Genomic DNA, 72,089 nt, shown 5'->3' on the forward strand with positions numbered 1-72,089 from the left:
GATGTAAGTCACTAAAAACCTTCTGAAATTTAGTGTGCTGCTATATAAAGCAGAGCCACTCATTGTCAGTCCATTCATTAACTAAAATGAATTAATAGATCATTAACAAGCCATTACAGGACTGAACTCTTTAATAATTTTTTTATAATATTTAATCACATGCTATGAGATATTTATAAAGTATGTAATTTTATATATATTTTATAGAATTGTTGCTATATTTTAAGACCACTGGTAACCAAGCACCACGCATTTGCTTGCTCATTTTCCTCTGATGGGATGAGGGAGAGAACTAGAAGAATAAAAGTAAGAAAACTCATGGCTTAAGGTAAAGGCAGTGTAACAGGTAAAGCAGGAGCTGAAGGTGCAAGCAAAGCAAAAAAGGAATAAATTCACCAGTTTCAATGGTCAGGCAGGTGAAAGAAAAGCCAGGCTCCATCCCATGTAGCAGTGACTTGAGAAGACAAAGCACCTTTACTCAAATTGAGACCCTCTTCCTCCCTCTTCAGTTAGCTTTCATTACTGAACATGATGCTGTATGGTAGAGAATGTACCTTTAGTCACTGGGGGTCACTGGTCCTGGCTGTGTCCCCTCCCAGCTTTTTGTGCACCTGCAGCCTATTCACTTGTGGGGTGATGGGAGAAGCAGAAAAGACCTTGACTCTGTGTATTATACAATTTTATTATACAATTTTTATAGTAAGTTTTACTTGGCATAAACAGATCCTTCAGAATGAGAGATATTGGACATATTTTAACTATATTAACATGGTGTACTTCTTGTGTTGATCTGTGTGTAAAGAACTAGGCTATTTTCTTTAGAGTTATTATTTTGTCCTCTCTTGGTATGACAACAGCAACAAGGTAACCTCAAGTTCAGACACAGCAGGAGCAGGCTGTCTTTACTGTTTTTCCTGCAGGGTGAAATATTCTTTTTACTGTTAGACCTTGTTTTTAACTGATAGTAGAGCATAGAAGAATAATCTTGCAGTAGTGTACTGATGTAAAAAAAAAAAAAGGGTCCATTGCTATGTAACATATTCTATGGGGCTTTTTGCTGTGTAGCTCTTTTGTCAATGAAACTGCTAGTCAGTGTTTTAACCCCTGTTTAAGACAGGCAGTAGTCTCTTTCAGCTAAGATACTTCCCACATGCTGTTATTAGTGGAATGTTGTTAAAGGGACTAGTATGTTAAACACCTCCATGAAAACCCAAAGCTGGTCTTAGTGAACTTTACACAGCATTAGAAAGAATAGCTCTGACTATGCATGGCTTTAGCTTTAGCAGCTCTCTCTTGATTTCTGCATTTGTTCTGCCTCTGTTATGAATCAAGCTTGCAGCTGGCACTGAAGAGCCAAGAACAGAGTAATTTTATGCTTGCTAATATATACTTTTGATGATTAGATGATGGTTAACCTGAAAGTACATTAAGAAATTTCAGCATGATCCAGGAGATGTAAAAATAAATGAATTGACAGATTCAGAGATGAACTAGGTCTCATTTTCTTCCTTTTCAAATCCTCTGTCATTTTCAGGATTTATACCAGTTGCCACATTTCCTTGATTAGTAGAGCAAGCATTATTTAGCAATTCTTTAAAAATCTTCACTAAAAAGATATATGTTGTATTTTACCGGCTTATTAGTGAACCGCATAACACAATTTTAGAAAAGAATTTTAGTCATGGCATTCAATGGAAGGCAGACAATAGCCATCCATATGCCTTAAAAATCTGTCCCATTGTCCTTGTAAGATGTCGCTGCCATATGAGAAAAGAAAGGTATGTGTATAAAAATGTATGTATTGCAAGCTGCTCCCTGAGAGCGTTGATGGCAGTTAGTTAGATTGTGCTTTGGCAGTACCATGTAGCCTAAAGTTATTTTAGCCACATTTCAATCTGTCAGTAATCTAATCATTCAGTTCTACAAAACTTCTTTCCCTTTATTTGAAAAGCCTAAGTATTGAAACTTCATATTCTGTCTAATATTAAGGACACCTTTCCTCCCTCTCAGAAAAGGAGATGTCGGTTTATTTAACTCACTTAGTGCTTTTCATCTGCATCCTAACTTTTATCCTGGTAATATGAGGCTCTGTGTTTTGTCATGTCTGAACACATAACTCTTAGGTGTATATAAATGTTCAAAAACCCATGTATATAATGGTAGATAAATGAATTTAATATTTCTGGGTATCTTGAACAACAAAGAGAAACAAATCTAAGTTGAAACCTTTCCTGCTTCTTTTCTGAAAAAAAATCGTAAAAAATAAAACTCAGTATTTCCTTCTACACATAGTAGATCATCAATATTCAGATCACTGATACAGAAAATTTTTTTTAGATATGAAAAATAAAATTTTTTGTGGTAAGACTTGTGCATGCTACTTTCAAATATAAAAGGGGCTTTTTTGTTTGTGTCTAACAGTGAAGACAACTCTGAACAAGATCTCCTGATAAATTTCAGTATATCAATATTGTCTATATTACATTTAAGTAAAAAAAGATGCAATCAATTCTCTTCCTTTTACTTGATACTTTTCTCTAAATTTGAGATGCATTAGACCACAATTCTTTATGGATAAAAAATTAGGTCAGAAAATTCTTAACAGTGCTTTCCTTTAGCCTCTTTTTCTACTCATCTTCCCTGCTGAGGAAGATACTTTCACAGAAAACATCTTACCTCTGTGCAATTATTTCAGGAAAATATTACTGATGTAAGAGATTAAGTATGATTTACTACCTAATTGGTAATGCAGTCCTGTAAATATTGATTATGAGATTAGTACTATTCAGTTTTTTATTTCCTTAGCAGACTGATAGAAATTGCACTTAGAAAAACAGTGTATGATGCCCACACTAGTGAGGTTAAAATTACTACTTAAAATGATGATGTCAGAAGTTTATAAAAGTTTTGGACAACTACCCCCAGATCAATAGGATTACACTCAATAAAGTATTTGAAAGGAGAAATCAAACACACAGCTACAGAATGAGGAGAAAATAGCTGGGCAGAGTTGTAGAGAAGAATGTGGAGTTTACAATGGATTAAAAAGTATTTTTGAAAAAAAAAATCTAATTCTGAGGCAGACTAACAAGATTGTTGTATGTCAGTCAAAAATAGTAATAGCAAATAGAAATAGTTGAAGAAAAGTGGATTTCTAGTATCTGATGTTGGTGAGACTGCAAATGTAGTGGTGTGTTTTATAAGGATGCAAAAGCAATCTTACCTTCTTTAAAGTAGTCTCTTTGTCTCCTTTCCTCTGCAATTTCCCTAATCAAGAAAATTTTCAGGAAGGAAGATGCCTTATTATGTTGACTTTTATGCACCAGCTCTTAAGGAAGATATTAGAAGTCTGGAGGAAAGGAAAAATAAAAGAAGTAGAAGTAGAATTGAGAAGAAAACAGAAAAAAATGCCTTTTAAGGAAGATCTAGGAAGACTCAAACAATTTAGAAAATGTTGCAGCAAAACTGGTGAAGTAATTGTTTTCTTCAGCAATTTGGGTAATAGCAACATTATGGGGCAAGGGGAAAAAAGCAAGTATTTTCTAAACACAAGTTTCTGAAGTCTCCCCATCTGGAGGTTTTTAAGAATGGGTTGAACAAACAAAACAGAAGTGTTCTTATCCTCCCTCAACAGATGAGGGACTATCCCCCCCAAGAAATTGTTTCCTCAAAGTACCTTCATATTTATGGCTACATGATTATGATGGCTCATATGATATGTCAGTTTACCTATGGGCTGCATATTTGATTATGAAAACAACCCGTAATAGTAAACTGTTTTATGTCTAACTGCCCTGTAATAATTTCCAAGAATTAAAAAGATGGAGTGAAATCTCATCTGATTTCAGAAGGGCTTGGGCCTTTTCATTGCCATTCAGGTAACTTTTATTTATCTTTTGTTTACAGGTAAAGAAATAATAAATTCTTCTATTGATTCAAAATTTTTCTATAGACTGATATTGACCTAGGATACATTAATTGTAGGACTGAATTTCTGAAAAGGACCTGCGGGTTTTAGGACTGCAAATTCCAGTGAAAATTAATATTCACTCAAAGTTGTCCAAGAGCTTTTCCAATGAATAAATGTCTCAGGGATAAATGGCCAGGAGAGGTGAGGAGGAGAGGTAGGAAGACAAGTGTAGAGGAAGGCTTGCAATTAGGTACAACATGGTTGAGATCCTCTGGGTCTAGTTTAGGGGAAAAGCTAATAAAATAGATGGTGTTCCGGGAATCTACTGAAGGTCATCCATCCAGTAGGATGACATCAGTGTATTACTATATAAGGCATTAAGAGAAATCTCTAGATCAATTGCTCTTGGCCTTACAGATGACTGCAACTTCCTAGAACTTAACTTGGGACTATCATACATCATGCACAAACAGGTTCAGGAAATTGCCAAAGCATGTTGAAGAAAGATAATGTTTTGATACAGACACTAAGACAGCAAAACAGAAAAGAGGTAAAACCTGTTTGGCAGGCAGTCACTAGTGATGCACCTTAAGGCTCAGTTTTAGGGCCAGTTTTCTTCAATGTTTTTGTCAATAACTTGGACACAGGAGTTTTGTGCACACAAAATAAGTTTGATGACAATATTAAGACAGGAGAAGCTGTTGATTCTGTGAAGGATAGAGAGGTTTTACAGAGAGATCATGATAGACCAGAGCATTGGACAATTACCTGTTGCATGAAATTTACATAGCAAGTACTGGATTCTGCACCTGAGAGTGTAATCCTGGATGAGTGCATGGACTGGAGCACAAGAGCCTGGAGTGCGGACCTGCAGAAAGGGATCTGGAGAGTTTGTTTGATGACCAGCTCAATATGAGTCAGCAATATGCCCTCAAGGCCAAAAGAGCCAACTCTATCTGGGAATTGTTTGGCCCAGTGTAACTTACTGGTGGAAAGGATTGTCCAGCTCTACCCAGCACTGGTGCATCCTCACCTCAAGTGCTGTGTGCAGTTTTGTCTTTCTAAATGCAAGAAGTATGTGAAAATATTAGAATGTGTGCAGAGGATGACAGCAAAGATGGTGAAAGGTCTAGAGGGCATGGCTTATGCAGAGTGGCTGGACATAGTATGTTTGTTCAGCTTGGAGGAGGCTGAAGGGTGATCTCATTGCTGTCTACAGCCTCCTCATGGGAGGAAGCAGAGAAGGAGGGGATGACCTCGTCTCTCTAGTGTCTGGTGATAGGACACAAGGGAATGCCTTACAGCTGCATCACTAACAGTTCAGATTAAATATTAGGGAAGAGTTCATTGATCAAGCAGTGGAACAAGCTCCCCAGGAAAGCAGTCATGGCTCCAAGCCTGTTACAGCTCAAGAAGCATCTGGGGAATGCTCTTAGCTATATGATTTAGCTTTTAGCTTGCCCTGTCTGGAGTCAGGAGTTGAACTCAGTGAACCTTGTGGGTGCCTTTCAACACAGGATATTCTATAATTCTAAATAAGGTATCTCGGAATACTTTTATAGAAAAAAAGAGATGATTTCGTCTAGGGCATGACTCATCTCATTCTAAATTAGATTTGTACTAGATTTGTACATATGGCTATCCAAATTGTTTCTTAAAAGGACATGCACCTCCCCATTTGCTATGATAGCGTTTTAAAATTCCAGACAGCTCCTTTAGGCATGCCTGAAGTTATGCTATTTGAACTGCGTCCTTAGTCACCTTAGTACTTCAAAATTGCTAAAAACCTTCCAAAAGGAAAAATAAAGAAATGCAATACATCTAAAGTTCTAATCTCCTCTATTAAATTCAAGGAGTTTGTAATTTTCTTTTGGGAACAGGATTTGAAAATAATTTGTGCTATGACAATATTTTTTTTTAATCATCCATTCACTGCACTTAAAAGTTGTTAGAAGGTCTTTTCATAAACTATAATCACTTACATGGAAAAGCTCATTTAGTTAGTAGTTCACAATAAATGAGATAAAGGTAATGTTCTGAATTTAGGCTATAAATAGTGCAATGAATTTCATAAACATTGTCAGGAAATTGTATTAGAAACAGAGTAGGGCTAGAAATAGGCTAAAACAAACAAACAAACCTCTCTAGCCTCTGTTTTGTATTTTTTTTTTTTTTTTTACCATTTTATTGTCTTCTATTTAATATATATAGGAAGTGCATTCTATTGTCATTCTATTCTGCAACTGCCCGCATGACGTGACAATCTTTCCTGTTGATATGAATACAAATACATACACACAGATGCCTGGGGCATAACCTGCTAATTTTTTCCTTATTTAAAGAAATCTCCTTAATTGTCTATCACCAGCCATGTATGTTTTTCTTATTTTAAATGTACATCAGATATTGGTGAGAAAAAATCACTTTCCATAAAAACAAACAGATCTAATATCATTCATTCAGACTCTGAATGAAATCTAATGAAGCAAAAAAAACCCCAATAATGCTTCATTCATCTCCTAGCTCTGAAAAAAAAAAATCTGGGTAATTTGAAAGGGAACAGTTTTCATCAATTAAACATACAAAAAAGAATCAGCACATTATTAATTATTAATATAAGCAAGATAAGCAAAAGAGAGCCCAGTGAGGGCCCTCTGCTGAATGGAGCAGAGGATCTAGTGATAAAAGCACATGGAAAATGCTAAAGTATAGAATGGTTTTGTTATCTTAATCTTTACAGTGAGACTGGCTTTCAGGAGTCTCAGGACCCTAAAACAGGAGGGAAAGTCTAAAGCAGATTCAGTCAGTAGAGGATGACCAAGCTGAGGAACATTTAAAAACACTGGATGCACACAGGTCCATGGGACTTGATTTGATAGAGCCACAAGTGCTGAGCAAGTTGCTCAATTTAATTGTAAGACAATTCTTAATTGTCTTTGAAAGGCCATGGCAAATGTGAGAGGTGTCTAAAGGATAGAAGAAAGCAATTTTCTCTAATTTCTTCCAGAAACCTTCTGCATAGAAGAGGTCTGTGTCCAGGTCAAGGGAACAGGTGCTCTCTCCTTCCTTTACAACCTTACAGTAGTTTTTCAGGCCCATTTAAATACAAGACACATTATGAAAGCAATTTTTGCAAGTTTGCTTCTTGATTCCCACAGGAAAGATGATATGCACATATTGAAAGGGATTTCAGTGTTCATGAGCCGGGTCCCAACTCTTGGTGACTGAGTCGTGAAGAACAAACACACCTCCCCATCGGTCTGCCTCTAGGCCAGAGGGCCTTCATGCTAATAACATTTTTTCTAGCAACCTTCACTGGACTGACAGAATGCCAGAAGTGATATTAAAAAAGTTTCTTCATATTTATATTCTACAGAATCATTGATTTCTGGAACAGAGTGAGACCAGAAGCAGATCTTGAATGTACAAAACATGGTTAAGGATATAAATAATTTTATGCCATCTTTTTACTCATTATCATTGTCTTATAAAATATATTTTAAAAGATAGAAAGATGAAGACTATAAAAACTAAAAGTAAAAGCATTTAATACTAATTTTCCTTTAAATTTACCTTAAAAAGTAGAATAAATTAAGAAAATACTAAAATAGAATAAGCTGAACAGACAAAATTAATTTCAAAAGCATTTGGCGGGAGGTTATGTCAGAATTAATACTGATGGAACAATGTGTTTGTTAAAACAACTTCAATTTCACAGGAATTAGGGATAGGGAAGGGATTGTATTTTGTTTAAATTTATGAAGGTAACCTGGGCCACTACAGACCAGTGAGTCTGAACTTTGAGTTGTGTGAGTCTGTAGAAATTGTAATACATAGTAAAGTAAGCTGAGACATAGGTAAAGTTATTTTATTAGATAAGATTGATAAAGATTTTTAAGGCAAAACTTCTTTCTACAAAGACTATTAAATATTTTTAGAGAAGTCAAGGAGCAGAAGGACAAGAATAAACTGATTTTATTAAATAGGTGTAATTTTTTTTGTTGTTCTCAAAAAAATCACTAGTCAAAGGTGTTTAAATGATGTAATCAGCATCAGCTCATAGCTAGCTTTCATAGAATAACAATGTCTTAAAATATCACAGAATAGAAATAATTGGTCAATTTTCCTAGCAAAAAAAAAGCTGATATAAAATCTCCAAGATTATCTGTCTTGGGATCTGTACTTTTCACTGTAGTGAAATTTAGCCAGAGATGCAAAATAGAAGAATGAAATCTGAGCTGACTGTGAAGTTCTATGGGATGTTGTATAGAATATATTATTCTATTAATATATATTAAAACCTAAGTGGATTAATCTCACCAGAACTGAAGTGCCGTCAGCTCTGATCTAAGCTAGCTGTCAACACCCCTCTTGTACCTCCTGGAGAGAAAGTACATCTCTAGAATGGACTTGTTCCACCTTAGTGCAGGTACTTATAATTAGTTGGTGTTTATATACCTGATATTAATTTCCCCCAACACAGAATTATATTTCCTGACTGTCAGATGTTTAGAAGTATTTGTGTCTGGTTTCCAACTAACAGCAAATCTATCACAGGCCCTTTGTCATATCTTTCAGCACAGTGTGGATACTTCAGATAACCTAGGGTGTCTCAGATGCCACTAGATATTCAGGCTGAGGAAGCAGAAACATTGTGAAACTCTGCATTGACTAGAAAGGTAGACACTGACACCAGACACAGATTTTCATCTATGTTTGCAACTAGATAAACTGAATTCAAATGTGATCCACTGGGCAATCCAATCATAGACTCAGAACACCTGGGGTTGGAATGGACCTCTGGATGTCACCTAGTCCAACCCTCTGCTCAAATTCGGGCTGCCTTTGAAGTAATATATACTCCACTATTGAGAAATACATAAATATGTGTGGAAAAACTGAACAAAAACCCTTATCCAAGATTCTGTTATAAATTTATGATATAAGGCTTTAAATCCGACTTCAAGAGGCATGACACAAGACTGGATAATAATCTGGAATTGTAAGCATACCACTCTCTTGTCATCAAAGCACACTCAGAGTACAGAGAATTATTAGAAAGAGAATGAAGAACAAAACATAAACACTATAATGGCACTGAATAACTAAATTAGAAATGCAGTGGAAGTTCTTGCTTAAGGAGAAAAACAAGGCTATTATGTTTTCACTGTTGCAATGAGATGTCATAAGTAATATGATACAATATTCTTTAAGCATTAAAATATAAATTATACTGACAGTATTTTAGGCTTTTCCAGATTACACCTGATTGTTGAGTATCAGAATATATGCATGAATTATTTAATATTTAAATACTAATTGATATAAAAACTGAGAAAAAGAAACTAAATTAAAAGATAGTGTTCTGCTCTGCATGTATTAGTCATAGGAAATTCCAAGAAGTCTGTTCCTTATCACTGTGAGTGGTCTCAGTGTGATAATCCAATTAATTTAACAAGTACCTTTATTTGCTAGTGGTTGTTATTGATATAATTTATCCACAAGTTAAACGAAGGATACACAAACTCCATACATTTTTGAAAGCTGAATAATAAAGGAAAAATAAATCCAGCATCTGTTCTTCTAAATTATTGTGAATATTGTTAGAGGTAATGGAGAACTGGAGTACAAGAAGTGATGTGATGACAGTGTATGTTGTTGAAAGATACATCCACTACACTTTCAAAACTCATCTATACCACTACTCTGTTATAGATCAGCTTTTCAGAATGAAAAAAGAACATAGCAATATTAATGTTTATTTATGTATTTGGCAATATTTTAATCAATTTCCCATTTTTTTATTAGTGTTATTTGGTAAGAGATACCTGTAAAACACAGCTATTAACTAAATAAATCTGAGCAACATGAGGTCCTGAAAATATATCATTAAATGGAGGGGAAAAAAAGGCAATTATCACAGCTGCAGCGGTTGTCATAGTGCAATAATGGCACAAAGGGAGCCTGAATCTTTATTCAAAACTGTGTAGTGGTAGAGGTATAACCATCTCCAACACTAGTTGGGGTAGATATTCCTGCCACTGCAGAGACCCTCATCCAGACAGAACTGCTTTGATATCCTCTTCTCTGGCAGTGCCTGCTGTTCTGATTTGCCCTAGAAATGTCTCCCTCCAGGACCCAACCCTGTGTGAGCCCTGCTCTGGTTGCGGTGCTGAGTCCCTGGAAGGGCAGCAGGAGGAGGTGAATGGGCTGTGCATTTGGAGATTCACAGGCTCTTCAAAGACCAGGCAGAGACAACAGCCCCAGACCTTGCTCCAAGAAGAGACAACTGGAGGCTACCTAAAGGAGGAACAGTGAACAGAGGTACCCAAAATGGAAAGGACTAGAAACTTGAGACCTCTGGAAAGAAGTAACAAACACAGGTTGCTAGGTCTCAATACAGGAAAAGTTTTGTCTTAATGATGGGGAGGAAACACAAGGCTGCTGAGAGAGTTTGTAGAGTCTCCACCCTTGGAGACATTTGAACCTTAACTGGACAAAACAACATAGTCAAATGGAATTTGCTTTGAACTGAAGATTTTGCTAGCCTCTAGAGTCCCCTTTCCAACTTACATGGTTCTGTGATTCTGTGATTGCTTGAATAAATTCTTGTTGCATAACCTCAGTACTAAATGTATTCATATTTTACTCTTCTTTATAATTTGCTTTGGTTCAGTCTCACCACTGTAGTGAACTGAAACTCATCTTTCTTTTGTCCCTTTCTTTCATCCTTTTCTTTTTTTTCTTTTGAAATGGCACAAAATCTTTTTGCCGCTTTCATTTATTTTCAAGACTTCCGTCAAAGTACTTTCCAAGAAATTCTCTGGTAAAATTGCAGGGCAGAAGCTTTCCTTTGTTAATATAGATTATGTTATTATAGCTTATGTTATTATAGCAGGGAATAAAATCTGAATATTTAGTTTATGTGAAACAGAAAAAGGCATGTTTATATAAGAGTTAGAATTCTGTCTTTCTTTATATTTTTGGAAAAAACCCTTAAAGTTTAATCTCTGCCTTGTGGTCAAGTATTCTGCTATTTATTAGGAACTAGGAACTTGCGCAAGTGAAGTTGTGTTTCTTCTTTAAAAGTACTTATTATAAAAGGAAATTTTTTTCTTAAGTGATACATACTTCTGAATTTTAACAGCGGCTATTTTCTTAAAGTTTTCTTAAAGTTTTCTCAATATAGCTGAAACATTCTATATCAAGAATTTTGCCCTTGGTATCTACTTATGAATATCATGTAAAAGGATTTATAAAGTGTTTATTCAAATGCTTTGCTGTTATATTCAAGAGACGTGACATGATCCTTTTGTAACTTTGTATAAAGAGACTTAGTATCATTATTGTTTATTAATAAGTGAACAGATTTTTTTCAGCTATTTTTTTAAAATTTATCATTTGAAGTAATCAAAGTTTAAAAATTAGTTTCAATGTACAGTTGGAGTATATCGTCATTTATTCATTTATTACACCAGATGTATTGATGCTCATATCTCTAAATCAAAATCAAGATTTTGATTTAGAGCTATACAGTTTTTGATACTCTTTCAGTAAACAATTGCTGTTCTGCTAATGGTTGAATACAACTCAAAATTCTCTTTTCCCTGCAAAAAAGAGCTTTGAAGGCCACAGGCAACCTGAAGACGGCACTGTAACAACTAGAAAACTATACACTTTTATTTAAGGAAAAAAGAGAAAAGGCATTTCTCTTTAAAAGGCATTTAGAATTCTCATAAAATCACTCATCAGATTCTCACAGAATGCTTATAAATATTAAATCAGTTGAAAGAAGGTGAGATCATTTTTGAAGACCCTAACCTGTTCATCATCAGTTTAACCCTTCAGTTAAGTTTTAAGCTGTTAAACATTCAATAGAACAAGAAGTGGAAGATGGGTTTCTTTCTGTGTAACTTGTGAAAAGCCCACACAGAGTGGTGTGCTAGGTTAAGGTTTAATTAATACCATAAGGAGAAGCTTTTAACAAATTACAGAAAAAAGGGAAAATATTTTCTCCAACATTACATGTCAAAATAAGTATTTACATACATAAGGAAACATCTATTAAATTAAAATGCACATCTTTTGCAATATTCATTGAACTGTAGAATGGTTTGCATTGGGAAGGACATTAATGATCCATTAGATCCAATCCCTTGCCATCAGCAGGGGCAGCTTCCGCTAGACCGTGTTGATCAAAGCCCTAACCAACACTTCCAGGGCGGGTCATCCACATCTTCTCTGGGCAATCTGTCCCAGTACCTCAGCAGTCTCACAGCAAAGAATTTGTTTTTCATGCCTGATCTAAACCCAGTTTAAATATGATTTACATTGCTAAATTGTTAAATTGTTTAAGTCCATTCTGGCACCTGCTTGCAAAATCAAAACCTGGGCATTTGTTCTAGTAACATACTGGTCAAAAGATTATACGACCCTGATATTTTCTTTTGCAACATGGAGTAAATTGATGCATGTAAATAGGAGGACAGAGCTCTTGTCTGGTAATCCAGTCAAAATCCCAAACCTACTAAAAACTCTAGCAATAGTTTCCTCAGGCCACAGCTGTTCCCAGGTATTTTTATGCAGTAGCTGAGGTTTCGCCTCTCATTTGTTACATTGTGGGTTTGTTTTGTGAGCTGGGGTTTGGTTGTCTATTTCTTTGGATGGTGTTTGTTTGCTTATTTTGAAGAAAATACTTATAATTGTCAAATCTTCCTTTTACTGCATAAACCTGAAATGAAGGTTGAAATTCTGACTAAAAATTCTTTAGTCCCTGAGTCTGCAATGTCTACCATCCAAATATGAAAAAGAGACATAAGCTTTAGAGCAGTTAGAACAAAAATATCAATGAGTTACACACCTCACTTTGGGAGTATAGCTGACAATGCACAGTTGGTAAATAAATTTTCATTGATTGAAGAAGGAATTAAAATATGTGCCGTTTCTCAACATCTAATGTATATAGAAACCTACACCAAGCAAAACAAAATAATGAAGGTGTGGTTAAAGGCAGAATTCTTTCTTTCACTGGTGTTTGATGCTTTATCTCAGGAGAAACATTTTTTACCTTTAAAGATAAAGGCATCTAGGCCAAAAGTACTTTGTCATTACTCCTTTTAGAACTGTCCTTAATTTGGCAGATATAAACATTCTATACTAAGTAGTTCAGTCCTCTTCAAATAATGTGAGACTAGGCACCAATATACCATTATTCTATATTGTTATTCTAGGCTACTATTACCTATAGTTGTAGGTAACACTTTTATATTGAACTGTCAATTCTCTTGACACTGTAGCTATAGCTTTCCAAAATCTCACCTATCTTCTGTGTCCAAAAGGCCCAGACAGACTCTGGAACTCCTTTTTCCCATTTGCATTAATCCCAGCATCTTTGTTCTATGACAGCAGATTTTGGAAAGTTTTATCCATTGTCTTGGTAGTCCTCAAAGGCTTCTGAAGTGCTCACATGTCTTTTTGAAATTCCATAATCATTGATACATAAAAAGCTACTTTAGGACACAAAGCTGGATTGAATTAGAACACACCAAAATTGTGTTCACTCATAACCTACATTCCTCTTTCAAACCCAGAGCTAATAATATTTTCACCTTAAGAGTCTGTCAGTCAAAGATTTCTTTTAGGTTCCTTCTAAAATTTAAAGAATAATTTATCTACTTATCTTAATCTGGTAGGAATCTTCAATACCGCAAATTTCTTAAAGAACCTTTCCAAGATCAACTGCATCAAGACGGTATCTTCCAAGTACCATTACTGGAAAAAAAAATTCAGCCAACCTGCCAACCAACCAACCAACCAAAAACCCCAGAAAAACCCTAAAACTCAACCAACCAACCAACAACCCCCCAAAACCTCAACCCTCAGAGTTCAAGTAGTTCTCATTTGAAAATAGAACTACAAAACAGATAAACTCTATCTGGTATCACAGCATGCTGGCTAGGAGACTTTCCTAGCCATCAGTATACATGAATTTCAGCTTTTTGTTACTTTGAAAGAAATTTGATAATAAATTAATTTCTTTCAAAAAGTCCAAAATCTGTGAAAATGAATGTTTCTGGTATCTCCCCAGTGACATGTATCTGAATGTCAGTGGTATGGAGTGTTTTGCTTTTCTTTTTACTACCAGTATTTCTGCAGCAGCAGCAGAAATTATTCCAAATCTGAAGAAAAAAAATTTCAGCCTTCTTTATTTGAATGTGGGAACATCACAGTCTTGCTGAATATATGGATGAAGAATATGAAAGGTTAGAATCAAATATAGTTGAATGCTTCTATTCTTGTTGGTTTTACTGTATTTCAACTTTTCATTTATTGTCTCTCAGCTTTATCAGAGATGAATTGTTAAGAAATGGGTACAAAGTGCTCTTTGCTCTGTTCAAAAATATCAATAACTTTACAAGTGACTTTTTAATGACCTCTAGCTCATTCTCTTTAGTAAGGCTTGATCTACACAGTTTCTGAATATAGACATGTCGAGGTAATTTAAAGTGTACCATCATTTATTCCCCACAGACAGGAAAAAGTTTGTACAGTCTTAACCAATACAATTTTTCTTTTGCTGAAGGAGTGGATGACTTAATACTTTGCAGGTTTTCCCAGAGGTTTGCAGTAGTCTTTTGAGGCACCATTTTGGAAATAAAGCAATTTCCCCCCAAAATCCAAATCTTGTTTTGAGGGCATTACTTCCTTCAAGATCATATTTGATTTGTTTATAGAAATTTCTGGCCCGGTCTGCCCAGTGAATGGGGCTCAGTTTCTCAACTCAGACGAAACAATTTCAAAGCCAATGCATTTTGACTGGAATTTGCAAAACAAACAAACAAACAAAAAAAAAACTCCTCCCACCCCTATGGTGCATTTCATCATCCCACAGCTCTTACCTGTTGCTAAGGGTGGGAGGAGTAACAAAGTCTTCAGCTCTGGATCTTGAAGTCCTTCAGAGGCAACTGTATTAAGGAGACATTAGCTAGACAGCTCAGCGGGCTGCCTAAATTTAGGTTGGAGGCCACATTAGATTGAAACAACTGTAAAGAAAGAACACATGTTTTAAACACATATTGCAGTCCCAAAGGGCAGGTTTCCTGTACTCTGGTTCCTGAGTCATATGCATTGATCATTCAAAGTAAGCATGTATGTCAAGGAATTTGTCTCATGTTAAGTCACACAACAAAGGTGAGCTAATGGTAAATGGCTTCAGACATCAAGTTTCTATCTGTGATTTATCTTTGTCTCCTGCTTCCTTTGATGGAACATTATCACAACATGCCTATTATGACATAGTAATTTCTCTGTGGAGAGGAGAAAACTCTGGTTGAAAATGGGATACATCTGTGTGACTGATCAGTAAGCTTCTACAGTGGAAGAAGGCATGGAGGAGGTGGGCCAAGGTGATGTGCTTGAGAAGTTCAGGGTAGGATACAAGGAGTGAGCACAGGTATTGTAAAGAAAGGTGAACTTACCTGAACACTAAAGGGATCAGCAGGTGGCCATTGTGTTACTTACATGGCTGTATCAGTCAAGTGTATCAGCTGATTGTCTAAACGGCTTTCCCTAATCAAAAAAAGTGAATCTCTTCCTGATTTAGTCAAACCAGGTCAGACCAGCCTGGGCAAAGTGGCTGCCAATAACTGAGCAACTTTCCAAATGAGCATTGGAGAGAGAAGTAGCCTTGATCTGACTTCAGCCTGTGTAATGTCTCCCAGCAATTAGGAATGCCACAGCATTGTGGCTGTGAACATGCAAAGACCAGTAATAGGAATCGTGTTTGCGTTGTGACGCAACTGCACACTGCAATTGCTGTATTGTGCTTGTCCTATGATATCAATACATTGCATTATGCTAAATCAAAGTCTTTTGTAATGTCAATTATCTTTAAGTAAATTTTATATTGAAACATTAAACCTCCCCCATGTGGAAAACATAAATGAACCTGGTCAGAGAGTACTGGGCTGACAGGGTGATACCAATGCCAGGCCAGTGGATGAAGTGATATATCAGGAGAGACTAAATAGTTCTCAGTCTCTTGGTTGTCTTGAGATTTAGCAGTAAAGGTTGTCTTGAGATTTCTTCTAAGATCAATATTTTCAGGGCTGTAAAGGATTTCTATAAATCAGATTACACCAACAGTCAGTTGGAGAACTGGGACTACAATATCCAATTTACTCCATATCTTTTACCAGTGTAAGGCTTGATTTAAACAAGCAAGGAGATGTCAAACATAAAGAAAAGCTTTTACTTCCAGTGGCTGAGATTTGATAAGAGCAACTTATCATAGGACTCATTTCTGATCCCAGTATCTCTAGCCAAATGGTGAGATTAAAAAGAATGTTGGCATTCCAGAATAAAGAGACTCCATGCCTACATGCAAATTAAAAGTGTGCTGGAAGCATGGAGTTCAAAGAAAGGGGACAATGAGGGTGATTTTATTTTTTCACATGACACTAAATGACAACTATTCCAGAGATCTAAAAGGCTCATGTTGAAAGGATAAAGGTGGAAAAAATACAAAACCCACAGACTTCAGAGTTTTGCGAAAATTATTGAGAAAGATAAACAAGTGATCTAATCAGATTTTTTAAACATAACTCTTTAGAATGATGTTTTCATTACAGCAAAAAGGGCATAACAAGAGCCAAGACAGACAAATGTAAGTGGAAAATAAGGGACAACTAGAACAGTTGCTCAGAAAGATTACATCCACTGATGCTGCTACACAAAACTGCTAGGAAAGGGATTAAACAGCTGACCAGCTGTGTCAAAACCACACCTCCTAGAACAAGAAAATTGCTACATGCAAGACTCTAGATCTACTGCAATTCACCTCTGCATATTTGAGATTAAGTAGCACAGTCCTGAGAGTCTCCACTGTGTGACCTCTGGCCTGAAGAGAAGGAAGAATTAAATTTAATTACCTATGTTTGTATGAAGTAAGTGAATTAAATTCTATAATTTAATAAACACAGGAAGTAAGAGTAAATTATGGATTTTTTGTCATCATGACTTTATGCTTTTGGAAATGTATGGTGGAGATTCATGGTAGAAATAAATACTTTCATGCAATAAAAGTAAGGTGTAGGTATGTTTGTGTGTTTTTTTGGTTTTTGTAACTTTAAGCAGCTAAAAATGACAAAAAATTCCAACAGAGACTTCTGCTTCTGTACAGTCTAAACCCTCTGCCATGGGCAGGGTCATCATTAACTTTATCAGATTGCTCAAAGACCAATCCAAACTGACTCTTAACACATCCAGTCGTGGGGTACCCACAACTTCTCTGGGCAACCTGTTCTACTGCCTTTAAAAAAAATTAAAATTTCTTCCTGATGCCCAATGTAAATTTACATACTTTCTATTTAAAACTGTTATCCCTTGTCTTGTCATTTCATGCCTTGGCAAAAAGTTCTTTCCATCCTTTTTATAAGCCTCCTCTAACTATGGAAAGGCCACCATAAGATTTGTCCAAACCCTTCTCTTGTCCAGGCTAAACCACCACAATTTTCTTAGCTTTTTCTCATAGAAGAAGTGTTCCAGGCCCCTGAGGATTTTTGTGACCATCCTCTGGACCAGCTCAAACAGGTCCCGGTCTTTCTTTTACAGGGAACTCCAGAGGGGGACACAGTACGACTCCAGGTGGGGTCTCCATAGCAGGATGCTCTGCCTAAGCAGGGATATAGCCTGCCCCACAGGCACTGCCATTGAGCACCACCTCAATTCTGGGCTTTGGTTCTTTTGGTCAGCACCACACTTTGGAGCCACAGCTCGAAATGATGAGTGGAGGAAAGATGGCATTAAAGGATGGGTTACCCACGGCTGATGCCAACAGCTTTTCCACTGGAGAGAGTGAGACAAACAGGTCCCCTTCTCAAGGGTGCATCACATTCCTGAAATCATGCTCCCCAGGGATGAGGTCAGCGGCGTGGGACAACACCTCAGCTGTGCCACACTATGCTCTCTTGCTGCAACCAGGACATCAGGGTCTGCTGTTGTTAGAGCTGAAGAATGCTGAGACCAGCTTGACTGACATATCAGGATCACCATGAGGACGCTCAGGACAGATCTTCCCTGAATGAGGCTGGGAGCGGCAAGGATGATGTGAAGGCCTTGATACAGAAATGAGTCAAAAGTGTAGAGCAGAAGAAACCAACAAGTTGGTAACACCTTTTTTCAGCACAAAGTCTATTTCGCTGAAGAAATCTGACAACACATTACCTAAATATATATATTTATGACTGTCAATCAATCACTTTGTCCAGTAAAAGGCCAGTCCCACTTTTGCACAGTGAGGACTTCTAGTGTATCTTCCTAAGATGTGTGAGGATCCTTCCCTTGAATGGGAACATCCCTCAAGGTTACTCCTTGAGGCTGAGCAACAGATTTGCCCACAGTCATAGGTATGGGTGAGTAACACCAATCTCAACTTAATAATTGTTTTGTTAGCTTTAATGTAATTGCCTCAATATAATTGCTTAAATATAATTGCTTCAATATTGCTTCCAAAATAGTACACTACTCTAGCAGCTATAACTATCCATACTTTGTAGCAAATAATTCTGATTAAGCTATTTTTGTCTAATTATTGTCATCATTAAAATCATTATACAATTTAAATAAATCCTTTGGTTTATTTATATAATTGTATTTGCTTTGTCATCCTTAATCCTGCAGGAAAAAAGTTCTATAAAGTTTCAATTACAGATATATAATTCTTTAGATGTAAGCAATTGACTAAGTCTGGGGTTAGGATTGGATCCAGCCCCACCTGGATTCCTCTCTGAGAAGGAGTTGAAAAGCAAGGGGGTCCTTTCTGTGCCCTGTGACTCAGTGGGCGGGCTTCTTTAATAAACTTTGTCTGAAGCTCCCATTCTACCTATGACATTCTCATAGGAGCAGAACAGGCAGAAAAACACCCCCTTGCGCCTGCTGGCTACACTTCTTTTTATGCAGCCCAAGACAGAATTGAGTTTATGGCTGGGAGCAAACATTGCTGGCTCATGTCCAAAAGGCCCAGTGGAAATACAGATTTGTATTTTCCTTGGGCAGCAGAAAAAATGTATTACAGTTCTCAGTGTAATGGATTTTTCTTAAAAGAGTATTTTGGATGTGACAGGTTTCTGCTGGGTCATTTAGCCAGTGCCTCTGCATTAGAGGAGGAAATATTTTATTATTTCTAAGCCAGGTCTCACACAGTGGTGTAAATTGGCTTCGAATCTTTCACTGAAGCTGATTGTACACCTGCCCTTGGCAATCTTTTCCAACATTCATCTGCTATAACTGAAGGATTTCCTTTCCTACGATACTATTCTCTTGTCAATGCTGATTTTCAGGCTGAAGTTTCAAACAAGTATTTTTTATCTTCAGCTCACTATCTCATCAAAATGAAAAGATTAATTATATAATATTTGAATGATCTTTAATAACTTAAAAAACCTGTTAACCTACTTTTCTTTCTAAAAGTTTTTTGGTTCTGGGCTGGGTTCTTTTGATGACAAACTATTTATTTTCTTATAAAGAAAACACCAGTTATTAAACTCTGCCTTAGTAAGCACCTAACTCAGATTAATGCAGCTACTCCCAAATAGGTCACTCAGGGGAGAAATTCAGACAACCAATAAAAGCTTTCAACTAAAGAACATTGTTCTTTACAAGAGCCAAAACTAAACTCAGCATTATATTGGTGCTTTATGGAAATTAAAAATGTTACTTTAGAAATATTGCCTAAAAGAGATTTCTTCCCAAACCACTATTTTTAGCAGGAAAGTGATTCCCTTCTGATTCCTGTGCTACTGCCCGTTCCCTTTAATAACATCCTTGTATATTTATTTTACGGAAAAAAAAGTTGTCATATAGCTAAATATTCTAGAAATGAAAGTGCTTTTTCTTCATGAGATGTTATTATAATCTATAAAGCACATTTGTTTTCTGTGGCTTAAAGTAAAGCTTTCTCCTTTGCTAGTACAAGGGCTGTCTTCTGAGTAATTGGCTGCAGACATACTATTTCATCACTGCCTAAATTTTTTACCTATGTTATTTTCTCTTCCATCAATCTCTAAATGTCAAAACTCAAATGGGTTACTGTCTCTACTGCTTTCAGACAAGATAGCTCAATTTAATCCTGTGTCCCTAGGAGGAGGAGAGATGCTTCTAGAACAGAAAGACAAATTAACAAGGGGAAAAAAAACCTAAAAAAGCTATCAATCCTTCAAGATAGAAACCACAGGATCTTAATATTCAGGACAAAAAGTCAGTAAGATCCTAGTTCTCCATCTTCTTCTTCTGTACTTTATGATCTTAGAATATACCAGTACATTAATGGAAGACTGCTGATGAGATGAGCAGACTTCCTTCCAGCAGGCACTCTGACATTTCCAAACTTTTCTAAATAAGATCTGTGTAAAAGTAAATGGGGTACTTGCTTAATGCCTCAAAAATGAGGTTTTATGAGAAATAAGAATTTCAAACCTGATAGCTGACTATTATTTGCACTCCATGAATCTAAGCAGATTTTCTGAAATTATCACTGTTAGCTAGAATAAGTAATTTGCTTACCTATTATGATGAGTCTTTTCATTGTAAGAAATCAAGGAAATTTTTTTGTATAGTTTTTTATCGCTATTAACAGTTGCAGATATCAGCGGGATAACAAATGTCTAACTGTAGAAATACCAGGGTTTTTTTTAAGAAGTTGTGTGGTGATAAATGTAGAGACTGTCTCAAGAAACACTGAAGGTGTAGACAAAAACAATCTGAGAACAAATCAGTGTTACACAAGTTATATATGAGTAAAGTCCCTGTCATGTGAAAAGGGAGGATTTTCCTCTAACCCTTAGTATTTGATTAGTCTGTCAGCTCTTCAGGAAACCCAAGACTCTTGTGCCCAACCAGTCTACAATGTCCTGCTCCACCCTTGTTTAGTCCCTTTTAGAGTGTATTGTGCACAGGAGGTCAGGTGTTCTGACCAGGGTCTGTCCATGGAGAAGCAACCACATTTTTCCCTGACTTCTGTATTGTTATCCTTTCACCCTCAATCACCTTCCTTCAGTCACACCAATCAGGTCTCATATTTGAGATAGGAATCTCCTGTGCTTTCTAATTTCTCTAATGTTTCCTTCAGAAAGCATAGAAACATAGAATCAAAAAGTGACTTTGATTGAAAGGGATCTTAAAAATCTTCTTATTCTAATCCCCTGCTGTGGGCAGGGACACCTTTTACTAGACCAGGTTGTTTAAAGCCTCATCCCTGCTGGGCTCAAAGACTTTTATGTTCACATGAAAGCAAAAAATTTAGTCAGCGAGGAACTTCTTCCTAACACCCAGGTAAAGTTTACCCTTTTTAAAACCATTGCCCCTTGTTTTGTCATTACTTCTCCTGCTAATTAGTCCCTCTCCAGCTTTCTTGTAGCTCCCCTTCATGTACTGGAAGGCTGCTATAGGGTCTCCCAGGAGCCTTTTATATCCAGGCTGGACAGACCCAAGTCTCTCAGTCTGTTTTCATAACAGAGGTGCTGCAGCCCCAGTTGAAGCATCATCTTTGTGTCCATCCTATGGAATCACTGCAACAAGTCCATATCCTCCTCTAGAGGTGCCAAAACTGAACACAGCCCTCCAGGTGATGTCTCAAGACAGCAGAGGAGGAGAATCAGCTCCCCTGACCTGCTGGCCACACTTCCTTTGATGCAGCCTAGGACAGAGCTCCCTTTCTGGGCTGCAAATGCACATAGCCAGGTCATGTTGAGCTTTTTGCTAACTCAAAGTCCCTCTTCTTTAGTACCCTCTTCCCTTATTTTTTACTTTTGATAGCATAACCTCTGAAGTTGTATCAGAACTTCACAGATTTCTGTTGGCATCAGAGTTGCCTTACTGAAGATGTAAACTATTTCAAAAAGAGCTAGTATCTGGTACAAGGCTCTGATGGTTGAGGCTACTGACAGTGAAGAGTAACTACACAGTAGGAATAGTGACTCAAGGAGAAATTTTAATACAGTTAAAATATTTTTAAAATATCCTAAATATATGGTTGCCTAAAGAATCTGTACATTATCTGATCTTCAGTATTACTGCATTCACCCTAAAATATTTCATGAACCACAGGTTCATGTTATAGTTAGAAGCAACCTAAGAAGAAGCAACTAATCTTCCTTTTCTTGGTATTGTCACCTGGATTATTCTGTTCCTTCAAGTTCTCACAAAACCTTATCTACATTCAATGGAATTGTGTCTACTTTTTTTTAATTGGTTTTGGTCACACTACTCTAGTCCCACTGCCATGGTAGGTGAGTAAATGTTAAAATTGCAAAATTAAAACCCAGAGGTGGAAGTGGTTTGTTTCTTTCAGTATTTTTTTTTCCTATTAAGATGCCATAGTGCATGCCTGCACAGTTGTTTTTTTGTCATGTGCTTTTTTAATGTTATGCATTAAAAATTGAAAAGCTGGGGAAAAAAAGAAAATAGGAATCTAAATGAAGAATTTGGTTTGAGAAAGGGAAAGCTGTTCTTTTTGGCTAACTTTGAGCGAAACACAACCTCAAAATGTGTTTACTAAAGTATCAGATTTACACTGTGTGATGAATGAGATGAATTTGACCTGCAGTTTAGGCTTGTCAGGGAACATCAGGATATTGAGAGACTGGGAAGTTTAACAGTCGTCATTTCCCCATGGATAACTAACCCTCATCCAATTTCTGAGTGGTAGCATTTGTTGTTTCAGTATTTTGTGCAGTTGATTAATGAGTTTCAAATCCTGATCTCTACTGTTTCTCTCCAACTCTCCCCAGATGGAGGCAGAAGACATGAGAACAAAACTCTGCTGGGATGTGTAAATCACACAAAACATATAACAGAAGTGACAATTTATATAAGGATCTGGAATCTATCTCCAGCTGGATTATTTTGTAAGGAATGGTAGTACATGGAAGATAAATAACAGCAAGAAAGCATTTCACTATAGATACTTTACACGAATACACGCAGTCATTAAAACTCAGAGCTAATAGAATCCTGAAATGGTAAAAATAACAACCTAGATCTCATCAATATAGATTTCACATACCTGTTGTGGCTGATACATTTAATTTTAAATTTAAATTTCATCTGGATAACTTATTAGTTTTTGGGGTTTCTTAACATAGTTCTTCACAATTAGTATCCATGAACATACTTATGAACTTATATGATATTTTCAACTACTTTTATTATTTTAGGCTCAGAGAAACTAATAAATATTAAAACAGTTGTCTTCCAGAGCATGAAAATGTTGTAATTGCATATACAAAAATTTCATTAATAGTTGCTGTAGTAATTATAATTGCTATCCAGGAAAAAAACAGATGCAATAGATTCAGATGAAGCCTTACTTCCAAAAGTGATATACATCACTCTATTTTGTGATATATATTTCTGCAGTTATAAATCAAATGGTTGCTACGTGATACCATATCTTCCTGATGAAAAAACATTCTTTTGATCAATTCACTTTATGTGTAATAGTTAACACACTCCAAAATCTAGTGAAAATATAGCACTTAGTAAAGAACTTCATTTCACTGATCACCAGCTTATCTTCCAAAGATGAGATTGTAAATTAAAATTTAAAGCTTGGTTAAATCCTGTATAGCAAAACTTCAAGACACAAATCATTCCTTTTTCCTTAGGCTGCATAACTTCTCTCTCTGTCTCCCTCCTCCCTGTCCCAAGTTTTCTGTCTCTCTCCTCACTTCCAATGAAAATAACTCCCTTCTCTCAGATTCCAAATACAAGTGTTTTCAAAGAATGCCAAATTTATGCATAATAAACTAAAGAGAATTTTTTTCTCTGTTTGTATTTAGACCAAGGTAAAGAATTTTGTACCTAAATTTTGCCAAGTTCTCCCCAGTTACAATTGTTGGTTCAGTAAAAGATGCTGTCTATCTACAAACTTGACTGTCTTCCAGTGTTAGAACAAAATAGTTTTAATGGAACATCAGATAAATTCCCATTAGGTGCAGTGGGGTTCTAAAGTATAAATACTGGTAAGAAGATATGTTTCCATATCCATATGTAAAATTATCTAAACAAGGCATAATCTAAAGAGGTCTCTGAGATACATGCTAAAGTATGACAATAGCAGTGAACATTTATGGCAAGTGCCTTATACAGGTATTCAGAAAAACAAAGGTTTTCTAATTCTTGTAATTTTCAAAGTTAATTTACTATCTGTAAAGATAGATTCTCCCTCAGAACATTCTGGATGCTTTGATGAAAGGAGCAATAGAAATTCTCTTATAACAAACTTTTGACTAGGTCAATATGCATCCTACATTTAAAGATCAGCTTGCAAAATAATTATGGCAAGTATATATATGTTTGATTTAAGCTACTGATAGAATCTATTTAGTATATCAGAATGTTAAACACAGATTTCCACAGTACTATTTAGCATTAGCTATGAATTTTTCAAGCCTAATAATAACTTTTTTGTGGATCAAGATGATAGATTAAAGTTAACTTAAATTTCAATTTCTTTAGTCATTAGTTAAAATTTGCAAAGCACTTAGAAAAAGTCAAGCATCAGACATGTACATATACAGTTAAGGACTTGAAATTTCACTCGTTGTTCTCATCACTCATTGCTCTTCTTGCTGAACAATTGACAAATTCCTTGCAGACCTTCCCCTTCATCTGCTTTCTTACATGTTCCTCAGTTACAAATCTCACATGGAGTTCTCTATCTTTCTGTATTGAAGGCAAGGATTATTTAAGAATGGAAACTGTTAAATAGCATAGGATGAACACTTGTATGTGAACAAGTGGTTTGAAAGCTTGTTAAACAAGCTTATGAAAACACAAAAGCAAATATTTTTAAAAAACTATTATTATTGCCAATATTATCAAGAATAATTGCTAGGTAGAGGCCTTTCATTAGATGAAGGAGGGCAGTTCTTGGAGAATGACAAGAGTGCTTTTCTTCATCAGAGATGAGTATGGAGATGCCAAAGACGAGAGTTGCCAAAAATTTCCAAACCCATACAGGCATCACAAATAATCTCCAAACATTTCCATCTACTCTTAAACTGGTGTCATGTAGGTTGGAAATAATGTCCAGCATGGGAATCTTATGGAAAAGTCCTAAACTCTGTTTATTACAAAAGCTGACTACTAATCTCAGGCAAAGATGTTATGCAGCAAGATATCAGTAGCTATCAAACCACATGCAGGCCATAACTTACAAATACTATAACTTACAAATATGGTTTCAGACACTTGTATTTACTCCTGCTTTTTGGAGCTGTTTATTCATTTGATACTGGATTTTTGAAAATAATTTCTGAAGTGCTTAAGGCTTCTTAAGCACTGAAAAAAGAACCTGTAAAGATGCTTCTGGATTCATTCAGTCCACTCAGAAACCAAGGTATTTAGAAATTAAATGATACTGAAAGGAATGTATGAGCTGTTTAGTATCCTCTATCTAAGAATCTAAGCAATGGCATTTTACAAATTAAGGAGAAGCATTTATAAATTCTAGGGAAGAATTTCTGAAGTTTAAATTTCTTTTTATTTTTGTTTCAAAACAGAAAAACAAATTACTGAAGTCAAACTTTAATGTTAAATACACTTACTAGAATGGGAGAAGTAGCAGAAAGAACTTCTGAGGCTCTAGAAGCTATTTGAGTCCTAAAGTTTTTTTGGAAACTGAAAAATTCAGTCAAACCAAAACCTCAAATATGTATTCTAAAAATAGTAATTGTCTAACTTCTAGCTTTAAGTCAGTTAATAGGGTTTTCACTGATTGATCCCATGAATTCATTCATTTGCCTCAGTAATTAAAACAAACTGTATCTTCTATGCAGTTTTTTGAAAAGTTACATCAAAGCAGTAGTTTAGTTTGAAGTCTACACACCTCCTGCTGTTACACAAAATTATTCTGGAACATTGAAGCTAAAAAAAAATTCCAGTCCTTCAAGTACAATAAATGTAGAGACATTTTTGCATCACTTCATTTATTCTGGCTGTTGGCCAAATTAACTTGCAATTCTAAAAATCCCCACAGCTTCCAATGCAAAATAATTCAAAGTGGCAACATATCACTCTAAATTGCAATCACAGCACAAGGTGCTGCATTTGTAAACTCAAGCTTATTCTATCATTTGTTTTTATAAATGCATTTTTTAATGAAGCAAAATTTGATTATAGAAAGTCAAGCTACGTCTCGAGCATTTAGTTTGGAAGAGATGAAATAAAAATTATTTCCTGTTTACATTTGTCTACATACTTTCAAAATTCTCTTGGATTTTCAGCTTTATTCTGTAAGATAAAGAGAGACAAGGGGAAGAGTTACAGCTACTCCTAGGTTCTGATGGCTCTTAGAGACTGGATATCTGCATATTAATACAATATAAGAAAACAGTAAGGACAGTAAAAAAGAACTCTGTAAGTACAACCGCTACTTTTACTGAAATAATAACTTGCAAAAACCATTTAATCATAGCACTATGCACTCTTTTATTGCAACTGTGAGTTAAAAGAACTCTTACTCTGGTTTTTACTTATTACTTTTAAAGATAAAGTTTACAAATTTTTGGCATCCTGATGACCAGGAAGATAAGATGTATCTTGGCATGTGTATATGTTGAATCATATATTTTTGGCAATTCCATTACCCACACTAAATGGTATATCAATCACCAAAAAGCTGGTGATGGTCAGCATTGATAATTAGCTGCCCAGGGATACAGCTGAACCGCCATCCTTGAAAGTCTTCAGAAGGCACGTGGATGCGGCACTTGGGGATATAGTTCAGCGGTGAACATGGCAGTGATGGGTTAACAGTTGGACTCAATAATCTTAGAGGTCTTCTCCAACCTTAATTATTCTAAGATTCTTTCACCTTAAAGTATTTTAATTGTTGTCATCTTATTGCAATGCTCCCATACCTTCTCAGTGATTTCTCATGTGCAGCTTCTCACAGCACTGACTCCTTCTTCCTTACAGCACAGCCAACCAACTCCAACCCTCCCCTCATCCAGCTACCCCACTCTTTTGTAGCACTCATCCTCATTGGACAGAGCTGTGGCCTCTTAAGGGCAGGCCTGCTCCTAATCTTTGGTGATTAGCACAGCTGCAACTCCTCAGGTGTGAGATTGCCTTCTCCACTATCTTTATTTTCTTACATTCTGTCCCTCCACAGGGAATAGTCAAATATTCATCAGTAGATGAAAAAATATTTAGAAATACTCTTTGCTGCAAACACAAACCCAGAAAATTTTCTTAGATCATGGATCCTGATGGAATTTGTTTGTTTGCCTATGGCAGCAGATCCTGAATAAAACTGCCAGCTCCTGCCATGTGGCAACAGTCACCTGAGATGAGATGTTGTGGGGAGAGAAAGGTGACCAGGTGGCTGGGCTTGCTGAGCTGTACCAGGTGACCTTCCTTCAGCTAGCACCAGAAGTAAGGGATTGTTAATGTTGTTATGTTTATCAGTCAGCTTCCTCCTCCCATCGTCATAAAGTCTTCTCTGTAGAGCAGAGAAGACCTCAAGGCTTACCTTTTCAGAGAAGTAAAAATTAAGAATGCTTCTTTATTCCAGGAGGACTCCAAAGAGTATAAACTTGCTCAAATTACTGATTCATGTGTTTGCATGGGTTATGCTCCCTGCCCCCAGCAGTGCTTTTACATAACAAATTAAAGAAGCAGCCCTAGCAACAAGCGTCAGAATTCTATTTCACCACCCTTTTGTAAGAATCCCACATAGCAGGCTACAGAGTCATGTTCCCATTGTCTCTCTGGAACTGCCATTGTTTTGTTTGGTGTTTGTTTTTGTTTTTGTTTTTGTTTTTTAATAAAAGAATGGAATTCACTGTCAGTGAAGAGTGGAGAGCAGCTGAAGACTGGACTAGCTGATGATTATTTCTTAGCAAGTCAGGTGTTTGATTGCCCCCAGCTAAGGTGACAAGTAGGTGGCAGAGAAGCTCATGTTTTGGACTGTTGTGTGTCTCCTGGACCCTACAAAAAGTGTGTGATATGACTTTACATCATCAGTAATGTCATACTCGGGCAATGAACTTTGAAGGCTCTCTTCAGCTTTTATGATGTGCATTCCTTAATTCTTAATTCCTTAATTCCTTTTGTCCAGCAAAATCCAGAATTGGTGAATGCAAATTTTCTTCCTTAGCTACTGCAGAAAAACTCCAGCATATATTAAAAAAAATCTCCAGATTATTCTACATATATCTTAATGTCATATTTAATTGAAGCAAACAAATACATGCCAAAATGTATCTGTGTGGTAATGCAGGTTAATGAAATGACAGATAGTCTTTCAAATGATATGTAATTTTAAATACGCTTTTTATTTTTCCCATTAACTATGTGATTTGCTAAACATAAATATTTTGAAAATGCATATCATTTATTTGATTGACAGTAATGGCTTCTTTGGAATCAACCTAGTCAAGTGAATCAATATATATATAATTTGGAGTTTATTTAAGTAATATATATATATATACACCAGTTGCACTAGAGGGGACTGTTAAAACAGTAGCAATCATCCTATTGAGCAGGCATGATGTTTTCCATAGCACATTTTTAGGGTTCTGTGCCCAAAATGCTTTTGACAACTTATTCCTTTTTTTTTTTCTGTTTGAATTAGTAACTCAGCTATTAAAAACCAAGAGGACAAGAAAGGTGTATGTCAAAGAAAACAAGAATCCAAATTGTCAGAAAAGTGCTTGGAACATATGTTAATTAATCTGTCTTTGATCTGTTCCCAGAACCGTCAGCATATGTAGAGTTGGATCCAGATTAAATAAGAATCAAACAGTACACAGAAAAAATACTCACCCCATCTCAGTGTAATCTCATATGTAGTTTTATAAAAGGACTGTGTCCTGACTGGACTTGAAAGAAGAGAAGGTCATATGGATCTGTTCAACAAGAATATGTTTTGTTTGTAAGTAATATGAAAAAAAAAAGAAGGAATTGACTGTAATTCACCTTGATGTAAAAACTGACCAAAAACTGCTAATTTATTTGTCTGACATTTGACATGGTTAATTCTGTCTTATTTTATTTTTCTGATTAACCCCCCCCCCCCAACTACTGGATCCAGGAGAAAGATCATTCTGATACATTATATTTGAAATGGAAAGTCATGGATTTTCAGAGCCTCTAACAGTTAATTGGAAAGAATACTAGCACAAGTGCCATGAGATCAATTTATCCATATGTAACTGATCAGCAAACCCACCCTAGCAACCCAGCAATGCAGGAAGACTCAGACATATAAAATATATAAAATAGACAAGCATGATGTGCTCATGAAGCTCCAAAAAAACCTGTATGAATGGGATCACAGCTTTTGTAAAGAAAGCTAAATGTCTCTCAACAAGAGGACCACAACGTGGACTTAGCTGCCAATACACATCTGCTTCAATTAAAGGGGGTCAACCAATTTTGTAAATGATCTTCCAAAATTATTCATTTGAATGCATTGCATTTCTAATCCAGACTGATCGACATGGAGGAAGCTTTTAAGCAACTCAGCCCGGCACAGGTATAAAAAACAATCCAGCAACAGAGGGAACTTTGAAGAGAGCAAAGAGCTTGAACTGTTATTAACCCCTGCAGTCCTTTCTGGTGCCTGGGGATGCTCAGTTGTGACAGTGAGCATGGCAACAGAATCATGTTTGTACTGTGATCCAAGTGTACGTTGCAATTGCTCTATTGTGCTTGTGTTGTGCCTGCAATTCAGTCTATTACTCTATGAATTTTATAAATCAAAACTCCATGTAATGACAATTATCTTAAAAGCATAAATTTAGTGCCAAAGCATTAAGTCTTCCTCACAAGAAAAAGCTAAAAGTATCAGAGAGTATTGAACTATGACACCCAAAGGTTATATTTGTGAAATAAACCTAGCTTTATAGAATTGCTACACTTTAAAACTTATTGTATTAAAGCATGAATTGGTTACGTTGCAGGAAATAGAGCAAATATGGCTAAAAGTAGAGATAACATGAAGTTCAGGAAAATAAGCTATGATGAACGTGCAATTTCTATTTCACTTCAATGATAGCAAGTTCTAATATCTGCATCACTTTTTATTTAAATTCCCTTTAATTTTGAATTTTCCCATTTCTTAAAATTTGAATAGAATTTATATGTTCAAAATAAATGAAATCTTTTTTTCAGAAGAATTCATTCTGCTAATAAAGCATTTGTCCCTCTCTTCCCTGAAAATTATGTTTTTATTTTAGCTAGCACTTTGGCATTTGATTTTGTAACCAAAATTTAATTTTAAAATCAGTTATATTCTTATCTTTGGTTACTATATAATTTTTCTTTGGCTTTATGTCTACTTAAATAGAATTTAGTGAAATGGTGGAGCTGTTTTACATCATCTGATGTGGCATAAGACATGATTATCCTTTACTTGTTTTTCAGGCAAGAAAGGTAGAAAGGAGAGCTTGCAGAGGGCTCCTTGAACTCTTCTTTGCATTTCCATTTTTGTGTAGTAAGGAAACCTGGTATAAAATACTGTAAAAACATAAGTTAGGACTAATATTTGAAGAACCTTGGAATAGTTCTATGATTTTCAAATCAAAGCATGCATATAATTCTCCAAATAATATCTGTACAATTTAAATATTGTGTATATTTGACTTTACATGAATACTTTTAAAAACCATTTTTGTTTTGTATCTATCCATAATATGTTTCTTTTCCCACAAATATGAACATTTGAAAGGACAAGAGTTGTGGAATTTTTCAAAGGTTGACTCACAGTAAAAACATAAGAGACTGAAGTACTCAGGCTGCACTGTCATAGTCGTACTTGCTGGTCATCCATGCCCCATACCCATTAACAAACACATTTAGCAGTGCATATTTTCAGCGTGGGTCTAGAAAACTATGATTTGGTGTTCAGAGGATGCATCAGAGGTCTCTTAATCCATGTCTTTCAAGAAGGGCAAGTTCTAAGACAGAAAGTGCTGCTGTAGATGAAATATCATTTTTCAAAAAGCCCTAAAGGGGGGTCGATGGCAAGTCTCTTTTGTGAAGTCAAAATGTTTACAAAATCATTCCAAACATTTCATTCACATGCATCCTCCTATTTCTGAGAGAAGAAACACAGTAGACTATAGAAGCTGGATATACTTTTAAAATCTTTTTTACTACCACTCCAGAAATTTTAGCAATTTAGCATGTGCAGAAGCACAAGGAGTAATAATTTTCTATTCACTTTGGTTCTCTTTAAGATCCTATTCATTTTAAAAATAGTGGTATTGCTAAATTTTTATACCTTTTTTTTTATTTCCCCCTATATTTAATTATATACTATTATCTTATTATTCTTGGTGACATCTGTTAATTTCATTTGGCTGTGCAATGTGATTACCCTTACCCAATTTCTTAATGATTACATTGTGAATAATTAATACTTTTTTATTCAGTTTCATTGCCAGGAAAACATTTATCTAAATTGCACAGAAAACCTTTTCATGTAATCAGCCTAACACATAAATGTTTCCTCTTTTGAAATTAATCTTAACTTTAAATTGTAAAAGTTACTTTTGCAAGATTCTATTGTTCCAGCAGTTTTTTATTCAGTCCCATTGTGCCCAGAACTGTCCAAATAAGAACACACAGCCTCTGCTTTAAGTAGTTTTTATGCATCAGGTAAAAAGCAGTTACTAAAATGGCAAAATTTGCAGGCTCAAGCCTTTTTCGTGTGGAACCACATTTAAGACAGATTGCCCTTCTCAGTCTATATTTTAACTACATTTCTTTAGCAACCTATTTAATAATCTTTTTAACCATGATCTTATTTATTCTGCAGCTGATGGTCAAGTCATGAAGAATTCCTGTTTTAAAACTCAGATTTTAAGCAGTAACTAATGCTGTTAAATCTTTCCTTCACCTCTAGTATTTATAAGTTTACCTTTAAGAAAGAGGAACAGCTCTCAATAGTCATGGTCAGTTGTTTTCTGAGAAGCAAATCCATATAAAAGATTGAGGTTGATATCAAGAGGGCAGGCAGCAGTGATAAATCCGTATTTCTGAGAATCATTAGTCTGATTCAGCTGCTTGGAGAGTTTCGATGGGAGTGCCTCGGTGGTCAGAATGGTAGAAACACAAATTCTGCTTATATTCACTTGTTGGAATAGGGAGTACAGTTTAATCAGCTAAAATGCAAGATCTTATTTTGTTTCTGGTCTGTGAAAGCCGTGGAAATTTACAAAATTGCAGTAGCAATTTGGCAGGTTACTGCCACAATGAGATGAATTGTCCATTAGGCAGACAGAAAAAAATCACAGTCGGGTGCATTTTCTAATTGCAAAGTGACACTGAGGAGACTGTGTAAATTAGTAAACCTATAGTCACAGAATCTATTTCTAGAGTACACTTTTTACTTTCTATTCAGAATCTAACTCAGCATTTGTAAGATAGCATCTAAAGTGGGACAATCATTAATGGAAATTCTATAAGTATAATCTCTGCCTTTTTCAGCAAATCTACCCCAAAAGCCTCCCATATTCCTTTTCTGGAGTAGTCTTCACAATGAGTTGCATAATTTTTATTAATGTGAAACCTGCAGACTGTTTCCATTGTCCCAATTACAGTAAAAGTATTTTCTTCTTGGGTTAATCCAGTTTCTGATTAAGTAAAAAACAAAAGGATTATGAAATACATTGGCAAAATAGCAACCATGTCTGAAATCCAAATTAAGATACATTATTATTTCTGAGAGCACTGTAAAAGATTGAGAAAAATTAAATATAATGGAACAAACTAGGAAAAGAGAAAGTAATTATGAGGTCTGGGATTATGAATGTTAGGTATTCAATGAGTGGCATATTTCAGTAGCAATGGAGGCACAAGAAAGCTAATTGGGATAAGGACTGGAGTAAATGTGCTGCCTGCAATTTGTCTAGTACGGAACTGTGACTACAGAACAATTGAACAAGGCTCTGCCTGTAGTTAACAGGGAAAGAGAATGAGTGTAGAGTATAGGGAAGGGAAATAAAAGGTATAAGGATTCAGAACCATGGAGTTTTAGATCTATGACTATTCATCAGCAGCCCAGAGTATAACATCAGACAGCTTTCCCTTTCCTAAAATGATTTTGTATTACAGATCTGGAATAAATTTAGTATAGTAATGAGCTTTTTTGTCACACAGATACAAAAGGAAATAATGAGCAGAATAAAGCTGCACTGTCAGTGTAACAGGGACTAGAATCTATTCCTGCAGTCTTCAAGTGCTTCTCCAAAACATTTGAATTAGAGACATACATGGATTGATACAAACCCCTCGTTTGGTACGTAATAAAGCTGGATGATCCCCAAGAGCAGAGCAAATTTATTTGGAAAAAAAGAAAAGGGCAACAAATTATTTTCTCTCCTCAACTGACACAATTCAAACTGCTCATGCTTCCAGTCTTCCCTGGGACAATATGACTTCTGGAACCAGGCTTCCTTTGATTCCTCCTATGTGGCACAATAAAGCGTTAATTCTCCAAACATGTCACAACACGCTGAATGATAAACTCCCACAGAAGGCTCTAGGCCAGTAAAAAAAGTTTCAGATAAATTGTTTATCTCAGTTGTGCTTCCAAACCTTTAGAGGTTCACCATTTCTAATTTACCATGAGAGTTGTGGGAAAATAATCCTTGCTGCTGGCAAAACTCATAAAAGTCATATTTTGCCAGAGAAAATAAGGCCTTTTTGGGGAAGCAGAGGGTGGTGAGGGAAATTGGATAAAATGAACATAAAATGCCTAAAATTAACACTAACACAAAATGCCCAAATTATACATTTTTCTGAGATGAAGGTACATACTTGCTATTCTGCATGGAACACATCTGTTGCATTCTGTTATTTTCTTAATATTTTTGAATTTGTAGATGATATGATAGTTGAAGTTGAGTCTTTTATTTAAATATAAACATATGAAGATTTTAACTTCATATCACTAATAAGTGATATGAAATAAATTCCTCAGAAATAAGACTATGGTTTAATGTACCTCATCCCAATTTTGTGCAGTCAAACTTCATTATCTTCAAGTTTTGGGGTCAGGTTTCATATTTTTCTCCTGCTGTATGAAATATGTACAGAAATAGTCACTTTGATGACTTCTTTTTTTTTTCTTTATGAATTATTGTCAGAGAGTGGTATTCTCCTTATATTTATAAAGGCTTGAGATTAAAAATCAGAATGTTCCTACTTGAAAGCTCTAAATATAACACATTGTGTTCAAAATGCAGCTCTGCCAGAACAGTATTCAGGCTTCAAAATAGAAAACATCCATATTATAGAATTTTGGAATTTGAGCTGTTAAGGCATGTTAAGAGTTTCTGTCTCCTCTAGCAGGAGCAGCCCAAGACTCCCTCCTCTTTGGTTGCTGGAGCCAAATTTGGTACCTGGAGACAGAGAGTGAAATTACACGTGAAAATATTCCAGAGAAATTGATTTTTATAATAAAAATAATATAAACTGGGAATGTATTGATTGGCCCTTTTACACGCAACTGTCCCCTTTTATCCCATCTGTTCCCTGTCTTCCCACACATGTTCCTCCTGATGCTCCCCACGATTCCCCTTTTTGCCCATCTTTGACCATTACCTAAACATCCCATAGTAAGTTTTATATGTTCCACAAACCCCACTCAAGTAACCCATACTGCTCTTGATATTTTTTTCCCCCTGTGGCAGTTACAGTGTTCAAGGGAAGCATCTCCAAGGCTGTATCTGAATAGTTCCCTTAGATCCCATCCACCACTGGAGCTCTGATCTCCATTATTGTCGCTGTTGTTACCTTTAAGCTTGTGCGCACATGTTTAATTAAAAATATCTTTGTTACTTTATTCTCTTACAGTGACTAATCCTTAATCAAGTAGCTTAAACAAGCACACACCCTCAGTTTCCACATTCTCTTACACAGAAATTAAGTTGGTTTTTTTAAGGCCAAAGATTAATAAAGGCCAAATTCTTGATCAAATATCTGTTCAAGTTTTCCATCTCCACACATATGCCACTCAGTTAACAATTTCTGTGATTAAAGGACTTTCCCTTTCTTTCCTTATTTCTTTTGATTTCTGAAAGGCTTTTCCAATAAGGAAAATAAAATCAAAGCTTTTGATTCATGTGATTTTTCTTCTTTTTCATTCTAAATTCAAACAGGTCGATAAATTAAAATAAGTAGCTACAAAGCCCTTGATGCTGACATTTTTCCATATGCAACTTTCAATCTACTCCCCAGTAAAATTAGAATGCTGTGAGCTCCAGGGACATTTTAAAACCCTGACAAGTTGAATACAGAACTTGGCAATGGAAAACCTGAATAGCATATTTAATCAAGTATTTGATCTTAATTTTTTAATTTACAAAACAATGCTTACAGCCAGTCACATACCCAAACATGGCAAAATCTTTTTTCTTCTTTTTTTATTTAATTAATTTGCTTGAATTATTGACAACACTATGTCATTCTTTTCAAGATCATGCACAGCTATGCTTGACTGCTACTCTCTATTCCCTCTGATTAATTAATTTAAATTGTTCTCTTTAATGCATTTCTTGGAATGTTTAATAGTTTAATGTTAGTCTATGGTTATGCTATTATGACAGAGCAATCCTCATTACCAGTTAGCTTGAGAAGCTGCCAAAGAATCTGCTATTAGTGATGAGAAAGGCTGTGACACAATGTTCTCAAAAATGTTATAAATTCTAGTGTAATTTAAGATATTTACATTAACCTTCTCTTTCTTGAATAAATATATTTTTAACAAAATCTTTCAGGCTAGCTGAAGCATTTATGAAATATAGATCCCTGGATCTTTTCTCATAATTTGAAATTAAGTAATTTTGGAAGGCAAAGTGGTAAAATATTTTCAGCGGATAGATGGAAAGTATTAATGCCCTGTGAATTTAGTTACTTAAAAAGGCAAAAATGCTTAAAAAAGTCAGGTGATGGTTTCAGTTTTTCAAACATTAGTTCTTGGCGACATAAAAATAATTTGTATTTTAATTTTTTGAATAATTGAAATATTTAAATTATTAGTCACTATTTTTTTTTTATTTGTGATTTTCAATTCTGTTTTGTGATACAGAGTTATCAAAATATAAAAAACTTCTTTTAATGCACAAATTTTCTATTAATTTCTGTCAAGTAAGTTTGTAAACAAGACCTCGGCAAAGTTAGGTGTTGGCTCTGGAGGCAATTGAATGAGATTCAAGAATGATAGTGGATGGGAACTGCACAAATATGGAAAAGTGAGAGAAGCAGTGAGACACGTGGCAGTTTTTGGAGTAGTGGTATGGATGAGATGTGGCAGGGGATTGCTCAGCTGTCGTAGGCATTTTGTTCAGGGCGTCCAGGTACTATCTGACTCCAACAAAAGGAGACTCCATGTCTTGCTGTTCCCACTTTTCTGCTTGTCCCAGGAGCTACTCCTGGCATTCAGAGGACCATGAATTTGCTAGCAGCCAGAAGTGGACAGAACACAGAGAAGAGTGATATAGGCTAGGACATGAGTGGGACTTTTTTTACCTACCTCTCTTCCCATTATCAGTTTTAAATTAGCTTGACAGTGCTGGGAATATGTACTAGGCTTTGGTGGGAAGCTGAAGAAGGACAAGCAGGGAGCAGACAGTCACACAAGCAGTATTAACATCGCAGCGAGCAGCTGTGTGAAATTTACTCAATCCTTAAATTATTGGGCTTTTTAGAAAAGATGGTGCTTAGGGGAGCTACTGAATTTTATCATCTTAATAATAAAAATAATAGTTTTGTAGGGAAACCTTAAGCCAACCTGCAGAACATCTGCCCAGCAGATCCTTACTCTGGGCAAGGCCTCTAGCAGTTAAAACAGATAAACAAAACAATGCAATGGACCAGCAGCAATCACAACAAAATTGTGAAAAGGGCTTGTTTATCATGTCTGGATTCCAGTCTTATTAATCACATAAAAGCTGTCCTCTTACCCCAGGCAAAAAAAGGCCCATACTCCTCACCTGCATATGTAAATTAAAGTGGTATTTTGCATCTCTACTAGGCTTTGGATCTGCTAAAACCTACCACATCTCTGCCAGTGAACTAAGGAGAGGATGCTTTGATGTGTGACAAAGTAGAACTGATAGAAACTTTCTGGTAACCTTTGTTTCATAGGTATAAAAGATGTTGTTGGAAGAAAGATTACCACCTCACAGGCAACCGGCTTTTGTTAGTGAAATAGAAGTATATGATGTGGTTTGGCTGTAGGTAAGGAACCATTGCATTCCTTCTGACTTCAGAGCCAAAAGTATATTCATTATGACAAATCCCTGTCTTTCACTCCACCGTGACCACTTTTTGATATAACACTTCTCAAGAACTGGTTCTGGGTGCTCCAGTACAAGGGAAACAATTACATACTACAGAGAATCCTAAAAAGGGCCACTAAGGTGACTAGGGTACTGGAGCAGAGCTGTGAGGAAAGCTGAGGAAGCTGGGACTGTTACACATAAGGAGAAGGCCCAGGGGGAATCTTGTCAATCCATATAATTCCTAAATGGAGGGTGCAAAACCAATTGAGTCAGACTCTTTTCAGTGGTGCACAGTGAGAGGACTAGAGGCAAGGGGCAGAAACTGAAACACATGAGGTTCCTTCTGAACATCAGGAAAGAGATTTTTAGTGAAGGCTCTCCTGACAAATCAGAGCTCATCAGAACAATTTCTCACCTTTGCTGAAAACAGTGGAGAAACTCCAGCTGCCTTAATCAGGTTAAGTTTCACTCTGTCATGTTTTAAGGTATTTCAGTTTTAGTGCTAGTAAAACATAGAGAAACTTAAAATCAAATAATAAAACTCAGCATTTTCTTTTCCCATTCCTTGCCTTGCCTTCCTTTTCTTTTCCTTACCCCAAAACAAATAGAATATTATATATATGTGAATTTTTCTTTTTTTACTGCTAGGGAGACCAAGATCTGGCATGGGCTGTCCAGAGAAGTTGTGGAGTCTCTCTTCTTGGAGGCATTCAGAAGCTGTTTGAACAGTGTCCTGAGCAACCAGGTGTAGTTGGACTTGATTAATCTAATTTAAAAAATGGACAAGTTGATCAGTAAAATGAATATAAATTTTCAGTGAATATACTGAACTTCTGAAAAAGCACAGTATAGCCATATATAAAATTTCCAAAGTGTTGTTTCTTTTCCAAGTCAGTCTCATACATTTTCTTGTCTGAGACCTATGAGATGCATAACAACATTACAAGAAGTTCATATTCTCTCACATACTTCTGTAGGCTGAAATTTTTGTTTGTTTTTAAATTATAAACATTAAAGATTTCTGGTTTTATTGAAATGAATAATGAGGAGTTAGGTTATGAAAAAAAATTCCAAGTGTTCACCTGTCTTTCATAGATGCTACTTTTGAAAAGCCAATAAATTTTTTATAGTTTACTTCATATCCAGCTTCATTTCAATAACTGAGCTGTTTATTCTCTCTGTAGAGGCTGTAATAAACCACTAAAACATGTTTTTCTCTACTGTCCAGTTTGCGCTTGTAATGAGAGAAGCACAAACTGGACAGTAGTGAAAAACTGTTATAAAGTTATGAAGTTTGCTTACTAAAAGACTATTCATAGAATATACTACTCACCGCTGGATGTGAAGTATAGTTTCCAAGAATCCTATTTGCAGTTGAATTTTTAAAAGCTGATGCCTGATCTAGTTTGTGAAGCAGTAGTGCTGCATTTATCCAACTGTTCCTGCCCCTCAGAACGTGGCATTGTAGAAACTCAACTCCAGTACACGTCTCTATATGGAGTTAATCCATAATCTGGCATTACTCCCAATGGAAGATTTGGTTGACTAATCCTTTTCTATAAAAGCCAAAATCAGAAGAAAACAAAACATACATCCCTTTCTCCTTAATCTTCAGGTATTACATCTTACTTCCCAATGGTCTGTTTTAGGCAGAGGTAACTAGGGGCATTTAAAGAGTAATTTCATAATTTCAGTTTTGTTTAGAAGTGAATTTTGGAGCCAATCTCTATGTTGTCCTCAGCATGAACTTTAAATGGAACTTATTGAGAAGAACAAGAATTTATTGAGAAATCCAAGTGTTTCCTGGCACCCAGACAGCTGATGGATGCACAGTTCAGAGTGAAGTTTTTTTGAAAGACTTAATGTGTATATCACATCCTCAGTACCACCTGTTTCACTCTGCAAGCCCAGTCCTATTTATCTGCATTACTTGCTACTGTGGACATATTCAGTGAATCCAGTTCAGTTTGGGCACACACTAACTGTACATGTGCAACACAGATGGCAAATGAATATGAACAGATTACTCCACATTGTTAAACATGTCAGACTTATTATGGATACCTACAGCATGTTCAGTAGGGCTGATGTCTCCATGCCTAATGGATTCTTCTATGGGTATTGAACAACTGTCCACACAGACACAGGCTTTTCTCCAGCTGGGATGGGTGGACTTCTAGTTAAGCAGTCAAACCTTTTAGCTTTTAGCAAGAGACTTTCTTATCAGAGAAATGGAAATGCATAAATAAAACTGTTGTAGAGGCTTAGTCCCAGCTGGCAACAAAGCACCATGCAGTTAATTGCTCACTTTCCCCCACAGTGGAATGGGGGAGAGAATCAGGAGAGTAAAAAAGAAAAAAACTCCTGGGCTGAGCTAAAGACAGTGTAATAGGTAAATCAAGAGCAAAAGCCGTGGACACAAGCAAAAAACCAAGGAATTAATTCACTACTTCCCACTGCCAGGCAGATGTTCATCCATCTCCAGGAATCCAGGGGTCCATCATATTTAATAATGACCAGGGAAGACAAATGCCATTGCTCTAAATCCCCTCTTCCTTCTTCTTCCCCCAGCTGCATATGCAGAGTATCATGCCATGTGGTATGAGGTATCCCTTTGGTCAGTTGGGGTCAGCTCTCCTGGCTATGTCCCCTCTCAAATTCTTCTACACTCCCAGCCTCCTGGGTTGTGGGGTGGTATGAGAGGCAGAAAAATCCTTGTTTCTGTGTAATTACTGCTCAGCAGCAACCAGAACATTCCTCTGTGATCAACACTGTTTGCACACATATCCAAAACATAGCTCCAGAACAGCCACTATGAAGAAAATTAACTCTATTCCAGCTCAAATCTAGCCCAGCCATTCTTGGAAAACTATGACAGAGCCTTAAACAGAAGCCACAAAATAATCTGTCTTTCCTTCAGTTATTTAGTCTTTCCTGCACATGAGAATAGAAAATAAATCTCCTAATAATGTTAATGACATCATCTTCCTAGCAGCCTCTGCATGCTCTAAATCATCACCATTAAATCTAACACTAATGTAATATTTAACTGAGTCTCTTATCAGCAGTGATGTATCAATACACAAAAAACCCAAATGTAGTCAGAAATAGTTTTTCACACTGAGCCTTATTTCTGAAAACTTTCACAGGTAATTACACTGACTTATTCACTGCCCTTTATCAACAAATTTTGGCCTTATGTCTAATGAATGTATATTTTTACATAAAAGAACATATGCCATCTTTTAACCACTTAAGGTAATATATCCTTTAATAGATTAAATAGCTAACATTTAGAATATTTGAAAAAAATGTTAAAAAGAAAAAAACTTTGCTTTCTTCTGTTACTATAGTCAAAGCCAATAATTGATTTAGGCAAAAGTATTTCAATTATGCTGGAATTCATAGGCATAGGAAATCACATAAAAATAGTTCACTGAGATTAAGGAGAAGTTCTCAGCTCATTAAAGATGTAATTTAATTATTGCGACGCATTTTCTACATAAATCACAAAGATAGTTTTTCTTCCTCTCTCAGACTGTATTTTCTCTTTGGAGTAGATTTTTAATTGTGACCTCTCAGCTTTAACAGTCTAGGGCTGAAAAGGCAGGAAACTTTTTAAGATAAATTTGGTAATATATGTTAGTAGCTTCAACTGCACCTCAGTTTGGAAGTTCAGTTCACAACATAATTGCCTGACATTTTCATTCTCTAACTTGATTTGACTTTCTTAGGCAAATTATAACATAACCTCATGAATACATTGGTTTTTTCTTAAATGAGAATATTATTACAACATGAAAGGAAAGCACAGGAGTTTCAGTTCCACAGACATGAAGTGTGGGTCTGAAGACCACCAAGTTATTGCTGACTTGTTTTTTGTTTGTCTTTTTTGTTTGCTTTCCACCACCCCACCTTCCATAGTGCAGATAGAGTGAAACAGCTCGTAAAAGATGCACAATAGAGATTTTACAGAGAGATCATAAAAGGGTAATCAAAGTCTTAGAAAAGACCAAATAAATTAAGATATTCTCAGTTAAGGAGGAGAGAGAGTAACAGAAATAGAACGAGCCAGCATTATGAAGAGTGTATATAACTAACAGGTTCTCTCTCATTCCTACTCAACTCATACCATTAGAGTAAGAAACTTGCAAATACTTATGAAGGAGGACTTGTTGCAGCTGGGACCAGAGAAGGCTTTTCAAGCAAAATCCTTTTGCAAGCTATAGAAAGAGAGGGGGAAAACACCCTCAAATAGAATATGTTTCTACTGAGTCTTCCCCTATGAAAAAGGTCACTCACATTTCACCTGGATTTTGGGGGCTTCCACCAACCAAAGCACTATAATTTGTGTGAAAAGGAAAAATAATAGGTTTGCTAGGGTCACTTTTTCCTGTTCTGTCCATGGCGTTTATAACGAAGTCACTATCACTCTGAATCCTGTTTAACACTTAGCAGTTTAAAATCCTTTTAAAATAAACTTTTTGTACATAGCCCTGTAAATTGATGGCCCATTTCATACAACTTTGTTTTTCTGTGAATAATCAAATACATTAAAATTCATAGAAAATAAACAAAAAATCATTAATTTGGAAAACATCTCCAAGATCACCAAAGGCAGTCTTTGACCAAATGCCACCTTTTCCACTAAAACATAACCAGGAATAAACTAGTTAAAATATAAATATAACCAACAGTGATAAAAAAAAGAAAATGGTATTCCAATCTATAAATAAAACATCAAAGACTTTTAACTAGAAATGATTTAGACATTACTTAAATACTTCTAAAAGTGTTTAATATTTGCTATGTGAAGTGGAAGTAAATTTTTAAAGTTATGTTCTTTTTTTTATTTATGATTTTATCTAGCTTGACAAAAGGAAAGTTAACTGTTAATTTAAAGCCATAATAAAATTATGCTATAGGAATTATGTCTGATTTGCGACTATCTGTTAACATAATGAGGTTGCTCCAGCAATGGCCAAAAAGGAAAAACAGAACAGAAAAACTTGCATATTTTACCTGTTTATCACAATGGTAATGTTCCATCCCAGACAAAACCCATCTCCTCAACTTTCTCCATTAACAGTTTCAGAAAACCAAAACCAAACAAAAACTAAAAACAAAACACAAACCAAATGGACAAAACTACAACTACAACAAAACACAAACAAAAACCCCCAAAACTCTTTGTGGCCTAAGTTGAGAACTCACCTTAGTTATTCTGTGAATATTTGACCTTGTATTTAGGCTTGATTTAAAAATGGTAGAGGATGAAGAATTAATTATGGATTACAGAGTGAATGCAGTGGGAAGACAACCTTACTGTGCATTGATGGTGTTTTTTCTACAATCCAGTCTGGTTTGGTATCTAACTAGGACTTAAAATTAATCTGAGAGGCTGACAGCAGACACAGGGTCTCCCAAAAATGCTATGAGACTGAAAATAAATACAGAACTGGTACATTACAGAAAAAAAAAAAAAAAAAAAAAACTGCTAGAATCTTCAGCAAATTTGAGATCCTAAGAAATAATACATTACTCTTATTGCACATCAGTTATGCACATTCTTAGAAACTTTGTTTATCAGCGTTCCATGTGTTTGACTACAAGCATCAGGCATCCCACTAGTGGACCTTTGTACTTTAAAAAAAGCATAATGTACTATTTGGCATACAAATATCAATCTTATGAAGATGAAATCTTCATGCAAAGATGAACTATTGCTTGCTATTGAGAGCAGCTGAAGACTAAAAACACTTTCCAGTTGTTCATAACGTCAAGACCTTATACTTTGAAGTACTTTCGGGATACAGAAAAAAAGATAATCTGAAAAGTAAATATCCTGAGTCTTCTAGTTTGTGTAACGAGCATATTTATATCTGCTATTTTTAATAGCAGCTGCTATTATCAATCTAAAGCTGCTAAATTAATTTGGTAGTAAATGGATTATTTAATAGCTATTTTCATAGTGTCAGAGCACTATCGTCAGTCAATAATGAATTTCTGCCTGAAAACTCTGGATAAAAGCAAAACCAGTATGTGTGAGTTGACATCTTAAGTACCTAATGTTAATTGTTGTTTAAAAATAATACCATTATCAGCAGCTCACGAAAGCAAAGTAATAGTCGCCTTTAATAACACATGGGCATTTAGAACAGTGGATGTTTTACTGCCTCTGTAGTTATATAACAAATGTCATTTGTAATTCACCCTAAAATTAAGCAAGGTTTGTTCTATTCTTCTTGGAACTGCTGCATAGCATGTTTGTGTTGGGAAAGAAAGGTGTTAAGCACACTGACCACATTAAAGTATGCTGGCTATGTTGTGAGCTTAACACATATCTTTTATGTCATCCAAATTTTTATTCATGGGCTAGTTGCATATTGAATTATGAAGCAAAGCAAAAACATATGTTTAATATGTAAAAATCAAAAATCCTCAAATTATAGATCATGATCAAAAAATGTCCCATGCTGGGGAAGCAGTATTCCTCTGGCTACCTATACTTTTATAGATAAATCTGCTAGGAGGAAGCTTCTCTCTGCACTTAGTAAACAGAAAAAAGTAAGTACTTTGAATAAGAAAATCTGCTGAATTTCTTACTTGAAATGAATCATATTCATTGTTGCCTTGAAGGAACTATTTCTCTTCATTATGCAAAATACAGTCTACTTGTAATTGAAGCAATTTCTTCACTAAAAATTATTTTAAGTTGTAAGGTAAAGCCATTTGTGTTTTATATCCAAAGAGATTGTTTATCATGTTGCTTATTATACTTTCAAGAAATTCCATGGTAGTATGCTCTTCTCTAATTTATCTGAAGATGAATAAAGTAAACTAAACAGAAGCAAGGCTAAGATATTTTTCAATATAGATGTGTGGTTTTGTTGTTTGGGGCTTTTTCCATTTCAATTTCGAGTAACATATTTTTTAACCTAAGATCTTAACTTTCTATAGGGAAGACAGCTACTTTCATTCTAAAGCAAAAAAGATAAAAATAATTAAATAAACTACATGAATGATGCTTCTCCTCTAATAGAGAAAGACTAAGAAAGTAGCTAACACTGGATACTTGCATTTTAAGGCAGCTAAAATTAGGTGAGTTGAATCTGCTCTGGTAAGGGCGAAACCCACAGAATTAAGTCAGTGCCATAGTATGTATGAAGATGAAAGTTTGGAAAGTACTGGAGTACTCTCTCAAATCTTTGTAATATGTAGTACTTAAGCGAATTATTTTGTCATTGAAAATATCTATTGAATATATATATGTGAATATTATACATACATACACATTTATACAAATAAGTGTATATGTTTATTTTATCTCTATATATTTATACATACACATATATATGTGCAACTATTAAAAAAAACACACACACAAACACACATAGAGATATATATAAATTTATATATATACATATACACTCACACAAAATTCCCAAGAAATAGTAATAGTTTCTCAGCCAATGCCTGAACTTTTATTGAACTCTTTTCTGATTTGAGAAGTTTTCTCTCAATTTATCAAGCAAGATAATTCATGAATGATGTTCTTCAAATAATTAATGCTCCAGATGCTGGAGGAATATGTATGACATTTTCTGCCTCAGCTGTATGGAAAAATAAGACTTGTTTTATGAATTTCACCAGAATATTTTCAACATGGGACCCCAGAGAATAGGAAATGTTCTTGTACAGTGGAGCATAGGTTTCATTGAAGCACAAAGTAGCTTTACTCCTTTGGATAGCTTTCCCTGGAGACATAGCCCTAGAGTGTCTAGAATCTCCTTAAACCCTATCCTTACATTTCTCTAACTTTCATAAAAGCAGAAGAAATTTAATTTGTAAAATTCTAATATAGCTCTGATATGTTTAATGAGCTGGTTTGTTTAATGAGATGGGATAGTTCAAGATTGTTAGCTTCAATTGTTATATAAAATAAAATTGACATAGACATATGCTTTATCTCATTTATTAGTTTCTACTTCTTTTTATTGTAAAAACTTTAATATTTGACTGTATAGGAATATTCTGCAAAACCTCAGCAATTTGGTAGCACTAATAAAAGACTTTTACTTAATTTTTTTTGATTGGTTATGTAGAATTAATTTTCCTTATTCTTAAATATAGTTGCAAAACCAAAAAGCTGCAATATTCATATGAAAACTAGATATAGATTAAATGAACCTGTTACATCAGGGAGATTTGCATGTCATTCAGCTATTTTTTCAGGGCTTTTCTCCTGAACTGGAGCACACAAGAGACAGAATGTTCCCTAAATCAGCCAAAGGACTGCATTAGAGCCTGGAACATCATCTTCTGTGCAATTTGAGTCTCAAGACTGAATTAGTCCATGCAGAAGAGAGGTCTTCAGTCAGTCCTTCAGCCTGAAGTGTGTGTAGTATTGTCATTTTGACATTTCAGACAAGCTCATTTAAACAAAGAAAAGCAAAACTTTTGCCTTATTGTGCCTTGTAATTGTTCACTACTAGGCAATTTCGCATATAACTACCAAGCAGAAAAATAATTTTGTTATTAGAAAGTGCTCTTGATAGAATAGGAATCTCAATGTTGACAAAGTTAAGGGAGACGACCATCCGATTGATGAGCATCGAACTACGATTTATTGATCCAACATGCATGTTTTTATAACCGTGTTAATTAAGTTCATACATATTGCAAAACCCGAGCTCATCATAGGCTACAGATTAAACACTAACCCCTCCTTTTGTTTTCAATACCTGTGGTTTGTTTATTGAAACCAAGATTTGTGTTCTCACCCTGATATGAATGGTTCTCAAAACCTCCATGTCTGTTCCCAAAACAGCCAAGGACAGAATGTTTACTTGTTATGAGAAGACTGCCTGAGAACCCTGCTGTTTATAAAAATGTGCCTGAGAACCTAGTTATTTACAGAAACAGGCTTGGGAACTGCTGCTTACAGCTGCCTTTTACTTTTCCATCAGCTGTATATTTTTATGGCCTCTTTCTTTAAGCCATGTTTGAACCAAACTCTCCCCACAATGTGGCTTGGAGATCTGAATAACTATATTTTTGAAGGGAATTTTACTGTAAATTTTGGCCTTTAGTCATTCTGATGACAGTTTTATAAAACTGGACAGTTCTTTCTCAAAGATATTTTTCTCTCCAATAAAGGATAAATGATGTAATCTATCCTGTAATTATCATGTTGCTCCTGTTTATACATAAGCTACAAAGACGAACTTCATACTCAAATACTTGACAAACATTTGTATCACAATTGCGTAAAAGAAATACTTGAAAACTTTGATCTTCATTGAATTGATAAAAACCACTGTAACCAATAGTTCCTAAAATGCCAGAAATTTCAGCATCCTAAATAACATCATAACTACAGTAGCAGATGTACCTATAAGTGAACCAGTCCTAGTCTGTCATAATAAATGGTATTGGTTGACTCTTCTAGTTCTTCCAGGTGTTGCATACAGAATTAAAGATTCAGAATTGCTGTTTGCACAAAAGAAACCAAGTGAAACAGCTCTTTTATACCTGCACAGCAAAGCATAGCACAGCTTATTTTCTGTTTAGTTAATCAACTTATTCATAGCTCTAAGCATCTTCTAAATGTCAAAACATAGCTTAAATTTTAATATTTAGCAAAATAGTAATTCAGTGATCTCACTGAATCATAGAAGTGTTATGAATCTTTTATAAAAGGTAATACCTCCCCTCCTATTCCCTCCCCCTCTTGCTTCTCAGTCTTTTCAAACTTTTTAATTAACGCAGGCTTGGCATGGAAGGGAATAGATTGTTTCTATCTTCTGTTAAGTGAAGTTTCAAAGCCCAGCCAGGCTGATGTTTAATGGTGAGGGAATGCTGAATAGTTGAGAACTATGGAATGAGCTTCCTTAGCAATTAGGCATTTTCTGTTCCACTCTGGGTGCTGTTGGGTTCATCCTAGCTGTTTGTGAAAAGGCATAACAGTAAGCACCTCATAAACAGCTGCAACACACTCTTTATTCTCAGTAATTCAAAACAGAAGCCATGTAACCTGCATGAGACATCACTCAAGCACCTCCTGGAAGACATCTGGAAGCCCACAGTGAAGACACTTCAGAACTCTGATAATGTGAAAAAGTCTTGACACTATTCAATCTCTCCTTCTGCTGCTTGACCCCAAGAAAAAGCTGTGACACATATTGAAATTTAGCAAATCCAAGACCTGAATAAATAAAATCTGGGCAATAAAAATCAAATTTCATTGGGCATACTGAAGAAAATCTAGGATGATAATGTATTTTCTGATCTCACTATGAAATCTACAGAAAAGAGCAAAATTACCTCTAACCAGGACAGTACTCTACTCAAAATATGGCCAATTATACAGGTAATAATCTCAAAGTGATTAAGTATATAATTTTTTCTGATTATTTTTTTAACTGGAATTACATTGGTATGATGAAGTCTAATTAATACATTTATACTTCCAGCACACTACATAAGACACATTCACCATTCAAACATTTTAGGCACCTTAGATAAGAACACATACCAGTCACCACCACCATCACCATCCTGTACTATCCCTCTGTTCCCCAGGAAATTTTCCCTGCCTTATTAATGTAAATACTTTTGATTTATTTTTAGTTCATCTAGTGAGTTACCTGCTTGATTTTTTTTAATGTGTCTTCTTTGATGCCTCATTAATCACCATCCATTTTATTTTTTACTTCTTAAAAAATTTCATTGTAAGGAAAAAATGACACAAAACCCCCAGTTGTTTATGAGTTTTTGTGGTAGCTGTCACAACCATGGGACTATTGTATGTAGGCCTAGGGAATAATTGAGTGACCTGTCCTCCAGAGCACAAGATTAATCTCCACTTGACTCTTCATTATTTTACCTTGTCTATATTTTTAGCATAGGTGTTGTGCAAAATTCCTATTCTGCATGGGTTTTTAATCTCCGACAGCATTGCAGATACTATTCACTCCAAAATATAGTTAATCTTGCTCATAGTCTGTGTCCTCCTTATAGTCTGTGTCCTTCTCTTCTCATCTCCTGTTGTTAATTGAGCGAGTTTTAAAGTATTCTCATGTTTCCACTAAAGGACTGTGCTGCTTTTGGTTGGGATAGAGTTAATTTTCTCCATAGTAGCTGGTATAGGGCTATGTTTTGGACTTGCTGTGTTGATAGTATAGATATATTTTTGTCATTTCTGAGCAGTGCTCTCACAGAGCCAAGAGCTCTCCTGCTTCTTATCTCAACCCACCAAGAGGGAGGCCGAGAGAGCACAAGAAGCTGGGAGAGGATACAGCTGGGACAGCTGATGCCAGCTGACCAAAGGGATATTCCATGTGTCATCATGCTGGGTAAAGAAGGAAGGGAAGGACATTCTGAGTGATGGCATTTGTCTTCCCAAATAACCATTACACGTGATGGAGCCCTGCTTTCCTGGAGATGACTGAACACCTTCCTGCCCATGTTCAGTGAATGAATTCCTTGTTTTGCTTTGCTTGAGTGTACAGCTTTTGATTTACCTATTAATCTCAACCTATTAATCTCAACCCATGAGTTTTCTCACTTTTACTCTTCCCATTCTCTCCCCCACTCTAGTGTCAGAGAAATGAGTGATGATGGTGCTTTGTTGCCAGTGGACATTAAACCATGACATTTGCAACTATGATAAAGTATTAAATAATAAGGAGTTTTTTTCTTATACAACATTAAACTGTAAGAAATTCTTTATCTTCACAGGCAGCAGAGTTAAAACTGGAGTATATTACCACTCATGTCTGTGTCAGAGATTTTGCTATAACAACTCAGAAGTTTTAATGCCTGCCTGAATCATAAAATCTTTCTGTAATTCCCAAATGAAGGAAGGAATAGTAACATTCTCACAGTGCCTTGAAAACAGTAAAAGGAAGCCATGTATAACTTAAAATGTAGTTTATACCTGGGAAATTAGAGTGATTTTGAGTTTTCAGTGAGTCTTACACATTTTAAGAGCTTCTCAGAAAAACTTACAGGCATTTCTTTTCTTAGTGAGAAAACTCCATCCTGTTGAGAAAGGATGAGAATATTTTTTACTAATGACCACATATTTATCAGTATAGACATCAGTAAAGATGTCTATATATATATATATCAGTAATAATAGAGAAATGATGCACTGTTGTATTTATCAACAACACTCAAAACATAGGAGGAGTTCATTGTGTGGATTATCCTTCCACTACACTAAACCTTTAAACTATTATAGATTCCTCTATAAGACTTTAGAACTTCAAGGTTAAAAGTAGGTTTTCATTTCAAAAACTGTAATTTTTAAAAACAAAATAATTGAATTTAAGAAGTGAGAAGCACTGTTTTAATCCTAAACGATATGCATACATTTCAGAAAATCCCAAAAATCAAGTTATAAGAAATGAGAACCTTTGAGTTTCTTTTCTATTATCAATCTTCCTCATCAGACCAAATTTTTGAACATTTCTTCTAATGAGTATAGTTCGCAAATATATTGCTTCTGAAGAATTTAATTTGTTTCCTGAAATATTAATAAGACATTGATAGTCTGATAGGGCTACATTGACAATTAGTGGATAGGTCACTCCAATATGAGGAAAAAATGAGATCTGAGTCTTTTTACCTTGGAAAAGAGAAGGACCATGGGAAATCTCATCAATTTACTAATTACCTGAAGGAGGGTGCAAAGCCAATAGAGCCAGTCTGTTTTCAGAGGTGTTTCCTCTGAAGAACAAGGTACTTTACTGTAAGGGTGACGAAGCACGGGAGAGGTTGCCCATGGATGTAGTGGAGTGTCCCTCCTTGGAGATACTCAAAAGCCATCTGTATTTGGCCCAGGACACCCTAACGCTGTCCAGCACATCCAGATGTAGCTGGTTCTGCTTGAGCAGGGGAAGTTGGACTAGATGTGCTCCAAAGGTCCCTTACAATTTCAACCACTCTCTTAGTCTGTAATTCTTTGATTCTATTACTCTCTGATTCTGTGATGCTAGGAACAGAATTGGGTTCTTTCCACAAATAGGAAGTACTCCTGGAGTCAGATGAGTTTTAAACTTAATGTGGTCTAAACTTAACATAATCAATTTGTCTTTTTATTAGTTCCAGAAACTGAGTGACCAGAGGAGGCTATGGGATGGTTACATAACAGAACAGAATATGAGCACACACTATTCCTCACAAGAGTCTACTTAGCCCTGAAAGAAACATTCTTATATGGACAATAAAACACTCAAATATGGATTAATACAATCCATCATCTTAGATGCCTGCCTAACTGGGGGAATAGCACATAGACATCCCTATGGAGAAAAAAAGTCCTATCATTTAGAAAAAGTCTGAAGGATTAGAAGGAACTGCCTCTCCTAACAGCACAAGATACCAATAGCATTGCCAGGTGCCATTGAGATCAGAATCAATACCTCATATTTCTTTTTTCCTTTTTCTAAGATTATGTTATTCGTTGTAGCAGCAGAAAAATTTGCCCATTTAAACTTTGACTACCTGATTAAAACTTTACTGAAACATTATTATCATCTTAATAAATTTCAGAGATATTGCTTATGTCATAGAACTAAAAACAGCCTCAACCTCATCCTGCACTGCCCTCTCAGTCTCTTATGCAACAGCTTTTGCTATAAGAAAGTTAATTTTAATACCATCTCTGCTGGAACCATCTCCCTGCTGCTATGCTATAGCTTTAATTTAACATCCTCTTTAAATCAGTGGAGTGCTGGGATATAAGAGGGAAATCTGGTAGCACAAATTGCGTTCATCCTGTTCAAGAGATCAGCTCTTTCATCTGAGTTAACCGGGCTTAATTCAACATCGCTCTGTTAAAGTCCCCTGCTGTCTGTGAGTGGGTATAGTGTGCTGGGGAAGCTTTTCAACTTTACACGGCTGGTATTTCAAAATAGATTTTTCACCCTCTAGCATCAAAATGCAGCAGCAGTGTCTGACCATTAAAATATAAATGATGAAAAGTGACAGTATTTAAAACATCTGTAGCTCAATCCTGATGTGACCCAAATGGTGCTAGTGACCTACAGCAATCTCAGATGTCTGGTGGTGTTCAAGAGGTTCACAGTACTTTTTCCAATGCCACAGTATGAAGCCTTTCAAAGACAGACATAAATTTATCCTTTATTTAAACCAGCAACTCAAAGGTGCAGAACAGTATTCTTTCTCATTTTTTTGTCTGAAATATATTAAAGCAAAAATAGGTTTTTTGGAAAACCAAACTTCTATTTACAAACTTACAAGAAGAAGCTGATACAACTAATGCTCCAGTAAGTTTTTAAAAATAATTTAGTGGCTATTCAAACACTGGTCTCTAAATGCATTTTTTTTTAAACAGAGAGAAGAATGAATAAATGTGTGTCTGGGGAAATATAGAAGAATATATTGATATGGATCTAGGTTGTAAAATAAGCATAATTCCTCCATAGTACTTCAAGAGCCTGGCTTGCTTTCTGAAATTATAGATGTAGTCATTATTCATCATATTAATTCAGGAACAAAAAACCCCAACAAAATCATGCTTGCAATAGATGATATTGAGTTCCTATTGAAAAATAGGCAGTCAAGGGCAGAAAAGAGTTCAGCTGCACCGTCTTTGACTCTTAGCGTGCTAATTAAACCAGCGCATCATGCATAAAAGTCTGTAAGCAGGCCTGAGAAAATACTTTTATTCTTAACACTTAGTTTATCTTTAACTCCAGAACAATCTCTAACTCAACTAGTTTTACAGTTATTACTAATATATTGATATATTTTTTTGCTATCCATGATGACAAAAATTAACAAATGCAAAAGAAAACCCTAGCTACTTTTCAAGACTAGTGACATTATCTCCCGCCATGGTTGTGCAACTTTTACTTGCAATACACTGCATTTAGAATAAAGATTTTTTTACTATTATTTCAAATCTTACTGGGTTTTAAATTACTATCCTTAGAAGAAGTAGTACTTCAGATAATTGGTAAAAAGTTTTTTTATTCTTGTAAAACAAAGGACTACATTGCTTCTATGGTTGTTATAAATTTAACTGATGTCTGAAAAACAAAGGCAATGTGCTCATGTCATTTTTGGACAGGGATCCTGGCTGGGGAATGGACCCAAAACTAAGGTATCTCTTTGATGCTCACAGGATTTCTGCTGGGGAAAGTGTATACAGAGATTCAGTTTATGGCACATATTTGTAGAATCCTTGCAGAACCTTTTGCAGTGGTAGGACTGCTAAATGTGTTTCTAAGTAACAATTAAAAAAGAGAAAAATTCACAAAAGTGTATTTAATTACCCTCAAGAATTACCATAAAAATTCCTTAACAGTTCTCATTGTCTTCTCATTTTAATTAGTTTAACAAAAATATTGTTGTCTTGTTTAAAAAAAAAGTTTGTCTAAGGTTTCTGGCTTTGATGCATAAGTGTTTGTCTGAAATTTTTTTATTACTTCTTTTTAAACTTTGTTCCTGGGGTGATAGAGAGGTAGGCAAAATGCAATGTTACATTATGTTAGCCACTCCTAAACACACGTTGGTTTTAATAATTTACTTCACATGAGAAATTAAAACCCTAGAATTCTGCGCCTGTTTAGGACATTAGGTACAGATCCAAATTCCCTCATGTGAGACACTGGAGATATTGATGTCTCAAGACATTTTGGGGTGTATGTGTGTGGTGCAAGACTCAGGTTGGGCCTTGGGTGAGGAAGTGCCCTGCTGCACATTCCCCATCCCTAGAGCCTGTATCCCAGCCTGGGAGTGGCTGCCATCTCCTGTCACACCAGGGACAATGTTCCACACCTGCCTCAGGAGAGCCTAGCCCAGCTCCTGAGGAGCCAAATGACCAGAAATCCCACCTGGGGCAGGGCCCAGGGAAGCTGAGGGGTATTTAATGCTGAACACGAGGGGAGTATATGTCTTGACCCTGTATTCTCTTGTGATTTGTGTATTAGCTGAACACTCCTGAAACCCAGGAGCTGGGAGCTATATGTATCCTTTTCTCTACTTTTTCCGTCTCTCTTTTTCTCATTTTCTCTTCTCATGATCTTTGAATGACTCAAAGTTGAATGGGTTTAGAGTTTGCTAAATTGCTAATTGGGTCAAGGTAATGCTTTGAGAAGTGTTCTGTGTTGATTGCTGCAGTAACCCTTTTGCTACAGTTCTCTGTTTTTCTAAAATTGTCAGTAAAGTGTTTCTTGTTGTTTTGACCTCTTGCGATTATCTTGTTGGTATGTCTCCTATTCATCTAACATGAATGACCAGAAGTCCTTTAAAAATTCCTGTTGAGTGACTTTTTTTGAGGCTTACACTTCACCTTGATACAAGGATGCATTTTTAATCGGTTTTGAGGAACAATATGGAAGAGGGAGTACCTGCTGCCTATGAGGAAGGTGATTATTTGTATGTCTTCATTGAATGGTCAATGCAATAGAATAGTACACTTTCTATAGAGTATTTCACTGAGCAGAATACATCCTGTTTTTTCATGCTTACTACATTCTCACTATAATCTGCAAGAAAATCTGACATGAATTATCAAGCCAATTTATTGCAAAAATGAGCCAGCAAGAACAAACCACTGCCCCTGGCAGAATGAGTTACTGTCTCTTTGACAAGGCTGACAGTTCCTTTGGAATTCAGTCTACTATTAGCTAGGGAGACATTTTCCAAGGAGATTAAGTCTCCTTCCTGCTTCTGCTTCTCCCTGCCCTCTATTTTGACTCTATTTCTTCTTTCCTAATCCCCTTTTCCTTCTCTTTTCTTTCTCCTTAGCCTCAAATCTGTCTGGAATTTGGTTTCACTTTAAGAAACAAAGAACTTAAGATGCCTAAGCCAACGGTCAATGAATCTTCTCACCCATTTCAATTTCTTTCTTCTTCCTATGCCAGAATATATGCTTGTCACAGGACTGTGAAAATCACTGGTTCAGGTAGGAGAAAAAAAGCTCTTAAAAATACATGTTTATCTCAATTTTCAGGATACTTAGCATTTTCTGGTTTTTGGTATATATTTTAAATAACTTTTTCTTGGATGGGTTGCATTAAAAAAAACCCAAAACAACAAAAAAGCAGGGGGAGGACAGGACGTGAATATTACTGGGTAATTTAATGAAACCCAAGTTAAGAGTCCAGTATTGTGTCAACAAAAATTCAAACAAATTATGTTCAAGAGTATTGAAACGTCTCCAATGAATATGTGTATATTAAAAAGCAATAATTTTTACAGAAACTGAACTAAATTAAATGGATTTTTCATATGTTCTAAAATATATTTTAACCTCTAAAAATAAAGTAGCTAGGTAGCTGCCAGCAAACACAGATGTACACTTTTGGATTGTAGCATTCAATTTTCAAGAAATCGGACTTCATACAATTGACTTAAAAAAAAAAAAAGGTAACTATTGTGTGTTAATGGAACCAGACAAGTGTATATGACATCCTAAAAGTTGTGTTCACGTAAAGAAATTATAGCTGGACCTGCAATACTCGTTTCTCCTCCATGTGTCTTGATTTAGGTAACTTTTTTTTTTTTTTTTTTTTTATTCTGGGTGTAGCCAGATGCTCTTCTTAGATGCATAAGTCTTTTTAGGCATTATGTGGAGAACCTAGACAGCATATTCACACAGCTTATAGACATAGAAACATGTTAGGTGTCTAGATTTCTTTAAGGTGTTTTTCAACCCTTGTTACAGCTTCTACAGCCTAGAAGTAACTGAATTCTTATACAAATTCTAGAGTCACCAGATACCTACAACATGTTTTGCACTTACTTACTTTCTTTTTAAACTGTAATTTGTAATTAAGTATTTTATTTTTCCCCATTGCCAAATGCTTAGGAATGGGAGGCTGTTTCTTGGGAAAGACCTCCAAATATGAAGGTTTTACAGGTCAATATTAAATTCTGCTATATTCTAAAGGTGAGTTCAAATGAAAACTTCTACATGGAAATTAACTCTGATATAAAAGGAGCATTCAGGACTAGATGTAAATAATTATTATAAATCTGACAATAGCAAAAATAACTTAGCTAAGATGTACATGCAACTAAGTTGACAAAAATCACATAAATATGCTACACATTTCACATAGCTACCTAATTTGTAGTTATCCCATGCTTTCTGTTCCCAAGTATCTTGGTTGAATAAAAGTGAAAATCTGAACACAAAACTGGAGCAACCTTACTTTGACTTTAAATCAAGCATTGGGTTTCCAGGGAATTGTGAGGAAACTGCCCAACCTCTAATTCATGTTTCTGTCTTTGGCTTCTCCTTTATAGGCAGAAATCCATTAGGGACTTCACTACATGAAGAAGAAGCTGTATTTTAAAAAGGCATAGTTCACCCATGCTGCTGATACTTTGAATTTTAGTTCTGTAAGAACTCTCAGATGCCTCCACTCTGGTCCCAGTTATTCACATTACTTGAATTTTTCATACTATTCATCAGTTTTCTCTTACTGCACCTCAGCTTCCTTTGTTGTTGTGCTCTCATTGTATGCTATGAAAAGTATCTGCAAAAGGAACTTGGAACTAAACTGAGCAGAAGGATGCAGCTAGGTGCCAAATGCCTGGGGACAGAGAACCATTAGTTGTCTGAAACTCCTACAGCTTATTTAAGTGTCTAGACTTCTTGTAATGGGACTAATGATAGACTGACAAGGGAAATGTCTGGCACTTATTCACAGGGAGAGGTTAATGACCAGTTTGTACACAGCTGGTTTATCTGAGCTGTGTAAATGTTGGTACACTGTGTCCATTGCTGTGGACAAAAGGTCCATGTATGTATATACATGTAAACATATGCATATACAGAGCTAAAGACTATCAGTGCTTTTTGATGTTTTAAAGGTTAAACAGTCAGAAGGATCTGAGTCAGAAAAAAATCCCTAAAATTTAGGGAGTATTCTAGTATTTAGAATCTAGTATTTATCCTTTTTCTCTGCATATTATGTTCACCTTTCAATATTCCTTTTTGTCCTAAGATTCGAGAAGTCCTCGAGAAGAATGTATCTGCAGCAATTACAGCAAGCTTCTGGCACCCTGTGGCTCTCACTACCAGGCAGAAGATGACAGTGGTGGGAATTTCTTGTCCTCTCTGCTAGGGTCCTACCCAAAATTCAGTGATTGTGTTTGTCTGCAGCCCTGGAGGTTCCTTCTGTTGGCCCCTGCCTGGATGGCAGTCCTTTCCAAATCAGAAACAGATCCCACTGGGAAGTGACAGTTATGTGAATGTGGAGAAGTTCTCCTGTTCATAGCAGGAGATACAGTGAAAGGTAATTCCAGTTTTGCTCATTTTTTTCCTCATCCATCAATCTGGGTTAATAAATAACTAATTAAACTCAGGTTTGTAGCTCCAGTGCTCTTTGAAGTTCTTCCTATATTCCCTGAACCTTGAATCTATAGGGCATAGACAGCTTCAACATGATGAATGTTTTACAACCTATGTCAAAGGTACCCAAAACACGTACATGTCTAAAGTACAGAAGTTCGCAGAAGGTTTAGAAGGAACAGCTCCTAATTTCTGAATATATCTGGAATTTGTGTGCCTTGAGAGATGTACAGACTCTGCTCAAACTTGAGGACTTTTTCCTTATCTAGATGAATGTTACAATCCAATGGGAAAGAAGTAGGGAAAGACAGGGCAGTCAAAGGTTCTCCTGACACAGAGACCTTTTTTTGGCATTTTTTGTTTTCTCAAACTGGGTGTTTTGAGAAATATAGACAAAAGGTAATAGGTGGTTTTTGATTTGAAGCTACTGTTCAGAAATACACCTGAGTACGGTGTTCAGTGGACAAGTTTCTTGCTTGCATGAGAGGTCTTAACCATTATAATTAAGTATTTTTTAGCTAACATATATGTCTCTAGAGCTCTCTTTAGAGTTGTCCATACATTGATAGCAATTATTTTATTAACTTCTATAACACTAAATAAAGTATTTCTGCTAAAATTTCCTGTGTCTTTTTTATAGTTAGATGGTTTGAGTATAATTTAACTCGCTTTCTCTATTCAGATGTGAACTGAGCATAGGTAGTAGTTGGATTTACTTACACTTGTCACTAAAAGTACTTCATTTGTCTTGTTAAAATAATGTTTTTAAACCAAAACCAAATAATCGGTGCATAGCTTAAAAAAAAAAAAAAAATCCAGCTCTAAAACCACCTAAAAGACTATATGGGATTTTCTTTATTTGAGGGTTTTTGTTCATCAACATCCATTCCTTGGTTCTTTCTCTTACTGGTGGAGATACCTGAATGAGTTTTGGATCTAGCTTTGAGTACAATCCATTATCTGTTTCTCAGACACAATTAATTTTTGTAATCTAGCACAAGTACATATACTGAGAAAGAAGAAACTGTCATGAGTGGAAAACAAAGGAACACACATAATACTAGGCATTTACTGTTCTCCTTAAAAAACCTTCTGTTCTGTGTTCCTTCTATGACTAGATTTCTGTTCTCTCCCCAACTTGGCAAAATATATAGGAAAATGCCTTTGTGCTATAAGGCCTTTATTGGGTTGCTTCTTTGTTGTGGATGGAGTGACCCACTTCACTTGGAACAGGGCAGTTGGAATATGTTTATCGATAGCAACCAGCAATTTAACAAAGTTTATAGTAAATATGACAGTCATTTAAGGGGATTAGATAACAGGCCAGGTACACTTGTATTATTTACTGCATAGAGGGCAGGGTCAGACAAAGCTCTCAGGGACACCCTCCTGTTGAGCCATGAGCCTCAGAAAAGGATCTCTTACACCTCAGAGGAGAGTTTACATGTGTCTGGATCCATATTTTGTCCTAGAGTTGTTTGACTCTTTATGTCATAATCAATTCTTCTAACTGAAATTTCAAAGTTTGAGTTAGCTTATTCCAATTCACTTACCTAGTATGTCAGCATAAAGAAGTCCCTCATCCTCAAATAGAAACATTGAGATATGTTCTTTCTCAAGGGGGGATCCTGATATGCAGCCTGCTTCTGTGCTAGGGACTCAACAGCCCTGGGCTTCCACTATTTATGAAGTTAGATAATTAATTTATGGTCATATTTGCATGTTGATTACGGATATTAGTTTATAATTGTCTTAGATCAGCCCTTGGCCAGCACTCTGGTTAGGTGAATTGTCTAGAAAAGCCCTTGGCTATTGGGTTATGTGTCTCACACAGATCTACTTGGAGTCCTATGAAACCACTATGACTGTGTGCACCCAATTACAGCTGCTGCTGGTGGTTACTTGAGCAGGGAAATAAAGGTCAGGCTGGGGTGGAGGCACACCATCAAATTCATAAGAAGAAAAAGATATTTATGTCTCACTAGATCATCTCTTCAAGAGAATGTTGAATAATTTGTGGCAAGCACAGTACTGAGTGTGTCTCTAAAGACCTCCTCAGTGTTACAGTACAATGATGATGGGTCAAAACGGCACAGAGTATTTCAGTATAAATTTCTTTACTTCTCTAATTAATATCTGACTCACCAAAGATCTCTGCCATAAAATAGTACTTTTCCAGACTTGTAACTACTCTGGTAAGAATTAAACAGGGCTGAATTAATAACCAACATATAATAACTTTAGATAATGAGGGCTTATGTACAGAATGGGAGTGAATAAACTTGTCAAAGCCATAGGTTACTCACCTTCTCTATTGTACTGTTAGACCTTCACATATTGCTGATGGACAAGGTATTCTTTCACACTTTTTTTTTTTTAATGAGCGGGTTACAAATCTAAAGAAATAATTTGAAGGTACTTTGTTGGACAAGAATCCAGCAGGTTGCAAATAAAATATAGCCAGAATAGATCTAGCTGTATAGTGCTATTTAAAGTTTTTATATAGCCAGATAGTGAAATCAAATAGTATTTTCTGAATTAAAAATAATTTTGAAAAAGTGAATAAATAAGCCATTTATTCTGGTTCTTTAAAGTCTCTCCATTATATACAGTAAGAGTATCAAGTAAATCATAAGGCACATATAAAAAAGGTTTACTAGAAGTTATCAATATGATGCTCTTGAGACAGCTTCTTCCAGGCCTCTATGATTTTAAAACAGGTAATTAATAGCATTAATGTTCTAAGACTTCAAATATGCAAGATACCTTCTCTCTTTCTATTGCAGCTTGACTCTAGACAAAAACCATTGGCATTATTTACCTGAATCATTAATTTTAGCATAGATTTTCAAAGAAATACTTACTTTATTTAAGGAAAAATGATATTTCTATATATTTTTGGTTCTAAAAGTCCATCAAAGTTATATATATAGAAGCCAGATACTGCTGTGTTACATTGCATACCTGAGAAATACTAAATTTCTTAATTTAAATAAATGTCATCTGTGTTAATTAATTAATTATATTTTATATATATTAATTTTATAATTAATTAATTATATTGTTGGTCCAATACTGTAAGGTTTTCTAGAAATCAGACTATTAGTAAACTTTTAACCCTTTTGAAATCCATGGAGAAATTCCAATTGACTTAGATTAAAAATTTCACACTATCTCTTGATTTATTTTTGTGATATTTCAGTGTCAGTGTTAGTAAAGCATAGTAACTGCATGATACAGTTCAGGATTGCAATTTTTTTCCAGGAAAAAAGAGGATAATGTATGAATTGGAAAAACATATTTTGACTTGAGGTTGGCCAAGTGCTGACACAGGACACACAGAGAGGATAGCTGAGTTTCTCTCCTTAGATCTATTGGAAAGTTGTCTAGAAATGGCAATTTTTCATGCCCTGTGTAATACATGTTGAGGCAGAAATAAAAACAAAATTTGCCCTTCTCAAGGGGCTAAGGTACTATCTACAATATTGGAAAGGTTGTGGCAGATTAGTAAAGTTACTGACCAGAAAACAGGGAACAGAACTCTCAGTTTTTAAAAAGTTGAAAAAGGAAGACCTGGGGAACTACAGGCCTGTCAGTCTCACCTCTGTATCTGGAAAATATCATGAAGCAGATTGTCTGGTTTACAGCATAGGTGGATAAGGGAAGAGTGATGGACATGGTCTATGTGGACTTGTACAAAACATTTGACACTGTCCCATATAATGTTCTTATATGGGGCATTCTTATAACGTGAACTGGAGAGACGTGAACTTGACAGATAAACCACTCAGCAGGTAAGGACTTGGCTGGCTGGTTGCTGTCAGATTTAGGGTCAACATCTCTCTGTCTTAGTGGAGACCAGAGATGAGTGGTGTTCCCCAGGGATTGCTGTTGACTCTGTTGCTATTGACCATTTCTGTCAGGGACATGGCAGTGGGATTGAGTGCACCCTCAGCAAGTTTGCTGGCGACACCAGCCTGTGTGGTGTGGTTGACATACTGAAGGAAAGGGATGCCATCCAAAGGGACCTTGAGAGGTGGGCCTGTGTAAACCTCACTAAGTTCAACAAGGCCAAGTGCATGGTCCAGCATCTGGTTCGGGGCAATCTCAAACACTGGTACAGGCTGAGTAAAGAATAGATTGAAAGTAGCCCTGAAGAGAAGGACTTAGTGTGTTGTGGTGGATGAGAAGGTCAACATGACACAGCAATATAGTTTTTCAGATGAAAAAATTAACCATGTCACAGGCTTCATTGGAAGCATGGTCAGCAGGTCAAGGGAGCTGACCTCCACTCTGTCCATGTGAAACCCCACAAAGTACTACATCCAGCCCCAGCATAAGAAGAACTGTTGGACTGAGTCCAGAGGAGGGACACTAAGCTGGTCACAGAGCTGGCGAACCTGTCCTGTGAAGATAGGCTGAGACACTTGGAATTGTTCAACCTGAATAAGGCTTAGGGGAGACCTTCTAGCAGCCTTCCAGTACCTAAAGGGAGCCTACAGGTAATCTGGAAAGGGATTTTAGACAAGGGCATATAATGACAGGAAGAGGGGCAATGCCTTTAAATGGAAGGTCATCAGATTTAGATTAGGTATTGGGAAGAAATTTTTTACCATGAGAGTGGCAACTGGAACAAATTGCCCTGGAGCAAGAGAGGCTGTGGATCTTCAAGGCCAGGTTGGATGGGGCTTTGACTTACATGGTCTAGCAGATGTCATCACGCCCCATGAGAAGGATGGGGTTGGAATAGGATGACCTTTAAGATCCCTTCTAAACTTATGATTCCCTTCCATTCTACGATTCTATGAATATTGGGAAAGATGTAATTTTGAAGGCCTCTGGAATGATCTATTTTATTAATAGAAAGAATGAAATACACTAAATATAGAAGAAATTCCTTTAGGGAAAAAGAAGCCCTGAAGATAATTAAAAAAATGCCTTGTCACCAACAACATAAAGGTAAAGCAACATTTTCTGAAAACACAGGTTTTTATTTTCATATTTGTCTGTCTGCAATGAAAATACTACAACTGGATTAAAGATCTAAAATAACAGTTTATTTTTCCAAGACTGTGGTGCGGTGAATTGAATATTATGGCATTTGCCTATTTTTTTAATGCATTTGTCACTGTCTTTGCTATTCTCTAATGCTTGCCTGAATCCTAAATGTTCCAGTACATATGTAAATTCACATGTTTATGCTATTTTGGAAGGACAATAAAGTGTTTCTCAGTTCAGAGACAATTTATTTAGTATGTACGAAAATTTCACCTAAATTCTGGTTGTGAAGATGTGTCATGTAGCACTTTTTCTGTGATCACTTATGTAATCCATGACTATTTTTAATAAAAAAAAAAGATTATTTATTTTTCCTTTTATAAAAATACATTAGCAGGCAAGTTACAACATAATAGATGGCTGAGAGCTTTTTAATTTGTTGTAATCTGAGTACTAGTAATTGAACATTTGAATGAATTTTACGCTGCCATTTTAATATTTTTTGTTGGTTATGGGAACTGAATTCAAAAGTTTCAGTATAGTATTTACGTTTCTTAGGGTTGAATCTGAAGAAAAAGATAAAAAAGAATGTAATTCAAAGCACTGATAGACACCATAAGTACTTTGAGACCAGAGTCTACTGTTTTGTTACATTAGTATTATGTAGTGTTAGAAGTGTCTTCTTGAAACTCATTCCATTCAGCCAAAGGCTGGGTGACCTTTCATCATGATACTCACTCTTCTAATTGTAATTGACAGAACAATTTCCTAGCTTCCATTCTGTCACAGAAAACCAGGCATGGCCTATTTGTTACTCGGAACACGATTGGGACACCTTTAATTGCAATGGGCAAGACCACCTAATTTAAATTTATCCCAGGGAAATGGTTCTGGCAGATACATTTCTTATGATAGCGAGAAGCACTCACTATCATGCTTAAGCACACACAAATCAATTTTAAAAATTATTTCCTAAGGTCCCACTCATCATCAAGTATCTGGATATTACTGTAGCTTCAGGTAAAAAAATTGCTGGATCAAGATTCATTCAATTAAGAGCATTTTGCTCTAATTTATGACAACAGAGGAACAGTCTTTTCCTTTTTGATGGTAACTCCAATTATGTATTCTGATAAATGTAGATAGTTTTTAATGTAATAAACTAATATTTAGTATGTTTCTGAAGTAATGCTTATATACTTATTTCAAAACTGTGTCAGGATTACTAAGCAAGTTACTTAAAAAAATATTATTTTTTAAATACAATTCTCTAATTTATTAAAATTTTTAAGAGTTTTCATCCCATGATTGTGGTAAATTTGTAAGACCTAATTGTTAGTGGGAAGATGAAATATCTTCCAGAAGTCAGTCTGGGATTATCCTGTTGAGGAGCTTGTCTGGAGTCTCTCTTGGAGACAGGTATAGGACTGTATAGAGATAGGATTATCAAGATTCCTGTGGTGCCAAACAACTGCCACTTGTTGAATTGACTTACAGTCTCCCCCTCTCCAAGGTCCTCTGGACAGTTCCTTTACCCTTTAATTTACCCTATTTTTGTCTATTCCTTTTTGAATAATGTTTAAGAGACCCCAGCTCATGCTAGGTGTTACACAGCTTAGTTTATTAAAAAAAATAAAATAATCCAATTAGTTTGAGTTTTTAACATTTTTTGTGCATTTCCCTATAGGATACTAGTATGATTAAATACTGCTAAAATCATTTTTTTCCTGGAATATCCCTACAAAAATAATGCAACTTGTGACTTTCCTGATTAAAAAAGAAAAAGTCTTAATGTCTTCACACCTAAGTTATGTTAGGTCATTTTTGTTTCTCTTCTGTTGACTTGCTGTCTTGGTTCCATATCTTGTAAAAATTCATGTATTACCTGAATATCACTTCAAATTAAATATTTGCTCTGTGTTCTTACTTTCACAGAACAAACCAATAAAACAAAACAACCCCAAAAACCAAAATATCAAATATCCAAAAAACAGCTCCTCGATCCTGTGATCATTCCTTACCTAACAAAATGCCAGTTGAAATTATCACAGCAAAGCACTCCCATCTGGATGTGGGAAGTGATTCTTCCCCTCTCCTCAGCACTGGTGAGGCCACACCTGGAGGACCATGCCCATGTCTGGGCTCCTCAGTGCAGGAGGGAAATTATTATACTGAAGAGAGTCTAGAGAAGAGTCACAAAAAAATTATTAAGAGCACGGAGTGTGAAGAAAGCGTGAAAGAGCTGAGACTCTTCAGCCTGGAGAAGGCTCATGGGTTATCCTATAAATACGAGTAGCTGAAATAAATGTGTAATTAGCTGAAGGGAAGGTGCAAAGGAGATAGAGCCATGCTTTCGGTGGTGCACAGTGACAGGACCAGAGGCAGTGGGCACAAACTGAAGCCCAGGAGGTTCCCTCGAAATATCAGGAAACACTTGTTTACTGTGAATGTAATTCAGCATGGGAACAAGTTTTTCAGGGAGACTCTGAAGTTTTCTCCTTGGAGACATTGAAAAGCTCTCTGGATATGATCTTGGGCGGCCTGCTCTAGGTGACCCTGCTTGAGCAGGAAACTTCTTCCAGCCTCAACTGTTTTGTGAACGATGTTGAAGGCACACAACATAAATTATATCAGTGGCACTAATAATAAATTGACAGGAATAATACTTCTAGGTTCAATCCCATCCAACTTGGAATTCTAGGCTATAAAAGATAATACATATTCTCAAGCTCAGTTTTTAATGTTATGATCAAATGGCAGTATTTTCACATGATTCCCGTGTCATTAATGCGTAGGATGAATAATGCTCCTGAAATGTATCACATTTATGCACTTAGTTACTCCCTTTTCTGTAATTCTTTTATTTCTTCCCTCACAGATTTTTGCAGTAAAAATGAAGAAAAAAGTATTAGAGAAAGAAAGACTATTTTTCTTTTAAGAAGACTGATTCTGAAGAATGCAACATAAACACACTTTGTTAAAGAGAGTTATTTTCTGAGGGTGATGAATCAACATCATAAATAATAATTTTATATTCTTTATCTTGGGAATATTCAATAGAAGCCTCCAAGACTTAAATTTATAGATATGACAATAGCTCACAACTGTTACCAAATTTGATTAGTGATATATTTTGAACATGTGAATTTCTGTGTGAAAATTCTACCAGGAAAAACATCAGAGCTTTTCTGCTTTGAATTTGGCACTGAGATTAGTGAATATTTAATACTTTTTGCTTCACACTCTCTAAACCTCTTATCTGTAGAGATGAAGACTGTAGTTCTACATAGTTTCACAAATATGCTGCCAAGATCAATTCAGCATTCAGATTATGGTGGTCAGAGCACCTTAATACATTCTCAAAGAGATATTAATTATTTGAAGATTAATGATTTTACATTTAATTAATAATTTGGACCACATCTAAGGAATAAGCCTTGGAGACCTCTGAGAAGAAAAAAAAAGGAAAATGCAAAGAAATTTTCATTCAATGTATGCAGCTTGAGTGTGCATAAAAATGAGTGTGGAGTCATGCAATTAAAAACCAAACAATAACATAAATGTCAGAGGGCAAAAAACTAATTTACTTGTGTTTAATTCTGACATTTCATGAATATCAAGTACAGTTCCAGTGAAGAGTATCACAAAATTTTAGGAATTGTACCTGCTAAGCATTGCAGTAAGTGTAAAATTTCACAGTCCAAAAATGACAAGACTTCAAATACAAATTTTGAGGAAAATATGCCTCATATTGATTTATAGGGGTTTTTACATTGTATTTGTCATTTCATTAAAAAAAAGTCTTATTACATTTTGAGTTTTTAGTTATTCACTCCAATTATTCTATTAAAATGGCAGAACTGGATTATGTATTAACATCATTATAAGTTCACATACTCGCACTGTATGGGTTGCCAGCTACATACAAACACCTGCAGTGTTTCTTGAAGTCCTCAGTAAATTTTATTTTCTATCTGGGGATTTTGTATGTGTCTGTGATCTGCTTTTTGCAAAATACAATGTATAACTTTTATTTTTAAGATGAAATAAGGAAGTCATAATTTGAGGTTTAAAAAATATCATATTTTTAATAGTGCTTTCTGTAACAGAAAGGCAGCAGCCTGATTTTTATGCCATCCTGTTTTTATATCCTGAATGTTTTGCAGTCAATTAGTTAGAGCAAAGAAGAAAAGACCTTTTGAGAATTGTAATCATCTGTTTCTCTTGTAAGGAAATAGATACTTTTCTGTGAGGGCTAATTCTGAGGGCTACTTCTTCCATTATCTCAGTAGCCTGTGAATATTAGCTGCCAGATTGAGTTTGAACAAGAATTTTTCTAATTTATTCATAGAAAATACTGTTTTCTATAATAATTTCAAAGAATATCCGTCATAAATCGACTAAAATATTATAGTTAATATTGAGTATACTTGCTTTGACACATAAAACAGTAGTAGAAGAATCGAATCAATAAAAAACTGTGCTCATATCTTTCCAGTTTTGGAAAGATATCTTCCAACAAAGAGTTACTTCAAAAAACAGAAATAAAGACTTCTTTGAATGTTTAATATTGCTGATGCTTCTTTAATGTTCCATGTCTTCATAGCGCCTCTAGGAAGTAAAAAAAGAAAAGTCAGGACTTGCAATTAAGTGAGTATACTAAGTCAGTCATGAGGAAATAGAATTGATGGATGCACCAGCAAGCATGTCACCAGCAGCTCTTAATTATAATGGTATTTCACAATTTAGATTCCCAACCTTTACAAGTGATTTGAGACATTCTAATTTTGTTCTGCCTTGAAGCAGTTTCATTTTAGTCAATAAATTCCGTGAGATTCCCTAATGTAGGGCTCAAATTGAATCTTAATTACCAGGCTGATCTAATAGCTGACAAAATTTCAACTTTTCTGAAGTGTCACATAGTATGTGAAACTCTGCTTTGAATTCTACATGGTAAAAAATCCCTTAAAACTCAATTGCAACTTGACTTTTGAATCAATTATCCTTTTGCTCTTGCACTACAATCATAAGTTTAGTGGTATATACTTAGTCACTGGGAAAGAATATTAGAATCCTGGTTTACACAGTTAAAGTCTGTCTCTCATCTGCTGTTCGTTCTCTTTGCGGCTGTAAATGTTAGCATGAATATTAATCAACTATGCTATGTGTTTTTCTCCAAAAATAACAAAATACTGCATATGTTTTAAAAAGAGGTATACACCAATTACTGAATTCCTTTACAATAGAACAGTACAAGGCAAGTAACAGATTTCAAAGAGCATTACATTTAATACAGGGTAAAATGAATAAGCAGAATTAATAGCATACTATTGACATATATATATATATGTATATATATATGTATACATTTAATCTATACAAGGTCCTGGTTCATATCTAGTAGAGAGTCCACCTTTACTTTTGCATTCCTTTACACTTATTTCACTGGTCTTCAGATTTCTTTCTTTTTTCATTTTAATTTCTGTAACACTGAACTGGTTAAAGATGAATAGCGACTCTTTTGTTAAAATTTCAGGTAGTTATTAATTTTCTTTCCTTAAAATTTTACCAGATCTGAGTATCTCGGGGAATCATTAACATCTAAGTAACTGTGCCTTCTTCTTATTCTTTTAAATATTTCTTATTTATGATATATTGTTTAAGCTTTTAGGAATCGTCATCTATAACCTTAGTTATATTGGATAGAGAATTGTTGAAACATAAATATTTAATAAAAGGCAATTGATGAAAGCAACAAAATAAACCAATCAATTTAATATAATAAAGGTAAGTTACTGTAGATGAAATGTGATTATTTTTGATTTATAAAAGTTTAAAAATATGCTGTTTTTTAACTATGATTTTGAATTTATATCTAATACCTGCTGCTTTCATTAACAATTTTCATAACTGTTTATTACATGACTTGTGAGGGTTTCTCAGGGTGAGAGAGATAGATGAGAATCTTGCTTCATGATCAGAAGGCTGGATTTATTATTTTATGATATATATTACATTATGACTATACTAAAAGAATAGAGAGAAAAGTTGCAGAAGCTGCTAAGCTAAGAATAGAATAAGAATCTAAAAACAAGAAAGCTCTCTCTGAATTTGTCCTCGAGCTTGGTCCTGTGATTTGACCTTAATTGTAAACATGGGACATGAGCCAATCACAGGTGCACCTATTGCATTTCACATCAGCAGATAATAATTGTTTACATTCTCTTTCTGAGGCCTCAGCTTCCCAGAAGAGGAAAAATCCCAAAGAGAGGATTTTTTACGAAAAAATGTCTGTGACAACTGCTAATTTTAAAAAATATTTAAAAAGCTAAAACACAAAACCAACTCAAACTAGTGCCCTGAAATTTTATTTACTTTGTAACTTCACTATAGCTGTTGTCCAATGTAATAAATCTCTTTTTTTTTAATATGAGTTAACATTTTTGATCTTCCTTATGTCATCAGCTTCTTGAAATTAAGGATATGATATAATATGGTTTCCATTGGCAACGTGTAACCCTTAGCATTACATCCCTATAGGTATCCCAGGGAAGCACTATTTGTTCTGTAAGCAGAGATATTGCTACCCCTTTCCTACAGACCTGTAGCTGTTTTCAAACCATGTTTGAAAGATTATCTGCATACATATAACCTAAATTATTTTGACTGTGTCATATTTGGAGAGAGATCACCCCTAAAATGAACTGCTTGAGCATTGGAAATATGGCTTACAGATTCCAGAACTACCATTTTCAGTTGTCCCCTGCTATTCTCCAGAGATCTGAAAGCCTTTAACTTTAATCTTCTTGGCCAATTAGAGAAATAATTTCTCTGCTTGCTCTTATCTTGGTCATGCATGTTGCTCTACAAAGTTTTTCTCTGAATAACACGTATTTCATTCTCTCTGATTTGTGTTTGATACACCTATATTGTCAGTGCAGGTCACACACATTGAAATCCTGAACCTAATTCCACTGGGCATTAATACCAAAGCCTGAGAATGTTTGTATTACTGCAGAGGCTGCCCAGGTATCCAGTATAGACAGAGCCATCTGAATGAAATTATTTAGTTATTGAGAAAGTCCAGCTTTTAGATAAACTGCATAAATAATTTTAAAAAAACCCCTCTCTTTTGCTTTAAAGTTTTTTGATCTAATGATATTAGATATATGGTTAATTTTGCTGTGTACTTTGACAAGTATGTTCTCTTTTAAACAATAATTTATTTTTCTAGTGCAGAACAGAGACTCCATGGCAACAAGACAGTTTGAAGCAGAAAATATATAGGCAGAAAACACAGATGGTCTGTTTTCAGAAATTCTCAAAATTAATAGGTAAAAGCACAGCATGTGTAAAACAGGGTCTAAAAAATTTTGCTTTGTTTAAAACAGCATGTAAACATGAAAGAAGTCCTTCAAATTTCAGTAGGTCAACTCACATTCAACAAACTATAAAGTCTCACGATTTAACTATAAAGCTTTTATTTTTTATAACTGTTTTTTTTTTTTTTTTTTAGGAAAACACAAAATATCTCTACCTGAGTGTAAAACACTGGCTAAAATGGCAGGGTAAAAATCCCAATCTTACTGAAATAAGAGATGCCTTTATTCACTGCTGTTCCCTGAGTGTGAATGTGACATTCTGTTCTCTAAATTCACCTGAAATCCCAGGTGTTCAGCCTTCTCCAGGAGAGCTGGGGGCCCTCACATGTAACAGTCCTTGATAAAAAAAATGTCACCACTCCAAAGGTCCCACACATTACTCCTTCTTCTCCTCAGCTCTACATACTGAGCATGATGTCATAGGGTCTGGAATATCCCTTTGATTAGTTTGGGTCTCCTGTCCTGGCTACCCCAGCCTCCCACACAACCTCAACTTCCTCACCAGTGTGGCAATGTGGAAAGCAGAAAAGGCCTTGGCTCTGTGCAAGTCCCGCTGAGCAATAACAAAACCAGCTCTGCATTGTTAACCTCGTGCTCAGCAAAAATCAAAACTGCAGCCCATTCTTGCCAGTGTAATGAAAATTTACTCTACGCCAGCCCAAAGCAGTACAGTGTGTCATTAACTCAATCTTAACCAGCTGAGTTTGCCTCTTATTGTACAGATTATCAGTGTCTCAAAAGTAAGATGCAGTGTAAAATTCATCAGTCTGAATTTTGTACCAGGCAGCATCAATTATGAAAGAGAAGTATGTGTGGATATTTGAAGCAGCATTTTTCATTCTAAGTTTTATGAGTAATAATAAGGGGAAAAAATTTCTAGGAAACAGTAATAGGAAAAAAAATATTTTTATATATATAAATATTATATATATATATATATATATATATATATATATATATATATATACAAATACATCATATGCATATATGCAATATATATATGCATATGTGCATGTTGCTAAGGATTGGTTTTTTTCAGAACAGAAAATAATTAATAAAACTTTTAATAATTATTTTTTGTAAAATTAAATTTTATCCTCATTGTGATGGGTTGGCACAAACAAATCAAGCAGCCACACAGCTTCTTGCTCGCTGCATCCTGTGGGACATATGAGAAAACTTAATGCAAAGATGGTGAATGGATGAAGGAAAGTAAAAAAAAAAAAAAATACAAGTAGGAAATATCAGGCAATTCCTCAGCCTGACACCTAGCCAATCTCTGAGCAATGGCTACATAGGGAGACAACTCTCTGCTCCCTACTTCATCTTCTTTCTCTACTTTAGGTTTTATCACTGAGCATGGCATCATATGTTATGGAACATCCCTTCAGACAATTTATGTCGCAGCCCCAGCTCTTTCCCCTCCTAATTTGCCCATCCCCAGCCTCATCTCTGAGAAAAAAACATAAAACCTTGAGCAAGAATAATACAACAATAGCAAAAAAATTAGGGTGTTATCAGCTTCCAATTTTATAGACGTGTCCAAAACCAGAGAAATCTACAGACTCCCATGAAGCCAGCTCCATCCCAGCCAGATGCAGTACACTTATAATATCTTTTATTTGAAAGCAAAAAGCAAATGGACTAAAGAATTCTATTATAGTTAAAGGGTTAATTTTTCTCTTTTCAGTAATCTTGTTCCTATCTCATCGATATCATCAGTAAGAAGTGTTGTTGGCACTTTAGTGATGATCTTTTGTTAAAAAGAGTATGTAGCCTATATTTTTAGTCCAAATTTCATTTCTTAGATAATTTTTAAAAGCATGGTCACACCTTCTTTAATTTATTCCTTTACATTGTTTTTCTCTGCAACATACCCTTATAAACAAACCTGAGACAATCCTTGTTGTGTTTTTAGAAGTAATAAAATAGTTCAGAAATATACTTCAGCACCACAACTGGTTATTTCACTTCTGAACTCTGACTTAAAGATGTCACATAGTCTATGTCACTCTCAAGGAACTTAACTGAACCAACACTCTTTCATATTAAATATTATTTCAAATGTTTTTATTTTTATACCTGGAAAAACTGTAAACTAAAGGTCATTACTCGGGAAAGCTTTTACTATTGCAAATGAAATGTGCAAAATAGCTGAAAAGCAGAGATGAATTGATAATTTCTAGGTTTTCTATAATAAAAACCTAAAACTAATAGAGGCTTAATATTGTTTTATATATATGAATGAAAAAAAAAATCCATTTCGAAAACATAAAACTTCCACAAATTAAATATGGGATGACTGCTATGAAAAATAATTTTATAAAAAAAACCCCTAACAAAACAACAACAGCAAAAAAATCTTGCCTGACACATTAAAAATTGAATAGGTATCAGATTTCCAGGAAAAACTTGAGTAGTTACCTCTCAGGTCAGAGCAGATCAGAGCAGGTTTCTCAGATTTTTCGTATCTGTGTCTTGATAACTTTCAATAATGGAAGCTGCAAGGCTCCAGGGCTTGATTATACCCATAGAGAATAGATTTTGGTTGAACTGACTCATAAACTAAGCCCTTACCTGTTTTTCTCTTTCTTTTTTCAGAAAAATATATAAAATGACCATTACATCTCTAGACAATGAATTTTTCAGTGAAACATTTTTTACTGAAGAATTACTGCTTCTATACCCTTCTATGATCTTGTTTCTTCTAAGAGAAAATGAAGAACAACACAATTCATAACAAAATGACACCTTCATGAAAATGCAATGAGATTATAGGAACTATAAATGAATGTAGCTGATATAGGTGAGCATTAATACGATTTTGTGGAGTGACTTTTGCTCCATATTAATATAATTTTCAATTTAGAGGTATGAAATAATGGATGTCACTATGAGACTTACCTAAGGTGCAATTGTGCTAGATAGTTATGTATTCAGTTAATGAAGTAGTTGCCTAAAAGCACACAACTAGTGCCATTTTTGCTGATTTGGGGTAGTATGCCTGGTCTGCCTGCCAGTACACAAGAGGAACTTGCACAGACATTCAGTTGACAGATGACACGGTAACAGTAATTACTAGAAAGTCACAAAATTTTGTGAGGAAATGATAAAGTAGATTATAGGTCATTATTTCAAACTTTGAATATCAAAGTTGATTT

This window comes from Melospiza georgiana, chromosome 2 (assembly GCF_028018845.1).
Source record: "Melospiza georgiana isolate bMelGeo1 chromosome 2, bMelGeo1.pri, whole genome shotgun sequence".
NCBI classification, from domain to species: Eukaryota; Metazoa; Chordata; class Aves; order Passeriformes; family Passerellidae; genus Melospiza; species Melospiza georgiana.